Source organism: Petaurus breviceps, unplaced genomic scaffold (genome assembly GCF_028583685.1).
Source record: "Petaurus breviceps papuanus isolate PSGF00001 unplaced genomic scaffold, PetGlider_PUasm1.0 188, whole genome shotgun sequence".
Classification (NCBI taxonomy): Eukaryota; Metazoa; Chordata; class Mammalia; order Diprotodontia; family Petauridae; genus Petaurus; species Petaurus breviceps.
Window position 1 is genome coordinate 38996601 of NW_027185804.1, and position 72089 is coordinate 39068689.

General features: G+C 36.8%; 1 protein-coding gene and 2 pseudogenes across 1 annotated transcript; all 3 read left to right on the forward strand.

Annotated features, from left to right (window-relative positions):
• Window positions 1-24001: 24001 nt before the first annotated feature.
• LOC138163305 (vomeronasal type-1 receptor 4-like) lies at window positions 24002-24952 on the forward strand. Its single transcript, XM_069090846.1, has one exon. The coding sequence runs from the start codon at window positions 24002-24004 to the stop codon at window positions 24950-24952; it is 951 nt and encodes a 316-aa protein (XP_068946947.1).
• Window positions 24953-44726: 19774 nt separating this feature from the next.
• Window positions 44727-45553, forward strand: LOC138163306 (vomeronasal type-1 receptor 1-like; annotated as a pseudogene).
• Window positions 45554-53409: 7856 nt separating this feature from the next.
• LOC138163307 (vomeronasal type-1 receptor 1-like) lies at window positions 53410-54341 on the forward strand (annotated as a pseudogene).
• Window positions 54342-72089: the final 17748 nt, after the last annotated feature.

Sequence of the window (72089 nt, forward strand, 5' to 3'; positions counted from 1 at the left end):
CTCACCTTGATTATTGGAGTGGCAGGAGTTAGGTTCATGGAAAAGAGTAGAGAAAAAAGGCAGTGGAAAGGACTTCGGAGACAGGAAGGAAGCATCAACGACTGTATTGAGGGCACCTTTCCATTTGCCAATCAAAGCTACATCAAATCTAACAGGCATTGGATGCCATCTGGGAAGCAGAAGAGGGTAGTAGACAGGGGCTGCCTAGCAGTCAGAAGCGCATTCTTTCACACTCAGTCCTCATCAGTTATGACTTTGTATCACTTTGAAAGAGTCACTGACTCTTTGGGCCTCAGTTCCCTCACCTGTAAAATGTGGGCTTTAGATCAATTGCTCTGATTTCTCTCCTCTGAGTTTATATGAGAAGCATAGGAAAAGATTAAACTGGAGCATTGCTTTAGCAATCCTCACAGGAACTCTCAGCCTGTCACCCACATTCTTTCAAAGTCCTGCAGCCTGAGTTGGGGAGGAGGGGACAGGCTGGAGCTGCAGGGAGATCAGAAGCTGGGCTCTAAGCCCTTAGTGCTCTATCAATGCCACAGGTCAGGCAGGACTCTGAGTTTGCACAGTGAGGTTGTTGGACAGCTCACAGTGACTTTTCTAACACCTTGAACCTGAATCAAAGATCAAAACTTCTGCTGCTCCTTGGGTTGATCTCAGACGCAAAAGTTAAATAACTCCCTTTCCTGATCTAATGAGAAAGGGAATAATTAAGAGCCAGTTTTCTCCCAGGATTGTTACAGAGCAGTATCTCCCAGCATCTATGTCATAGCCTGCTGAGTACTGCAGCTACACACACTCCCCTTAGCCTGGTTGGGGATCACAGTGGGAGGGCACAAAAATAGAGAACAGAAAAGTACCCAGGAAAGGAGAATGTGTCTTTGCTGTAATTTAAAGATGAGTAATACCTGCTGAGGCTTCATCTACAAGGTCTCCTCTTGTATCCCAAACACATAGTGAAGTAATTCCTTTCTCCTAGAAGAGAATTCTGGTAATCTCTATCTCTGTGGCAGAACTGAATTGTTGCACTGCAGCATGATATGTGCTGCCAAAGCAGAGGCTAGAAGTGTGTATGGGTGTGAGGCCATCTGTGCATATGTGTGCATGCATGGGTCTATATATGTTTCATAGGGAAGGGCAGGGCTGGAGTTATAAGCACAGCTTTTACTGAGCTCATCTCCCCCAAGAACTGTTATTACCCTGTCACCTCAAAAACAAAAATCAGTAGAAGGAATTTGCCCTGTGTCTAAAGAAGAAACAACCTTCTCTGGTAAAAATATTCATCAGCAATTAAAAGTGATTAATTAGAATCCCTAAAGGGGCAACTGTTTACATTTGTGAGAGAACTTTTCCCCCTCTGGCTGATAATATTATTGGAGGTAATAAAGGCTTTTTGAGGACACAGGAACAAAGAACAATCCTAAAAGAATCACAAGGAAAATGCTGTTCACATCCAGAGAAAGAACTATAGATTCTGAATAGAGACAAACATATTTTCTTTTTTTTCATTCTCCTGTTTTTTTTTCCATTTTGTTCTGATTCTTCTTTTAAGACATAAGTATATGGAAATTGTTTAGTATGATCTTACATGCATAGCCTGTATCAGATCTGATGCACTCTTGGGTAGGGGGGAGAGAGTGAAAAAAATCTAGAAAGTAAAAACTTATCAAAGCAAATGTTGAAAATTATCTCGGCATGTGATAGTAAAAAAATAAAATGCTAATGAGTGGGAGAAAATAAAAATAAATAAATAATGAAATAACATAAAATTGACCAAATGTAAAAGAAGGTCAAAAAGCTCGAAAAAGAAAATAATTCTTTAAAAATTACTATGGGGCAAGTGAAAGCTATTTTCTAGATAATTCTAGAAATTCTTCAAGAAATAATAATCAAAATTAAAAGAATAAAAAACAGAAAATGTGAGATTGTTCAATATTACTTTTAAACAAGTAAAATTCCTTGTCATAATTTTCTTACGTTATTCTCATGCCTTATCTCAATGTTTCCTTCCCTTATTTTATTTCATTTCTGAAATGATGTTTTTTTTCTCTCTTTTTAAAATTTGTCTTTTGGTCTTCTAGAAATTCTTGATGGTTTGTTTGAAATTTGCATTTTTCTTTGAGGTTATACTTGTAAATATGCTCAAATTAATGTCTTCTCCTGAGTGTGTGTTTTGGACTTCCTTTTCACCACAATATCTTTTTTTTTTAATGATAAGATTCATTTTCTTGCCTTTGTCTCAACTTTGCACTTTATATTAGAGTTGGAATCTGCTCACATCTAGGAAGGGAGAATAGAGGGGTATCACTTTTTAAAGTTCAAGGTTTTGCCATGCTATTTTCACAACTAGTTTTGGAAATCTGTAAGTTTTAGTGCCCCCATGATTGTGTGATATACAGAAAGGTGTGGTCACAGTTCTACTGGTCTGAGTTCTGATCTTTACTCAGGAAAGAAATCTGCTCAGTAATAATTGCAAACAGTAGGGATCCTCTCTTTGCACTGGAATTACTACCAGGAATTAGGACCCTTTCTCTACTTCTGCCCTGAAATTGCAATTCATATGCCTTCTCATCTGTGACTACCAGCTCTGTTCCCTCTAGAACTGCAACCCTGAGCTGTTTAATGGGAAGTAGATTCACCAAGGATATTACCTGAAGCTGCTCTGTGCACCCCTATCAGGGTACCTTTTAATCTCTGACAAACTGACCAGCCCCTTTACCGTTTCTGTTTTTTGAGAGCTCCTTAAACGGCTGCTACTGCTACTTATTAATACTATACTGCTACTGCTGCTGCCTCTAAGGTCAACACTTGGTGTTGCCAAGGGTCCTGCACAGCTCAGATCCAACCCCAATGCCAAAATGTTTCTTTTCCCAGTTATGCTGGACTAGAGAAGTGTCTCATGCCTAATGTGGTTGGTTATGCTGCTCCAGTATATGATTTGATGAATGTTAAACTTGTTTGTAAAGTAATGAATGGGAAAATTCAGCTTAAATGTGCCTTATACTCAATCATCTTTTCTCTGCCTTTTTATATATGTTTTTTTTTAATTTCTTAAGCCTAAACTTTTTCTGTTTCTGTTTAATGAGTTATACATTTTTTTTCATACAGGGCAGCTAATTGACACAGAGGAAAGAGTGCTGGGTCTGCATTCAGGATGACATCTTCCTGAGTTCAACTCTTGCCTCACCCACTTCCTAGCTATGTGACCCTGAACAAGTCATTTAACCCTGTTTGCCTCAGTTTCCTCTTTAAAAATGACCTAGGGAAGGCAGTGACAAATCACTCAAGTTTATTTGCCAAGAAAACTCAACATAGGGTCATGAATAATCAGACAGCACTGAAAAATCACCAAACAGAAAGAAATACATAAAAAAATTCATTCTATTTATCTGAGCTTTTAATCCTTTGGAGGAATTCATCATGTTCACATATTCATGATCCCCTACCACTCTACCATGTTAACAGCCTCAGTTATTACTGCTTTGAAAACTCATTTCTGAATTAATTCTCCTCCTTTCTTTTAGACGTTGGGTTTCTCATATGAACTATGTGAGTTTGGAGCTATTTTTTTTTTTATCATTGCCATGGAATATCAAATTTACTCTTTTTGTCATGATTTCTTGACCCACATTTTCCAAATTTTAATGTGCTTTCTGGGTATTTAATTCATTTTTATACATTTCTCTTCTGTTTTCATGAATGTTGCGGACTTAAGGCACTCAGTTTCATGGTTTTCTTCTGTTTTAGCATTATATACACAATTTTTCAAGGTGAATGATTACTGTTATCAATATTTATTTACTTTGCTTTAGGGGATCTTTGGTGCTAAGATTTTATTTTCTCTACAGCATCTGGAAAATACTTCTAACTGATACTGTGTGTGATTCATTGTTACTTGCAATATTTTTTTTCCTGAATAAAAATGTTTTTTTTTTTTTTGGTTTTTGTTTTGTTTTGTTTTTTAGTGTCCTTGACTCTGGATTTTATCTAGGACATCCCAGGATATTTTTTATTTCATTTTATTGTTATGAGTTTGGCTTGTTTTTAAAAGGTCATTGGGAATTTTGTTCCTTTTATTTTACCTTTCCTCCTTATGTTTCAAGATAGTCTAATTCATGATTTCTTAAAATTTGATCTCCACTTAAAATATTATTATTGCTTTCTTTTTACATTTACTCATGTTTTAAAATATAGACAAGTTTTTTATGAATATTTCTCTCTTTTTCTTGCTTTATTGACATCACTTGCTTTTTAAAAAATATGTCCCAAAGAATATAAAAAGGATTCCCTCTACTTTTCTGCTCATTAGAAAATTACTTAATTTTATTCATTTCAATATATGTTAGCTTTTCATTATAAACATATATTTTTAATCATATTAATGTGATGCTTAATATCCTTTGTAGTGTGTTTAATATTAATAATTGATGTATTTAATTTTGTTTCTTTCCAAGAGCCACTGAAAATATATCTTGGCGATTCATTTATTTTTTACATAATAGCAGCAGGATATATATATATATATATATATATATATATATGTATATGTATATATTTTTTCTGAAGTCTTTGGAGCTTAGAAACACTGAATTCAAGGATCTCCTATAAAAACACTTGTTATGTATTTCTAAACAAGTGTACAAAAATGATATTTATGCACATATACATATTCCTGATGGAATCCTAAAAAAGCTGGCCCCAGCCCCAATATTCAAACTTCAATATAGGCCTGGCCCTAGTGAACAGCAGGCCATCTGCACCTATTTAGCGCCCCCCCCCCCTCAATATATTAACTTCTTTCTATATGCTTCACTGCTTACTGGAACAAAAGGTGTTTCCCTGAACTCTAAGTTCACCCAGAAACAGAAGGTGTGTCCATGTTATGGGAATCTAGGTTGTGTCTCTACCTGGTCACTGCCCCCAAATCCATTCCCACAGAAACAGGTGTGTCCTTGTATTCAATCACAATCACATCATCCGTCTAGCCCAAGACAAGATCATAATACCTAACTATCTGTCTTAACCAGACAGGACCACAATAGCAAGCCAGTTGGAGGGCAGAATGACTAGAATGTTTAACTACCAAACCATAGAAGAGTCCCTTCCTCCATTACCTAATCCCTCAACAAACCCTTCCTGCCTTTTTAATATTAATGATATTCCTCTATTCTATGGATGCAATTTCATCTTTGCCCTATAAAAATCCATATTTCTCTCATTTCTCTTGGAACTTAATCCACTTCATGAGAGGTGTCAATCTCAATAAATGCCTATACTTGGAATGGAGGTGGTCTGACTTAATTCTTTGAGATGGTTCCATCACAACACATCATGAAATATCAACAGTTTTTGGGTGGGCAAAGCCCCCACCTCAACAGTTTTTGGCATCCCTGGGTTTAAACCACAGCATGCCTATATCTTACATGTATACCTGTATACGTATATGTATATGGGAAAGGGAAGTTTGTAGAGAACAAGCATTTATATCGTACCTACTATGTATAATAATTAAGTAGTCTTTGCAAATATTATTACATTTAATTTCACAACAACCTGAAAGATATTGTTAATATTGCCATGTTACAGGCAAAGAAATTAAAGCAAATAGAACAAATAGAAGCTAAAAGACATGAGAAAGGCTCATGCACATACTAAGTACCTGAGGTCAGATTCTGGTCTTTCCAAGGTTTCCTAAGTCCTAAGTGATTTTTTTTTCTCACCCACATACATAGACACAGATAAATGTACATATAATTTTGGGTGTATATATGTATGTATGTATATACACACACACACATATTTATGTGTATATACACACACATATATATTTCTGTATATATATGCAAAATATACAAATACTGATTTTACCATCATTTCATCTAGAAAATCAATTCATATTCAATAGTACAGTAGATATGAGAAAAATTATTTTTCCTCTCTCATATTAATAACAAATTATCAAAATTGGGGGACCCAAGCTTCCCCCCCTCCTATTTCCTTGTCCAATGTCTTATAGATGGGGTTGATGGAAGAGAGGATTAACAGTCTCTTCATTCTGGCTACTCTAGTCAACTAGATCAGACTTCTTACTGAAGTAGAAAGACCCTTCAGCTGAGGCTGTTGTGCTTGTGATATAGATATTATTTGAGGCAGTTGGTTGAATGAAGTGAGAGATTGAAATTGATTGTTCTGTGCCAACATTTTATTTTTTTTTTGTTGTTTCTTTTACTTTGACTTAAGGTTACATTCATATAAGGAGGGCAGAGGGGGAAACAAAACTTCCTCTATAATTTATGATGCCCTAATCTGGAAGACCAAATATTTCACCAATTGTCAATATATGATTGTGATGGATTGTTTTCACAGGACCCACAATTATATGAGGGCGTCATTTGTAAATAGGCAAATTGCTTAGCCTTTCCACAACTTAATAAGGTCCAATTTTCCATCTGTTTGAGGTTTTGTATATCTCATATGCACTAAGATTACATAATAGGATTCTTTCATCTTGTTGAAGGTCCTGACAATGAAAACAAATATTCTAGGAACACATCTTTGAATATCCCATTTGGCTGAGGATATAGCTTGTTGGTAAGTTTTCTTTCAATTTCTTAGAGCTAAGACTCTATCTATAGTATCTACTTCCTCAGATGTCTAAAATACAGGTCAAAATAACATTTTGAATTTAACTCAACCATCAGGAGGTAGGGTATAAAACAATTGACATCCTTCTCATCAGAATGGCATCTATCAGTAACCATCAGCAATTTTGAATAGTTCATATGTGGAATATACTTTATTTTTTCCTATGTTGTCCTTAAAGTCAGAAAAAGGACATTATCTGAAACAAGAAAGACATGTTTAAGCTTGATGAATTGATAAAAATGTCTAACAGTTTTCAAACAATGGACTAATTTGTCCTGAGAGGTGGTGAGTGTTCCATTAATATTAGTCATTTTATTAATAATGCTAGAATTTTAATAAAAGAAGTCAGTGGCAGTCTCAAATGTCAAACATCCCCTTGGAGGCAGATTCACAGCTTATATGCCCTTGTAAAAATGGGTATCCAGAGGGTGAAAAACTCTGATTGATTAGCAATTTGAGGTGGACTTTACGAAGAAAACTGAACTCCCTTCAATGAAAGTCTGAGAGTCACATCCTGTCACCCTTGGACAAAGAACCTACTTCTACTCTGAGAACACCCCTGTATTGGATAATTTAGGCAAAGGATCCACCTCCACCCCAACTTGTTCAAGTAGAAGCAATGGGCAGGAAGTCATCTAAAGTTACAGATTCCTTATAAGGTTGGGTGAGGTCTAACAAAGATTGAGGAGAAAGTTAGCTCTATCTCCAAAGACAAAGTTTTTGAAATGGGTACTTTAGAAAAAGGGGGAACTCTGGATCTCCCCAAATCACTGATTATTAATAACCATTTCACTCAGTTCTATGTCCTTTTCCTTTTCTAGTTATTTTATTGTTGTTATTCAATCTCTCAGTAGGGTCTACTTTTAAATGTCTGATTTCAGGTTTTCTTGGCAAGCATACTAGAGTGATTTAGTGTTTCCTTCCCCAGAAGAGATTTACCAGTTACATGGGATGTGCATTTACACATACACATATATGCATTAACATATGTGTTTATGTATGTATATATGTATGTATAAATGTTTGCATATATATGAATATATAAAACTTCATATAGTTGAATGTCTAGATACAAAGACAGATGTTAGTAGAAAACTGTGTAGATAAAAAAAATCTCTGTATATATGTAGATATAAATAGATCTCCAATATCAGATTAATTAAAAACTTCTTATTTGCTTCTATCATACATTGAGAAGCAAAGAAAACTTGCTCTTATGTTTCACAGAGTTATTGCAAGAAAAGCATTTCTGTAAAATTTAAAGCTCTGTGAAAAAAAATACACCATTATTATTCCTGAATTTAACTATATTTCATTAGGGACCTTACATGACATGGAGTTTCTTACCCTCCTCAGCACTGTACCTGCAATATTGGACATTTTATTAATTAAGTGATTTTTCCTTCATTTCTTTTAGTTTTATCCCTATGAGGAGGTTTTTTGCTTTCATTTTTTTGTTTTTGTTTTTTTTGTCATTTTCTTTTTTATTACCTTTTTTTTCTGTACAGGTTTTACCTATCCTAGTGCCTTTGCACATAATGAGATCTTTTTTTGTAATTTTTTTTTTTGCTTTTTGGAGGGCAATTGGGGTTAAGTGACTTGCCCAAGGTCACACAGGTAGTTTTTGTGTTAAGTGATTGAGGCTGGATTTGAACTCAGGTCCTCCTGAGACCAGGGCCAGTGCTCTATTCACTGCACCACCTAACTGTCCCCCATAATGAGATCTTTTTTAAAAAAAGAGTCATAAATAGCACCAAGGCAAGGACACCATAAACATGAACTAGAAAGACAAGAATATCAGAAAGATAATTTAAAGCAAAAGCAGAAGGAGAGGGCCATAGAGAGATAGACAAAGAAAAGGCACAAAGACATAGAGACAGAGAAAGGCAGAGAATGAATCATAATTCTGAAACCTACTTACTGAATGATTCTGAGTAAACCATTTAACAGTTGAACACCCCAACCAGTTACCTACCAGAAAATTGCAGAATTAATGCATTATTGTAATAGAAGAAGGTATTCTCTACTCTAATGACATCACAGGTTTGGAACAAAAATGAGAAAACAAAGAAGCTTTGCTAGATACCATATAAAGCTCAAGCTCTTTTTATTTGCTTACTAAAAAGTTATGAGTTCTCCTGCCACACTCTAAATCTTAGCATCATGACAAAAGCCTCAACTTTACTATCCTTGCTAGTAAAGTTAGTCAAATGAAGTTATTGCTTTCAAGGAATGATCAGATGATTTATTTAAGAGGAACTTCTCAAAAAATTGCAGAATTGTGTCCTGATATAAAATATTAAAATTAAATTTATATCAATTGTCATACAAATTAAATTTTAAAAATCAAACAAAAGAAACCAAAAAGAATGTCAATTTTAAGGTTCAATGCAATGGAGAAGTCACTTTGAATATATGCGTTTATGACAGTGGTTCCTAACTTTCAGGTATGGAAAATGGGGTGAGTAGAGAGAATTATTTAGTCTTGGTTGTAACCTTGGATTTGGATCAGTCCTACTCTGCATTTTGTTTCCAGATTAAAGTCAAAAATCAACAGAATGTGCAGGACTTGCCAGTGGCTAAACAAAAGGTATGCAGGACAACAAAGAGTTGGACCCTGAATTGCTGACTCAGAATTAATACTCTTATTTCCATGGCACATGAACAGCCACGCTATGTATATTGTCAATTCTTTTCAAAATATTGGTGAATTTGGCTGAATTGACTGTCTCTGCCTGTGTCTGTTGGCTGTCTGTCTGTGTCTCTTCTCTCATTTTCTTTCTCCCTTCTCTCATCATTTCTCTTAACAAATATCTGCAGAATTTGGATGTATTTCATGAGTAAGGAAACACTGTTTTTTTTTTTAAATCTCATTATTTTAAGAGAAAAATCTAAGAAAAATGCATAGTTATTATTTAAATCTAGAGAATAGGTCAGAGTAAGACATAATGGGTAAGTCTCCTAGTCTATAAGTCTTCTAGTAAGGAAAAAAAAAACAATCAAAATTTCGGTCAGATACTATTTGTTTAGATCTGTGCAAATCATCAATCTCTCCAGCCATTGTGCCTTAAAAATAAGTGTATTGAAGATGACAGAGTAAAAACAGGAATTTTTCTGAGCTCCTGCTCCAATTGCATCCAACACTTGTAAAATATGACACTAAATAAATTTTGGAGCTAGAACATCCACAAAGTGGGAGAGAGAAACAAATCTCCTGCTGAAGGTAGCCTGGAAGGCTAGCAGGAAGGGTTTGTTGCACTGAACTGGGAGCTGAGTGCAGCCCCATGTGAGCCAATGTGGGCCCAGATTAAGAAAGGCCCTGAGTAGCAGCACAGACAGGCCAGAGCAGACTTCAGGAGAGTGAATCACCAGCAGCTGTGGTGGTGTCCAGACTTCTCAATCCATAAACACCCAAGAGAAAGTAAAAGGTCAGTAGGGAACTCTGTTTGAACCCAGTGATGGAAGAGGACAGTCCAGTCCCTGTCCCTGGGTTGAGAAGTGGCAGAAGCATGGAAGCTGCAGCTGATGTCACATGGCTGCCCCAGAGCTCCAGGCATGCAGATTGTAGGCAGACCTAGTGACCATTCAGAGGGCAATTGCTCTTGCTTTGACCTGCTTGGATCTGGGTCGCAGTCTTGGGGTAGATGGTCCTGGGATGTGTGGCCAGTATCCCAGAGCTTGTGGAAGCTGTAAAAAAGGCAACCTCCTCATAGCTCTGACAACTGTGAAAACTGAAAGAATTCACCAATTGCCTCTTGAAAAAGATCCCTAAAAGGAAATTCCTAGTAATTTCTTAACCAAATTCCAGAGTTCCCAAGTCAAAGAGAAAATATTACAAGTAGTCAGGAAGAAAAAATTTGAGTATTTTGGAAATACAATCAAGATAACCCAAGATCTAGCAACTACTATGTTAAGGGACTGACAGGCTTGGAATATGATATTCTGGAGCTCAAAGGAGCTAGGAGATATACATATATATATATATATATATACATATATATATATGTATATACATACATACACACACTCACACACACACACACACACATATATATATATATATATAAAAATTTTTTTTTGTTGGAATTAAGTAACTTGTCCAAGGTCACACAGCTAGTTTTTTGTGTTAAGCGGTTGAGTCCAGATTTGAATTCATGTCCTCCTGACTCCAGGGCCAGTGCTCTATTTACTGTGCCACCTAGCCACCCCCCAAGAGCTAGGATTAAAGCCAAGAATAACCTACCCAGCAAAACTTAGTATAATGCTTCAGGGGAAGATATGGTCATTCAATGAAAGAGAGGACTCTCAAGCATTCTTGATGAAAAATCCAGAGTTGAACAGAAATTTTGATTTTCAATTACAAGAAGCAAGAGAAGCCAAACAGGAAAAAGAAATAATAATGAGTTTATTAAATTTGAAATATTTACATTCCTACATGCAAAAATGATAATTGTAACTCACAAGATTTTTCTCAGTATGATGATAGTTGAAGGGAATATGTGTATGTGTGTGTATAATATATATGTATACACACATACATATATATGTATAGGAGGGTGTATGTGTATATAAATATATATGTGAGTGTGTGTATATCTGTGTATGTGTGTACATAAACAAAGGGCTCAGAATCAGTTGAATAGGAAGGGATGATATCTAAAAAATGAAATTAAGAGGTGAGAGAAGAATATATTGGGAGAAGGAGAAAAGGAGAGATACAATAGGGTAAATTATCTCATATAAAAGAGGCAAGAGAAAACTACTACAATAGAGGGGAAGAGCAGGAAGGTGAAAGAGAATGGGTGAACCTTAATTTCATTGAATTTGGTTTAAGGAGGGAATAACATGCACACTTATTTGGGGATCTTACCCTACAGGAAAGTAGGTGGGAAGGGGATAAGAGGAGAAATGATGGAAGGGAGGGCAGATTGGGGGAGAGAGTAGTTAGAATCAAACATTTTTGGAAAGGAGAGGGTCAAAGGAGAAAATAGAATGAGTAGAGGGTGGGATAGCTTGGAGGGAAATATAATTAGTCCTTCATAATATAACTACTATGGAAATGCTCTGTGTAACTACACATGTACAACCTATATTGAATTGCTTGTCTTCCCAGATGGGGTGAATGAGGAGGGAAGAATGGGATGAATTTGGAAATCAAAGTTTTAAAAACAAATGTTAAAAAAAATTCGGGGAGAGGCTAGGTGGCACAGTGAGCAACCCGGTGTCAGGAGGACACGAGTTCAGTTCCGGCCTTAGACACTTAACACCCACCCACACACAAAAAACTAGCCATGTAACCTTGGGCAAGTTACTTAACCCCAATTGCCCTCCAAAAAAAACAAAAAAAATATTTTTTACATGCAATGTGGAAATAATATATACAGGCACTGGGGTATAGAAATCCACTTTGCCCTACTAGAAAGTTGGGGATGGATGTGGGAGAATGCAAGAGAGAACAGATTGGGGGAAGGGTTATTCAGTAGACTTGTTACATTTGGGGTTATATATATGGGGTTATATATATATGGGGTGGGGGTAGGGGAAAGATGGGGAGGAAATTTGTAACTCAAAATCTTTTATAAATAAATGTTGAAAACTAAAATTAAATAAATAATATATAATTTTTAATGAAGTTACACAGTAGCTAAAAAATAGATTTAATCAAAAGTGAAAAGAAGAGAAACTATAATAAGTGCCAGCAATAGCATTCCACATTGTTTTAGAACTTTTAAAATTTTTAACCAGCATAAAATACCTCAGTGTATGCTTGCTAAAACAGACACAGGAACTATATAGACATAAACATAAAACACTTTATACAAATATACTCAGATCAAAATAATTAAAGTTATATATATATTGTTCCTGAGTAGGTAAAACCAATACAATTTTTATAAATTATAATTTTACTTTATTTATTCAATGTCTTCCCAATTAAATTACCAAAAATTTTCTTTACTAAGTTAGAAATAATAACCAAAATGTTCATTTGTAAGAGTAAAAAGAAAACGAGAGTCAAAAGAAATGAGAAAAAAAGATATAAAGGAAGTAGATTCAGCAGTATCAGACATTTAACAATATTATAAGAGACAGCATTGTCAAAGTATAAAAAAAGAAATTTAATTGTTTGAGGTTAAAATTTGCTCATATAAGTAAAATCTATGTAGATCTATGTAGCCAAGAATAGAAGGAATGCAGAAAATTGAGGAGAAAATTTTTCATAGACAATCTCTCAGATTGGATATGATTGGGTTGGAATATAGTTTTATAGGAAATGAGGAGTTGGTTGATATAGAGAAGAAAAGAAAAAACATGGAAAGACTTGGACCTATACTATGAAGGAAGATTCAGTACACCTACAGAGAAACAGATGATGTGAAAATAAGCAAAGTACACTCTTAAATATATGTGTGTGAGTTAATATATTTATATCTGTGCATGTATGTATGCATGTATATCTGTATGTGCGGGTATATATATGTATGTAGATATCCTTCTTTAGGGTGGGAGGAGAGGGGAGGGATGGGCAAAATAAAGTTAAAAGTACACAGCACAGAAAGGAGAAAATAAATAAGGAAACAAAGAAAAGTTGGAAGCTTTGAAACCACAATGTGTACTGTTTATTTTCTTGAAATGGAAATATATTGCTTTATGTTGAATCCACTCTTCTGGTCTGCTGTGTACATGGAAAAGTGTTTCCTTTCCTTTTTCCTTTTGTATTTAAAAACTTATAAACAAAAATAAAAGAAAAACAAAACAAAAATGAATGCTTCCCAGATGAGGGAGAGGAGAAATATATTAGAATAAGTTATATTATCAGTAGTTCATCCTGCACCATCTGAAGTTGGGAGAATTATTTGCTTGTAGAGGGTATTCATGGAAACTTTACTTATTTCATCTATCCAGGTGTGAATTTTAATAAATTTTCTTTTACTGTCTTTTTTTTAAAAAGCAATTGTGGTTAAGTAACTTGTTCAAGGTTACAGGGCCAGTGCTAAGTATCTGAGCCTGGATTTGGTCCCCAGGTCATCCTGACACTGGGGCCGGTGTTCTTACTGGCTCAGCCACCTGACCGCCCCAAGCTTACTGTCTTTTTTTTAAAAAAAGTTTTGGTTACATTAGTACCAGTATGAATGTTGCTTCATACTCACATTTTGACCTTACTTCTGAATTTAAAATATCAAATTTTATTTCATATATAGACAAAGAAAATAATTTCACATATTAATCTTGTGTACATATGTGTGGTTTATTCTGCAAAGAGAGTAGATGACCTTATTGGCAAGAGGTTAGCCACTTCATCATCAGTATTCTAGAGTCATGTTTGGCTGTAGAATTCATTGAACCTACTTCTTAAGTCTTCAAAGTATTTTTCTTTATTGTCATCATTCATTCTCATCATTGTAATGTGAATTCTTTTCATCCCCCCCCTTTTCTCTCCTTTAGTATCCCCATCTGCCATTATTTCTTTCAACAAATATGGGTAAAATTGGTTATATTTGATGATGTGGGTAACACATTTAATGTATTTTAAGAGAGAAAAAATATAAGGAAAATTAATGAATTTAATCAGATCTAGAGAAGAGATGATAGTAAATCTTAGTGGATAGTTGTATGGTCTTTCTCATAAGGAAAACCAATATTTAAAACTTCTGTCAGATACTCACTGTGTAACTCGTTGCTACTTTCAATTACAATATAAGTGTTCTGACTTTGATGACCATCAGTGTGTCTTCCTGCTGTGAAAGATAGGACCACACCTTGTAATTGTCAACAAACTTCAACTGACCATTCCCCTCTTTTCTCCTCTGTCTCCCATACTGATTATTGTTCTAGACAGAATGGCCCATATATAAAGGAGATTTTATTTGAGAAAGTGGAGAAATATATATATATATATATATATATGTATATATATATATATTTATAATGTGAAGGAACTTGTCAAACACTCCTACTTTCAGAATAAAAATTTTGGAAAAATTGAGATTTAAGAGGTTGTTTTTTTTTCTTAATAATTCCATGGCTCCCCAGTTTTACATGTTTGATCTGAAATTTTAGTTGATGAGAAAAAATGTTTTCATCCCTTTGAGAGCATTACAACAATTCAGTATCTGGGAGTTATCACTGAATAAAACAAAAGGACTGAGAGTTGGGTAACACAAGATCAACAAACCAGACATGTATATCACCCACTGGTTGTTTTTTTAAATTATCCCTTACAATAATAAAGATGGAACCGAGTGAAGAAAAGAATACAATGATGCTGGTAAGAAACAGAGTGATTTTGGTGACTCTTATCTCTGGAGAGACAGTAGGGGTAAGGTTGCTGTTATGAAGGTGTTGGACTTGCCATTGGTGTCTTTTCAAAACAAACACCATGTAGCCACTGGTAATGATCATAAATACCACAAACACTTCATTATAAAGTGATTATCAAATCACAAATTTTAAGGTATTCATGGTATACCTGTTTATAGAGCAGTAGCCCAAGTTCCTGCTCAGAGTATCATCAGTGATGTTCCTGGGACTAGCCATATGCAGGGGCACAACTACATCAACCAACATATTTAGTAACCATACGAAGATGCAGAATGGAACAATATAATGTGAAGTTCTGGTTTTGAACTCTGCCCATTTGGAGCTGCAGGAAGTGATAGTTATGGCTTGAAAGAAACTCATGAGGCAGGTAGTTCAAAGGGAAAGGCCCTGGAAAACTCTTTGTACATACACTATGATTTTAAAACCAGTGTCACTCAGGAAAAATTTCTTGTTACCAGCCTGGATTGTGAATGGAAGTTCCCTGAAGAGAATCATCAAAATGTGGGAGGCCAGATTAAAGAAAAACAAGTCAATGAATCTGGTCTTTTGACTAGCAATTGAATTAGAGCCATACAAGTGAAAGAGTCAACCATTCCCCAAAACTCCAATTGTAGTTTGAAGAACGTAGATAAAGCAGAGAATATCATCATGAGAATGAATTCTTTATTTTCTTTGAGATAAAAAAATGCTAGCCAAATCCAATGTGACCTGGTAGGGAAGAGAAAGGTTTTTGTGACTGATACAGGTGTTCTGAATGGGATTTCACAGACTCCTCACCAATAAGAGGAGTTTCAGTAAACATTTTTTTTCCTTTTTTTGGAGATAGTTTTAAAAATATTTTCTTCATTCCATCTTTTTTTGAGATTAATGGTGTCAATATTCTCATCCTTGTGTATTGTAAAGTGACTACATCTTTAAGGACCATTATTATATTATATATTATTTTCTGCCCAGTCTATGTTTTTGTTTATTCAAATCACTCTATATGCCACGATTTAAGGGGTCATTACATTTTAGAGAGTATCTCAAGACTGGAGACTGAGATGATGAAGGGTTTGAGAAAAAAAATGTGGTAAGATGTATATTTCAAATGAATTGGAATGTTTAGTCTTAGGAAGAGATGGATTCAGGGAAGCCAGATAGGAAATATGGGGAAAAAATCTCTGCCCTTTGGGAATTCTGCATTTCATTTTAGAAGTCAACATTTCAATGAGGAAATCAAATTTTAAAAATTCAATTTGAAATCAGGTGATAGATGAGCAACTATTGTAAAGAATTTCAAAAAAGAGTCAAATATGAGAGCCTCAGAGGTTTCTTTTTTCTCTTTTGTCACCAAAGTCAGAACTGCAACATTATTTGAAAGTGAAGAGAAACATATTTGAACTTGATGAATTGATAAAACTCCTAAGAATGTTCAAAGAATGAACTAGGCTATCCTGGGAGCTGGTGTCTTTTCTTTGGTCAGAGACATGCATTAAAAGGTTGAATGACTACTTATAGGGAAGATGGGGCCAATAATGTTTCCAATTATAGATGGGACTAGAATTCCCTCATATTTTTGCAAAACTTAATAACTCTTGGATTTCCTTGCAATTTCTTACAAAATTTCCTCTTTAAAATTATTATTAGATCAATTAATTAATCAAGCACTTTTTATATCTTAAAGACCATCTGAAAGTAGTTTAAGGCTACTGGTTCCCGCTTATTCTATACTTGTTTATTGATGTAGCTTGGAAGGAAGGGTCAGGAAATATCAAGACCATTGTGGCCAAAGATATTGCCTGACCTGCACTTTCTTTGGGTTAGTCATCAAAGGGGAGCAGCTACTCTTTTTACTTCCTGTAGTTGTAAATTATGTATTTATGACATTCCCTTACAAAGCTTGAGGTGTCAGGAAAAGACTACTAGTTTCAGGTATTGTTATTTGTTATTGTGAGTCTCTTTTGTCCTTTATCTTCGAGGATGGGCAGATGTATGATTATGGACAAACATATATTTTTATAGTTTTTGAGTACCAAATTACTTTTCTTTTTACTATGACTGCCACACTTCTTTAGAAGACTAGAAATGTAATACTGATTAACCATGTGAAGTTAACAAAATATTTTCATATTTGCCATGTTGCAAAAGAAAGCACAAACAGAAAAGGAAAAATAAAGAAAGTAAAAAAGCAATCTTCCATCTGTACTCAGTGTTTATTGGTTCTCTCCCTAGGTATAGATCGCAATTTTCATCAAGAATTTAGATGAATTTTGGAATTGTCTTGTATCCTTGTCTTGATCAGAGTTGCTAAGTCTTTCACAGTTGATCATCACTATAGCATAGCTATTTCTGTGTAAAATATTTTCTCAGCTTTTTTTTTACTTTAATTTGTATCAGTTCATATGTTTTTCCAGGTGTTTCTGAAACTTTATTGCTTACAATTTCATATAGTCAAATAGTATTCCATCCCAATTTTATATCACACCTTGCCCTCCCATCCCCAGTTGACAGCTATTCCCGCAATTTCCAATTCTTTGTCACCACAAAAATAGCTGCCATAAATAAGTTTTTGTACAAACTGGTTATTCTTCTTTGATCTCTTTTGGATATAGAATTAGTAGTAGTATTGCTAGATAGGAGGTTTTGTACTTTTATAACCCTTTGGACATAGTTTCAAATTGTTCTCCAGAATGTTCAGACAAGTGTGCTGTACAAATCTATCAACAATGTATTAGTGTACTAATTTTTCTATATCCTCACCAGTATTTGCCATTATCCTTTTCTGTCACATTAGCTAATCTATTAGGGGCTAGGTGGTATTTTAGAGCTGTTGCTAGTTGCATTTCTCTAATTGGACAAATATTCTGTTTTTAAATAAAATTTTCTTAGCTCCCCCTATATTAAAAAAATGATACTTTTATCAGATCAACTACCTTTAGAATCATTTTTTCCAATTTTCTAATTTCCTCCTAATATTGACTTCACAAAATCTTTAAGTTTCATATAAAAATCTTTCAGATTTAAATATTTCCAACAACTCTTTATTCCAGTCCTTTCCCCTTTAAAATCATTTTCCCTTTTTCCTGTTTACAGCTCAATTCCAAAATATTTGTTTCCACATTGTCCCTTTAACCCCATTAAATTCTAAGTTTCTTGAGTGCAAGAAATTTCTTCCCTCTTTTTGTACTGCAGATACAAAAAAAAGAGAGGGAGAGGGGAAATGAATGATAAGAGGCAGGAAGAGAAATGGGAGAGGGGAAAGTACTTTCGCCATATCAATTTTCACAAATAAATCAGTTTTTTACATCATTTTTACATAATTAAAAAAATTTACTAATACTTAATTAGTTTGTTGAGACTCACAACCTCATACTTTTTATCAAAAAGTGTCTAAAAGTCATGAATAGTATCCCCTAAAACTTGATTGATGCAGTTTTATCTTCGCACTAATCTACCTATGATTAATAAAAGCACTATTTTCATATGAGCACATTGCAAAAAACTATATAAATTTCACTAGAAAGAACAGGTTTTTTTTGTTTATGTTTTGTAGAAAAAGTCACCAGAAGCTCTGCATTACAGGAACTGAGGTCATCATATATCAGTGGTCAAAATTATGATCTCCTTTGTCCCTAAGGCTAGGAAAGGCATCTTTTCCTCCTTTTCAATTACCAAGCATAGGGGAAAATTTTTCTCTACTAATGATCCAGTTACTCTTATAGACATTCTAATTAATCATTTTTTAATTACTGATGGCTTTTTTTGACCTTTGACAAAGAATTGTTTTCTTAACAGAAATCCCAGATTCCTTCTACTGACTTTATTTTCTGTTTGATAGGGTAATTACAGCTCTTGTGGGAGATGAGCTCAGTGAAAGCTGTCCTTATAACTCCAGCCTGGATCATCATCACAACATATATGCATATGGCCATGCATGCACACATACACACCTACTCACATACTCACACACCACTCTAGCCACCGCTCTGGCATCACAGATCGGACAGGTGAGTGACTTTATGCCTTGGCCACAGAGTTATGATTCCTAGCAACTTCTTCTAGGATGATGGAATTCCTTTTGTCAGTGCTTGGGGTACAGAAGGGACTGTGTAGAAGAAGCCTTAGTAGATATTATTTAGTCCTAAAAATGAAACAATTTTTTAGGTCCAGGTGCTTGAACAGTGTCTCTGCCTAGAAGGGATATTCTGCAATGTAACAGTGCTAGGAGAAAAGTGGGTCCTGATTATTCCCTTTCTGACTAGATCAGGGGAAGAAGCTATAACTTTGAGTCTTAGCTAAATCCAAGTTAGAGCAGAAAGCTCTGATCTCTGCTTCAGGTTCAATGACTTAGAAAAGTCAGTGTGAGCTGTCCAGCAACATCACTGTATAAGGTAAAAGTCCTGCCTCACTTGTTGCATTGGCAGAGTACAATGAGCTTTAGAACCCTGGCTGCTGCTCTCACCGGCTTCAGCCCTGCAGCTTCCACCTGTTCCCTGCTCTCCCACTTAGACTGCAGCAATTTGAAAGAATGGAGATGACAATCTGAGAGTTCCTGTGGGGATTGTTAAAGCAAATGCTCCACAGACTAATCTGTCCCACCAAATCTGAGTTTATGGGCTCAGAGATTGAGAGCAGAAAAGAAGTCAGATCAGGTGATAAAAATCCCTCATTTTATAGGTGTAGCAACTGAGGACCAGAGAGAGGCAGTGACTTTTTCATTGTCACAGAAATTCCTGGCTGATGAGGACTGTATTTGAATCTAGGTACTTCCATCAGAGCCCTAGATCTGCTTCCTTATTCTGCTCCTGGGGCTGCCTTCATTCCAGTTTGACTTCAGGGTATCTTTGAATTACAAAATTGAAGTTGCTCTGAATGCAAAGACTTTGCTCTTTCTTTCCTATCTCCTACATCGTTTCCTCTACCTTTTTCTTTGCTCTTTCCATGATCTATACTTCTGCTTCACTTACAATCATGTTCCCCAAAAGATTTAATGACTTTCTGTATTTTCAGAATTACCTCCTTATAAATGTAGAAAAGTCAGCCCTCTGACTTTCCTTTTCTGTCTCAGATGCCATGGATGCTCCTGAATCATGGTGAAAGGGGAAAGACACAAAAACTAGAGGCTTATGTCAAGGGTTCAGATTCTGACTTTACTACTCACTGCTTGTGCTACCATGGAGAGATCATTTCAATTTTGTAGGCCTTTTCTTCTGAATTTTAACAGTGATAATATTAACAACCTCAGGAATAAAAAGATCATCAAAAAAGTTAAAAACCTAGGAAAATTTCTAGCAATATTTTCAGTATTGATTTGTGTCCTTGGAAAAAATGAGATTCTGGCCCCATCCTCTCCCCACCTTCTTCATAGAATAGCCTGATACTAAACAATTTATGTCACTCAAGAATTTTCTTGGGCTAAGCAGTGCAAGGGGGAATACAAAAGGGAAGATGGCATGACAATATGCATGTAAAGCTTGTAAGTGTTTTCTCATTCTTTTTTAAACATTGATTACAAGACTTATGAGAAGCTGCATGTAATAGGACTGCCTGGGTCAGGAAAGGAAAAACGGAAAGAGGTCTGGTGTGAGAGCACCTGTGCCTAATTTAGAATATTGGCATGGAGTCCTTCCACTATATTTTCAAGTAAAATTGCAACAGATCTTGGAACTTTCCAATGCTATCTCTTCAAAGCCCCAAGAAGAGGAAATTGTGTCACAAAAAATAGAGGTCAGGGCAGCTAGGGGGCACAGTGAATAGAGCACCGGCCCTGGAGTCAGGAGGACCTGAGTTCAAATCTGGCATCAGATACTGTACACACTTACTAGCTGTGTGACTTTGGGCAAGTCACTTAACCCCAATTGCCCTCAGAAAAGTAAAAAAAAATAGAGGTCAAGCATGCTTCCTTAATTAGCTTTACTAGATAACTATTCTATGTGTTTTATAAGAGGCAAACATCAGTGTTTAAAAGGCTGTAGGAAAGAATGAGATAATCAGCTAGATGCGTTTTAGGGAAAAAGGGGCACTCAGGGATAAATCTAACAGAAATAGGACACATATCCTTCATGACTAAGTCAAAATAATAATATACAGTATAAGAATAATAGTAATAAATATCAAAATAATTATAAGAATAATATTTTGAATAAAACTAAGTACAAGGCACCAAGTTAAGTGCTTTTCAGGTATTGTATCATTTGATCTTAAGAAAAACTTGAGAGTTAGTGACATTATTATTACCTTTTTACAAATGTAACAACTGTGGGAAACAGTCATTATGGGCCTTGCCCAGGGTCACACAGCCATTAAATGTCTGAGGCTCTTTGTCACATCAGGCATGTCACTCTTTCGACTATGTCACATATCTGCCTATTTTAGGTCAAAATTACAAATAGAAATAGCAAAATATTTTGAGAATATATTTTCAGAAAAGATACATAAAAATAAAACATATAAATACATATAAAATATTATATCAATATTATTAATACCAATAAAAATATTTAACAGTAAGAATACTGAAGGAAAGTGAAACTGATGGCTTGTGAGTGTTTAACGCAATAGACAGAGCTCTCGGTCTGAAGTTCAAAGGATGTAAATTTAAATGTGGCCTAAACACTTATATTGTATGACCATGGTGCAATCACTTACTATATGTCTGCCTTACTTTTCCCATATATCAAATATGGATAGTAATAGCATCCACTAACTGGGGTTTTTATACTTAAAATGATTTAGTATTTGTAATCGAATACTCATATTGCATGACATAAAATAAATGCGTAAAAATTCATGTTCCTTGGCTTTTTCAATAAAGATTTCTTATCCCAAATCCATCTTAAACATTGGTGATTTTTTAAGACCTATAAAAACACAAATCCCTGATGATTATTTCTTTTAAATATCTTTGAGTGTCTGCTCAAAACCATAAAATTAAGTGACTTGTCCATAATTAGAGAAATAGTAATATTTTATTTAAAAAATAATTCTTGGGATTTTCTGGGAGTAATTACTATAATACTCTTTAACATTTATTCATTTCTAGTTTCTTTTCTTCTCTTCCCAATGTCTGGAGTAAAGAGACTGATGAGTGTGTAGGACAGTCATAATTTCTACTTCAAAAGGGAGACATGAATACCTTGACATTATCTAAACAGGTTCTAAACTTGGTTCCTCTATAAAATTATTTGAATCTCTTATTTGTGACTCAGAGATAAGTTCCATCTTTGGCATGAGTTGTACGACCATTTCAACAAACCCTTGTCTTTAGTTTCTTGGGTGAAGAAAGTGGTTCTCTAGGAAGTCCTAAAGTTTCCTACCTCCGTGGTCATACTGATGTGCTTTGACTGAGTCAAAGTATTTTTGAAGCTTCTGCAATTCCTATATTTCAGTGATTAAGAATGCCTAGAATGTCAATTAGTTTTCCTCAGTCATGATATAAATCTTTTGTTCTGCATGAATTTTATTTCCTAGTTTAGTCAAGTTATTCCTGTTTAAATTTTATGGCTGGGGAGTGGGGATGGGTGAAACAGATATTCTTAAACCATTTTGCTAAGGTTGTGTCCAGACCAAATATAAGCTTTGGCAATGCACCTAAAGGGTGGGAAGCATTATGCTTAGGAGTCCTTTGTATCTGGGCAAAAGCAGTTAAAGGTGAGTCACAAATTCTTTATTTATTCAAATTTCATTACATTCTCACAGCAAAATCCCAATTACATCTTTGAGAAAAACCTTTGTGTTTTAGGCTAGTTTTTTTTTTTAAAAAACAGTTAGTTTCTGAGATGAACAAAAGTTTAGGAATTTATGAAATTATTATGTTACAATCTCTTTTACCATTATGCTGCCTTGTGTTAAATATTTCGCTTTCAGGAATTCATTGCCCCAAAAGAACATTTGTTATCAAGCTCATAGTATGCACATTGAATGACTGAGAATAGGACCTTAAAATAATATCAAACCTTTCCACTTTTGGCAAGGTAACAGGGTATGTCAGAAGATGTCATATGCACTTATGTAATTATTAATGTGGATGAACCAAATACTAAAGCACTGGATAGGAAAAGAACAAAGGGCAATGTTTTGGTTAAAATGACTGGTCCATGGGAGTCATGGACCAAGCCACAGAAGCCTAACGGCCATCTGAGAAATCTCTTCCAGTTCAGAAGGACAACCATGAGTAACCAGGTACTCTTGTCAAGAGGCAATGGTCAAAGGCCAAGTACTTGGTGAGATTCAGGAGTAGCCTTTGAATAAACTATCAATGATAACTGAAAAGAGATTTGTGATCGCTGATTGCAAAGGAATTGAAGATTGTTTATTCACCAACATTCATTATTTCACATGTGTCTCAACAGAAAAGAATGAAGTTTGGGAAATACCAGAATTATACTCTGTTCATTATACCCCAAGGCTTCTCCTGCAATGTTTCTGAGTGACAGCTCAGTGTCAGAAACAGCTGCATTTGTAACAATAATTTCCCCACTCAGTGTTTGTCCATGATCATATATGTGCCCCTCCTTGAACAGAAAGGGCAGAAGAGACTCACAATAACAGGAAACTATACCTGAAACGAGTATTTTTCTGTCACCTCAAGCAATCCACCTCTTCCTAAGGCTAAACATTCCAATTCATTTGAAACATGCATTCTACCACATTTTTTCTCTCAACTCTTTATCATCTCAGTTTTCAGTCTTGAGATAATCTCTAAAATGTCAATGACTTCTTAAATAGTGGCATATAGAGAGATTTGAATAAACAAAAAGATACACAGAGAAAAAAAAATTACATATAATTAAATCATGGTCCTTAGAGGTGTAGCCATTTTATAATTCACAAGAATAAGAATACTGACACCATTAATCTCAAAAAAAAGATGGAATGAAGGAAATATTTTTAAAAAATATCTCCATAAAAAAAACTGTTTACTGAAGCTCCTCTTATTGGTGAGGAGTCTGTGGAATCCCAATCAGAACACATGTATCAGTGACAAAAACCTTTCTCTTCCCTACCAGGGCACATTAGATCTGACTACATTTTTTTTCTAAGAGGATAAAGAATGCATTCTTCTGATGATGTTCTCTGCATTATCTACATTCTTCAAACTACAATTGGAGTTTTGGGGAATGCTTTAGTCCTTTACTTGTATGGCTCTAATTTGATTACTAGTCAAAAGACAAGACCCATTGACTTGATTTTCATTAATCTGTCCTCCCACATTTTGATGCTTCTCTTCAGGGGAGTTCCATTCTCAATCCAGGGTTGCAACCAGAAAGTTTTCCTGGGTGACACTGGTTGTAAAATGGTAATATATCTACAAAGAGTTTCTCGGGGTCTTTCCCTTTGTAGTACCTGCCTCATGAGTTTCTTCCAAGCCATCACTATCACTTCTTGCAGCTCCAAATGGGCAGAGCTCAAGACAAGAGATCCACAATGTATTGGTGCATGCTGTGTCTTCATATGGATACTCAATCTCCTGGGAGATGTGCTTGTCCCCCTGTATGTGACTGGTCCCAGGAACATCACTGATAGTACTCTGAACAGGAACCTGGGCTATTGCTCTATAAACAGGCATGACATGACTACCTTGAAACTTGCAATTTGGAAATCACTTTATGATGCAGTGTTTGTGGTATTTATGGCCATTAGTGGTGGCTACACAGTGCTTGTTTTGTACAGACACCACTGGCAAGTCCAACACCTTCATGACATCAGCCTCACCCCTAGGGTCTCCCCAGAGACCAGAGCCACCAAAGTCATCCTGTTTCTTCTCAGCATCTTTGTATGTTTTTATTCCCTCAGTTCTATCTTTATTATTATAATGGATAATTCGAAAGAAACAAGCCAGTGGATAATAACCTTCTCTGGTTTTTTGAGCTTGTGTTACCCAACTCTCAGTCCTTTTGTTTTATTCAGTAGTGATTCCCAGATTCTCAGTTATTTCATTGCTCTCAAAAGAAAGAAATGGGTTTCTTTTTTTTTACGTCCAGCAGGTTTTCAGAGCAAATAGGTAAAAACAAAAGAGTCATGTAAGTATCAAGAAAAAAACAAAAATAGTAACAAACAACCTCTTAAATCTCACTTTGTCCAAAATTCTCATTCTGAAATTGGGAATGTTTGAGAAAAGAAATCAAGTTCCTACATATTAAAAAATATTTCTTTGTTTTCTCAAAGATAAGTGCCTTCATTTATGGGCTTTTCTAGCTAGAGTAACAACTATGAGAGATAGTAGAAAATGAGCGAATGTTCATTGAAGTTTGGTGACAGTTACAAGGTGTGATTCTACCTTTCATAGAATGAAGACACAATAATGGTCACCAAATTCATAACACTTATTGTTGAAAGGACCAATTATTTACATAGAGTATATCTAAGTGAAATTTTAAATGTTGATTTTCCTTATGAGAAAAACCATGGAAGTATCTACTATGACTTGCTACAATCTCTCCTCTAGATCTGATTCATAATCATGAATTTTCATTGTATTTTTATCTCTTAAAATATTTTTAAATGTGTTACCTATATCTTCTAATATAACAAAATTATACTCATAGTTGTTAAAAGAAATAATGGGAGATTGGAAATGTTAAAAGAGTGTGTGTAAGAGGGAGAGAGAAAGAGAGGCAGAGAGACATAGAGAGAGATAGAGACAGGGAGAGAGAGGGAGAGAGAGAGAGAGAGAAAAAGAGAGAGAGAAGCAGAAAGAATGAAGAGAATAAACAGTACCACTTTGAAGTAGGTTCAATGAATTCTACAGTCAATTATGACTCTAGAATATTGATGATGAAATTGGTGTCCGCTTGACAATAAAGTAATCTATCATTACGTAAGAAACCACACATATGTGCACAAGATTAATATGTGAATTTATTTTCTTTGCCTGTATATGAATTAAAAGATGAGATATTGGGGCGGCCAGGTAGCACAGCGAGTAAGAGCACCGGCTCCAGTGTTGAGAAGACCTGGAGATCGACTCCCGGGCTCAGACACTTAGCACCCACCCAGAAACACCTGGCCGTGTAACCTTGAGCAAGTTACTTAACCCCAATTGTTTAGGGGGGGCCAGGTGGCTCAGTGAGTAAGAGCACTGGCTCCAGAGTAAGAGCACTGGCTCCAGTGTCGGGATGACCTGGATCAAATCCGGGCTCAGATACTCAGCACCACACCCAGAAATAACTGGCCGTGTAACCTTGAGCAAGTTACTTAACCCCGATTGCTTTAAAAAAAAAAAAGATGAGATATTTTAAGCTCAGAAGTAGGGTTAAGATGTCAGTGTGAAAAACATACATAGTGGTACTAATGTAACCAAAAATGAAAAAAAAATAGTAAATGAAAATTTATTAAAATTCACAACTGTATATTTGAAATAAGCAAAAGTTTCCATGAATACCGCCTACAAGCAAATAATTCTTCCACCTTCACATGGTAGGGAAAGCACAAGAAGATTTCCAGGTTCGATTTCCTTGTGATACTATAATTTTTTCTGCTTCTTTTTCCCCTCCTCCATCTTGGAAGTGTATATTTTTTTTGCTCTTTGTTTTTTACTTTGGTTTATAATTTTTAAAAACAAAATGAAAAAAAAAGAATTGCCATGTACACAGGGCATCATAAGATAATGTTCTTTATAAAACAATAAATTTCCATTTCAAAAAAAAATAAATGCAACAAACAGAAAACACTGTTTTAAAATGCCCCAGGTTTTCTTTGCTTCCTTGTTGATTTTCTTTTTCTCTGCTGTGCAATTTTTACTTTATGTTTCCCATCCCTCTCCTTTCTTCCCACCCAAAAGAAGGATGTCTCCATACACACATACACACACAGACACATACATACAATTATACATACATACACATACACATATATGTATATAATGTTTACCTTAGGATGTTCTCAGGTCAGGAGGACTTCCCAAGCTACTGAAAAAACAACCCTTAATATTAACCCTTAGGGAACCTTTGCATTGACATCATTTCCTCACTCAACCAGTAAGCAGTAGAATTCTTTCAGGGGTTAAAGCATTGAAGGTCATAGTCTTCAGTGGTTACTTCCTGCTGTGCAGTGGCAAAGAGTCCTTTTCAGGGGACCAGAATAGGTTGAGGAGAGTTAGTCAGTTTGGGTTGCACAATGTGGCACCAGCTGAGGCCAGGGTGGAAAGAGGCAAACCCCTCAGGGATGCCAAGGATGGGGCTGGGTATCCTTAATGCATGGACAGATTATCTGTAAGTGGACAGCCAACAGTCTAAAAGACACAAAGCTGGTTAGCATGTTAAGTAGGCAGGGCCCAAAAATCAAGAGGAGAACAATAACTATAAAAGGCATAAAGATGGGCCAAAGAAATGGTAGAAGCTATGAATGCCAGGAACTGTCCTCTGACCCAGAGGAAAGAGGTTGACTATGTGCTTCCTTCATGCATCCGGCCTTATCAAGTATGTTTGTAACTCGGGTCTCCACCTGCTGTGAATTATTAATGTAAGCGCAGCATGATATATTAAAAGGACACAGACTCCTCCAGAGTCAAGGAGGTAGTCAAGAGTCATCTGATTGCCCAGTACAACATTAGCCAAAGAGTTTAAGGACCCTTGTAGATCCAAAAGAGAGTAGGTCATGTTATTAGCTAATTTCCTGGATAGCAACAGTTAAATTAGTAAAGATCACCTCATGTTCCATGTAGCAAACAGACAGGATAAGAACCCCTGAGGTTTTCCTGAGCCATAAGACTGCATGGTCCCAGAGACCCAGTGTATGTCTAGAATGGACAGAAAAGCTTTCAATAGGGGGCCCAAGCATTCCCAGGGAGCACCTCCCACATCCAGTGTAGGGATTAAGGCCCTGGGAGGTCAGGACAACTGAACTCTGAAGCAGGTCACCTGGATATGAAGTGAGGTGGATATGAGAATGCTTATCTGCTAGACAAATTGGAGCAGCATCAAACAGAGAGACAAAGGTGTACCCCTGGGGTGTGTAGAGGGGATCCTGGAGCTATGCAAGAGGTTGTGAATTTTCAGGGACCAGGGGTCTAGGCTTTTAGATGAAGGAAGGAATCCTGGTTGAGGTGGGGCCCCAGTGACAGGTGATTTATTATCCCAGGTATAGAAGGGATTCCCTGGGATTTAGTAGCAAAATCCAGAGTAGCATAGAGGGTACAAGTAAGGCCCTCCCCCATGGTGATGGGGTCAAAGTCAGCACAGGAGAAACACCTTGTAAGGAATCATTTAGTGGTTCCCCCCAGGACATACCAAGTGCTGAAATATGGGGAAAACTTCCCAGAGTAGGGACTAGATGTATCCCTGATGTCAAAGCCTGGCCTCTGTGCAGCATCAAAACAGTTGGTCTTATTGGTGAAAGTGTCCCAAAGAAGAGGACCTAAAGTGAAAGGAAGTGGCCTACTGGAAAAGTGGGCAGTGGCATTGGGGAAGGGAGAAGGGAGAAATCAGACCTCTGGTCAAATGTTAGGGGTGAGGATGACATACCCAGCAATCCCAGTGACCTGAGTTAGCCACAGCCTCACCCAGGTGGATTAGGAAGTTCTCATTCCATGGGGATATTGGGCCTTTAATCACTGGGAAGACACTGAGTAGAAGAAAAGAGGGTATCAAGGACAACATATTGAAAGGACAAAAATTATTGGAAGGATCACAAGGGCAAGAGTGTCAGTTAAGGAATATCTGCTTGCTCCCTCCAAGGTCTCTCAGGGATTTCCTTTGGTTCTCTGGAAAAGCAACTTCAGATCCTCCAATGGCTCACAAGTATACTATGAAGAACCTGGAATGGAATCAGAAGTGGGACATAGCTTAATCATAGATACATGGATCCAACTGGGGAGACCTTTGGCCTTACAGCAGTAGGAGTAGTTAGGATGTCTTTATCTGGCCCCTTCCACTTTTTCATCCAAGGGGTCAGTGCCTTGTGATTTCCAGGATTTAAGATAGACCATGTCTCCTGGGGTAACTGTTAGGGAGGAACTAGGGACTGACTTGTCAGGGGTGGGGAAGTGTGAATCAGCATAGACAGATAAACCTTTTGGTCCTTGCCCTAGAGTCAGGGTGTTCTTTGTCAGGAGGTGGCGCTCTGTATGTAAGAGTAGTTCAAAGGGGCTGAGTTTATTGGCTCTAGGGGCCATGCTGACTAGCAGCAGGGCCAGTGGGAGGAGTTGTACCCAATCCTGGAGAACCTCCAGAGTCAATTTAGTCAAGGTTCTTTTCAGGGCCTTGTGTGGGGTACAGAGACCCTACCTACCCCAAATTGACTATTCGGAGATGTCTCGAGGTGAAAGCAGGAAGTTTTATGGAATCTTGCATGAAGCAGGAGGTCCCGTCACTGGGAAGTCCAGAGAGAGGAGGCCAACATACAGAAGCCAAAGTGGGGTTAAATAGCTGGAAACCGGGCAAAAACCATGCCCCTTCCCTTCCTTATGTAATCTTTTAAATTGATCGACTGTTTTGTTAACATTCCCTTATTTGGTAGGTGGGGTGACAGAGGGATTTCTGGAGTTTCCTTTTTCCCTCCCAGGTCACCAGGTGATTTTTCTTAAGATCAGGAAAAGAAGGGAAAATAATCTAATATCTATGATGTTTAAAAAGTTTAAGAAAGGGGGTGGCCAGGTGGGTAAGAGTGCCTTCCCCAGAGTCGGGAGACCCGGGATTGGTTCCAGCCTCAGATACTTAACACCCACACAAAATAACTGGCTGTGGAACCTTGAGCAAGTTACTTAACCCCAATTGCTTAAAAAAATGTTAAAGAAAGTTTCTGGGTAATTAGCCTTATTATTAATAATGTCAACATTTTTAATAAAAACTCAGTGAAATTCTTAAATGCCAAAGGCCATCATGGTGGCAAGTTTGTGGCTTATATGCCCTTGGAAGTGGGGTATTCCTGAATGTGGCAATCAATTCTGATTAGTTAACAAGTAATGAGAAAATTAATATTACAATATGAAACTGAACTTATTCTAATGAAATCTGATTGTGTGATTTACTTATAAGTTACCACTAGCCTTGTGACATCTATTCAAATAATTTATCCCCCACTTAAGTCTGAGCTGAAGGGGTTTTTTATTTAAGTTAGAAGTCTGATCTATTTGGATAGAGTAGCAATATCCATAAGGAGGAGACTGTTAATCCTTTCTTCCATCAGTCCTATACTTGAGAGATTCCCTGAGGAAATAGGAGAGGGGGAATAAAAGATTGGTCCCCCAATTTTAACAATTTGTTTTATATATATATAAGAAATAATCATGAATACCATTTTATTGTTTAAATGAAATAGTGGTATAAGCAGTTCCATGATAGAAACAGAGCAAGGCTTCCTAATTCCTGGTAGTAATTCCAATGCAGAAAAGGAAATACTACTGTTTATAATTATTAATGAGCAGATTTCTTTCCTGAGTAAGGATCAGAACTCAGACCAGGAGAACTGTGACCATATCTTTCCCTGTATCACACCCTTGGAAGCACTAAAACTCATAGATTTCCAGAACTAGCTGTGAAAAATAAAGATGGCAAAAAACTTGAATTGGAATAGTGATGCCCCTCTATCACTCTTCCCAGAGCTCAAGTTCTACTATAAAGTTCAAAGTGGAGACATAGGCAAGGAAATGAAGAAACAACAAAATGAACCTTATCACTAAACAAAAAAAAATATTTTGGTGAAAAGGACATCCAAAATACACTCAGAAGAAGACAATAATTTGAATATATCTACAAGTGTAGCCTCAAAGGAAAATTCAGATTTCAAACAATTGCAACAAGAATTCCTAGAAGTGGGGCATCCAGGTAGCACAGCGAGTAAGAGCACTGGCTCCAGTGTCAGGACGACCTGGGTATCGAATCCGGGCTCCGACACTTAGCACCCACCCAGAAACACCTGGCCGTGTAACCTTGAGCAAGTTACTTAACCCCGATTGCTTTAAAAAAAAAGAATTCCTAGAAGACCTAAAGTTAAAAAAAAGAGAAAAATATCATTTCAGAAGTGAAATAAAATAAGTAGAGGAAAAAATGAGATAAAGAATGAGAACAATGAAAGAAAATTTGAAAAAGAAATTAACTCTATTTAAAAAATAACATTGAACAATATTGAAGAAAGCAATTTAAAAATAAGTGACAAAAAAGTAAGAACCCTCATTAAATAAAATAAGTTCTTTAAAAATTGTAATGGGTCAACCTAATCATTCCATGAGACACAAGATAAAGAAAACAATAATACAAAGTAAAAGGACAGAGGAAATAGAAGAAAGTATGATATATCTCACAGGGGACAAAATCTGTCTTGGAAAAAAAGGTTAAGAACAGATAATTTTAAAAAATGAACTACTTGAAAACAATGAACCAAAAATGTGACTAGACATATTTCAAAAGTGAATATTCAATGGCTAAGGCATTGGGGAGAAAGGCAAAGGAAAAATCATCAAAATCATTTGACAAGAGCTCAAACTAGATTATTAGACAATAATTATCAAAACAATCTGGTGCTGTCTGTGAAATAGAGTAGTAAATCAGTGGAATATATTAGGTACATATGGATTAGTAAATGACCATAGTAGCTTTGTATTTAGTAAGCAAAAACAGGGGGAAAATTGACAAAAGCTGCTTGGAAAACTGGAAAACTGTATGTCAAAAGCTAGGTATAGATCCACATCTTGTACCGTGTATCAAGATAAGGTCAAAATGAGTACATGATTTAGACATAAAGGGAAGAATTTGTGGCCAAACAAGAGATAGAGAACATTACGAGATATAAAATCAATAATTCATCTTCTTAACTTCTTTCTTTTTTTTGTTACATTTATCTACTTTTAGAAGGGGAAAGTTGAGGTCCTCCAATAATACAGTTTTATCATCTATTTTTTTCCCATTACTCATTTAACTTTTCCTTTAAAAATTTACATGCTATCTTGTTTTGTGTATATGCAGTTAGTATTCATATCAATTCATTTTCTATAATACCTTTAGCAATATTTAGTTTCCTTCCTCTTCAGTTTTAATTTGTTGAATTTTTGCTTTGCTTTTTGCTTTGTTATGCAAATTCAGATATGCAGAAATATATTCAATTTAATTGATCTTAATATTTCCTCAATATTACATCAAATTCTTTTCCTTTAAACAATCTCCTAAAAATGACCATCTTTTTCTCTCTTCAGATAAAAAAGTTCTATTTTCATATGGTTATTGTGATTATCAGTGCAGTGCAAAATTAATTATAATTATTTTTAGTAAGAACAGAGTCAATTAAGATTTTTGTAGAAAAAAATCACAAAGATCTCTAGATTTAAAGAACTGGGCCACTCACATATCAATATTGAAAGATAACTATTTCCCTTCTTTCTGTGACCTTGCAAGGCCTTTTCCCCCTCCTTTCATATTATCAGACAGAAGAAAAAAAATTCTCTCACAAATATAATGAGTTATCCCTTGTGAGATTTTAATTCATTACTTTTAATTGCTGATGAATATTTTTACCAGACTGAGGATTGTTTCATCTTCAGAGACATGGTAGATTCTTCCTGATGACTTTTGTTTTTGTGGTGACATGGTAATTATAGCTCTTGGGGAGATGAGCTCAGTAAAGACTGTCCTTATAACTGCAGTCCTGGTCATCCTCATAAAACACATACAGACACATATGCAACACACACACATATTCATACAGCCACAACCAATTCTAGCCATTGCTTTGGCAGCACAGATCACATTGGTGAGTAATTTTCCACTTCTGTCATAGAGATAGACATTCATAGAAATCCAGTCTAGGAGAAAGATGTTACTTCTCTCTGTGTTTGGGATACAGAAGACACCTTGTAGATGAAGCCTAAAAAAGTATTATTCATCTTTAAATTACAGCAAGGACATATTATCCTTCCCTGGGTACTTTTCTGGTATCTATGATTTTGTCCCCTCCCTACTGTGGTCCTCAATCAGGTTAAGGGTAGTGTGTGTAGGTGCAGTACTCAGCAGGTTATGGTTTAAGATGTTAGGAGTCAATGCACGGTAGCAATCCTGGGAGAAAACTAGGTCTTAATTATGCCCTTTCTGATTAGACCAAGAAAACGAGTTCATCCCAACTAGGAGCTGACTGCTCTGATCTCTGATCTGGGCACAATGTCTTTGAAAAGCCACTGTGAGCTGTCCAACAACCTCCCTCTGCAAGCTCAGAGAACTGATTTACTTTACTTGACTGACTTTACCAACCTTAGAGCCCTCTGACTGCCGCTCTAAATGGCTTCAGGCTCTGCAGCTTGATCCTGTTCCCTGCTCTCCCACTCAGACTGCAGGTCTTTGAAAGAATGTGGATGAGAGTTCCTGTGGGGATTGTTAAAGCAAATGCTCTACAGCCTAATTTCTCTTCCTGTGCCCATATAGACTCAGAGGTTCAGAGCAGTCAGAGAAGTGTATCTAAAAGCCCACATTTTACAGATGAGGGAATTGAGACCAAGAGAGAGTCAGTGACTGTTTCAAAGTGACACAGAGTCATGGCTGATGAGAGTGTATTTGGACGAGTGTGCTTTTGTCTGCTATGTAGCCCTCTTTTACTGTCCTATTCTGTTTCCTAGATAGCATTCAATGCCAGTTAGGGTGAATGTAGTTTTGATTTGCAAACTGGAAGGTGCTCTCAACACAGTCTTTGACCCTTCGTTCCTATCTCCTGCATCATTTCCTCTGTCTTTTCCTTTACTCTTTTCTATGAATCTACTTCTGCCACTCCAGTATTCATGGTTAATTAAAGATTTAGTGACTTTCTACATTGTAAAATTTACTTTTCACAAATTGGGAAAAACCAGCTCTCTGCCTTTATGCCTTTAGATACCCTGGATGCCCATGAATCATGGTGAAATTCATGGACACTCAATTTAAAGGCATAGGACTTGGGTTCAGATTCTGACTGTTGATTACTACCTGTGTCATCTTAGGGAAATCATTTCATTTTGTTTCCAGATTTTAACAATAGTAATACTAATAATAAGGATGAACAGGCCATTGAACCAACTATAGCCTAAGGATGCTTCCAGCAGTAGCTTCAATATTGGAGTGTCTCTTTGGCAGAGAAGTGACTCTGTCCCCATTCAATCCCCAGGTTTGGTTCGTTTGTTTGTTTTTTCCAGAATATACAGGCTGATACTAAGCAATCAAATCTGCCAAGGATTCTATCAGGCAAAATAATGTAGGCATGAGTACAGAGGGAAGAGGCTGGCATAAAATTATGCATATGAAATATTAATTAAATGTTGATAGGAAAACCTTTGGGAGGCTGCATTCTAGTAGACTTGGTTGTAAAAGGGGAGGGCAGAGAGCTCCTGGGAGTCTGCATGGTGCCCTATTAAATATCCTGCCATGGTCTCTTCCACTGGATTTTAAATACAAGTTGCAACAGAGCTTGGAACTTTTTCCTGACATCCTGTCAATGTCTGCAGCACAGGGAATTGTGTTACATAAATACATATTACCTAAATAAATAACCAAATAAACGAATGAATGAATTTTTAGATTTATTTATTCTTTTGAATAAATAAAAGAGGCTAGTGATTCATTCTTATTTCTATTAGTTAGATGATTGTTCCATGTATTTCATATGGAATATACCTCAATGTTTATGGGATGTAGGAAAAAGTGAGATAACTGGCCAGATGTGTTTATGAGATTAAAGGGGGTGCAGAAATTTATATTAGAAGTAGGGAACATATCCTACATGACAAAGAAGTCCTATATAATTTGATATTTTCTTATTCTTTTTGCAATTATAACATCTTTCTAATTAATTGGCCATGAGCACATATTAAATATCATTAAGTTTACATAAAAGATTACTAATTTCTTAAGGAATTACTATTTATTATTCGAAATAATTTTTAAATAATGCTAATATTTATTTTAAAATGACAATAGCAACATTATAATTAACAAAATGTATAAAACTCTCTTCCCAAAAATTTTTTTTTCATCTCTTTCCACCTTCTTCTCTACTCCCTTTCCCTTCCTCTCCCAATGCATTATGTGAATCTATGGAGAGAGGACTGGCTCTGAACTCAGGAAACTAGAATTCTAATCCAATTTTAAACACTGCATGGCCCTGAACTACTCTCTGAACCTCATCTCCCTCAGTTTCCCCAATTCTCTAATAGGAATAACAATGTATTTATTCAGAGTTTTGCTTACTTAGCTAATTGCCCGCACATGCTGTAGATACTTTCTAAATGCTTCTTTCCTTTCTCATTCCCTTGTTTTCTTCATTTTGACTGTCCTTCCTTTTTCTTTCTAACTTTCTTTCTCTCTGATATACCTGGGTGTACATTATATATAAATATACATGTAAATACCTGCATATATGCTCCACATATATGCATGGATGTATATATATATATGCATATATTGCTTATATATGAGATGCCAATCAATGTCTCTAAAGATTACAGTTTTTCTTTTTGCTGTTGAAGACTCTACAACTTACATTGCGGGCAGCAATGATACTGCCCCATGTGATCGATCCTCTTCTGTCTGAAACAAAGTCACTGTATTCCTATTTACATTGTCTACTATTCTCAAAGAAATTCCTTTTTATCAGGTCTCTGCTCTGACTGGGAAGCAATATGGGCTTCAAGATTGTTAAACTGCTGTTTTAAAGAAATACTTTCTCTTGAACTTGCAAAAAAAAATCCTTTATAGGTAACCAAGGGCAAGTTTCAGGGTCTTTCTTTCATCCATAATATTAATATATTTCTAAATGCATGTGATTATTGTATTACACTTTATAATTGCTTCAATTGAGAGACCTCAAGGTTAATCACTTGTACCTACTTATCACTTCTCCCACCTCTGTCTTCTTCTTTAAATACACTATAATAAATTCATTGAGCGTAGCAATGATAATTTCTCCATATCTATTCCTTGAATCTAAGATTTCTTTGAAACAAAAACTAATTCTCCTGTCAAATGTACTTGATGATATATCATCATTTTTTTTGTTCCTTTTTTGGAGGGCAGTTGGGGTTAAGTGATTTGCCCAGGTCACATGGCTAGTTATTGTGTTAAGTGTCTAAGGCCGGATTTGAACTCAGGTCCTCCTGACTCCAGGGCTAGTGCTCTATTCACTGTGCCACCTAGTCGCCCCAGAGATCTTCATTTAGTGCTAGTTTGCAACAAATAAAAAACATCTTTTTTCACAATTGTAGTGGCAAGCACCCCAGCATTCCCAGGGTGGCTGCTAGCACAGGTTCTTGGATCTGCTTTGTTAAAGGAAAGCAACTCAAAATGGGTTAACAAGCTTACTTTAATCAGTCAGATATATCGTTTACCTTGTTCAGGGGAAAAGGTCAGCACCCTGAACTTCAAAATGTACAGGCAGAATTATCAAGACAGAAACAGATCAAGTAGACAGATTTCCAAACTGTCCAACCATTACATCCATACCCAATCAACATCTGGGTTTCCACATCTGGGTTCTTCAAAGCCGAGGGGGCCCTGGACAATGGCTTCCCAGAATACAGATGAAATCACAGAACACTTCTCAAAGTGAGCCCCCAAAACAAAGCTACACATCAGGGCTTATATAGCCTTCTCCTGGCTCAGAGAATGTAACAATCTTATTGACTCACTGGCCAATCAAGAAGTATCTACTGAAAAACAAGCCTCCCACCCCAGGCTTCAGGTGCACTTTAGCCTAGGGGCAGGGAAGATCTTTAAAATTTACATTCTCATTACAACAATCTACCTTGCTGTTGAAATAATTGACTTTTATTGACTCCGAATGTTAATAAAGAAGAGGTCATTCTTATTACTTTCAGGAATTCAAGATTTATTATCAAGTGTGTTACAGTCTAAATTAATATGCTTTTATTTTTTCCTTTTTTGGGGAGGGCAATTGGGGTTAAGTGACTTGTCCAAGGTCACATGGCTAGAAAGTGTAAAGTTTCTGAGGCCAAATTTGAACTCAAGTCCTCCTGACAACAGGGCCTGTGCGCTATTCATTGTGCCACCTAGCTACCCCAATATGCTTCTTTTGACAATCTTCACTCCCTTGGTATTAGTTATATCTTTTGACAAATGTTTTCACAAAACACAAAGTCAGTAGTGTCTTCCTCTTTGTATACAACTATAGTCTTATAAAGGATTCATGCACTTGTAAAATAATCCTCCTGACAGTAATTCCCTTCAAAAGTTATCCTATGTAGGTCTGTGACTGATGCTCTCATTACATGTGCCCATGTAATAAAAACTTATACAATGAGGAATTTCACTAAATATCTCATCTTTCCTTATCCATACACATGTGAATGTAATTTGTAAGAAATACAGTTATTGAGGGGTAAAGTCAAGATGGCAGAGTAGAAGCAGGACCTCCTCCCGGCTCTGGCTTCCATCTTCCACAATCCATGTAAAAAGGGGACAATAAATAAACTTTGGAGGTACAGAACCCACAAAATGACACAGAGAAGCTAACCTCCTGCTGAGGACAGCCCAGCAGGCTGGCAGGAATAGGCCAGCACAGTTCTCTGGGAGCTGAACACAGCTCCACACCAAGGTTTTAGCCCCAGTGAAGGACTGACCAGCTGCAGGCTGGAGGGACTCCAGATCACCAGCAGCTGTGGTTGATTCCAGATTTATTAACAAATAGATGCAAAAAACAAAGTGAGAGGTCAGAGAAGTTTGGACTTTGGGAGCCAGTAAGTGGTAGTACCTGGCTTTTCCCCCCTGGGTGAGGCAGATTCAGCTCCTGGCCTGCAGAGTGTAGGGGGACCAAGCACCAGTCTGAGGGGTAATCACTCTTGCTTTAACCTTCTTGGATCTGGATTGCTGTCTAGGGTGGAGGCCCTGGGGTATTTGTCCAGCTTGCCAGAGTGTGTGGAAACCTCAGAGAGGTCACCCATCTAATATCTCTGGCAGCTGAGAAAACCCCAGTGTTTGGGACAAAATCTCCCCTGGCTGGTGGCAGAGTCCTACTGCGGCAAAAAGCCCAGGGGTGAAGTGACCGAGGGGCGACATGACCAGGCAAAGGAAACAAAGCAGACAGGAGATTTCAACATTAGACTCCTATTTTGGGGACAAAAAGGAGCAAAGCATGGAGCAGCAAGAAGACAGTGAAGTCAGAACTCCTGCACCAAAAGCTTCAAAGAAAAATATGAGCTGGTTACAGGCCATAGAGGACCTTAAGAAGCACATAAGAGCAGTGGAGGAAAAATTGGGAAGAGAAATGAGAACAATGCAAGAAAATTAAGAAATGAGAGTCAACAGCCTGCCTGAGGAAACTACTACCTTAAAAAACAGACTAACTCAAATGGCAAAAGAAGCTCAAAAAGGCAATGAGGAGAAGAATGCCTTAAAAAGCCGAATTTGCCAGATGGAAAAAGAACCTCAAAAGTTCAATGAGGAGAATCATTGCTTCAGAATTAGATTGGAGCAAATGGAAGCTAATGACTTTATGAAAAATCAAGATGCTGTTAAACAGATCCAAACAAATGAAAGAAAAGGAGGCAATGTGAAATGTCTCATGGAAAAAACCACTGACCTGGAAAACAGATCCAGGAGAGCTAATTTAAAAATTATTGGACTACCTGAAAGCCATGATCAAAGTAAGAACCTAGAAATCATCCTCCAGGAAGTTCTCAAAGAAAACTGCCCTGATTTTTTAGAACCAGAGGGCAAAATACAGGTTGAAAGAATTCACCAATAACCTCCTGAAAAAGATCCCAAAAAGAAAACTCTTAGGAATATTATAGCCAGGTTCCAGGATTCCTGGATTAAGGAGAGAATATTACAAGCAGCCAGGAAGAAACAATATGAATATTGTGGAAACACAATCAGGATAACACAGTATCTGGCAGCTTCTACAATGAGGGATTGAAGGGCTTGGAATATGATATCCCGGATGTCAAAGGAGCTGGGATTAAAACCAAGAGTCACCTACCCAGCAAAACTGAGTATCATGTTTCAGTGGAAATATGGTCATTCAGTGGGATAGAGTACTTTCAAGCATTCTTGCTGAAAAAAACCAGTTGAACAGAAAATTTGACATTCAGATACAAGAAGCAAAAGAAGCATGAGAAGGTAAACAGGGAAAAGAAATCATAAGGAACTTATCAAAGTTGAACTATTAACATTCCTACATGGAAAAACAGTAATTGTAACTTATTAAACTTTTCTCAGTAGTTGAAGGTATTAGAAATATATACATATGTCTATATATGAGGGTATATGAAAACATATATGTGAATGTGTGTATATATGTTTACAATTATACATAGATAGAGGGCACAGGACCAATTTAACAGGAAGGGATGATACTTAAAAGGTGAAATTAAGAGGTGAGAGAGGAATATAATGAGAGGGAATGGGGAGAGACAGAATGGGGTAAACTATCTCATACAGAAGAGGCAAGGGAAGATTGTTACAATAGAGGGGAAGAATAGGAAGGCAAAAGGGAATGCGTCAACCTTATTCCCACTGAATTTGGCTTGGGGAGGGAATGAAATACACACTAAATAGGGTATCTCACCCTCCAGGAGAGTAGGGGGGAGGGGATGAGAGGGGGGATGATGGAAGGGAGGGCAGGCTGGGGGGGAGGGAAGTTGGAAGCACCCACTTTTGAAAATGGACGGGATCAAAGTAGAGAATAGAACAAGAGGTAGGTGGGATAGGAGGGAGGGAAATATAGTAGTCTTTTACAATATATCTACTATGTTATTGTTTTGCATTAGCTACACATGTACATCTTATACTGAACTGCTTATCTTCCCAGTAAGGGCGGGAGACAAGGGAGGAAGGGAATGAATCTGGAATTCAAAGTTTTAAAATCAAATACATATATATATATATATATATATAAAACACATACATATTTATATTTATACTATTATTAATACTACTTTACATGTAATTGGGAAATAAGATATACAGGCACTGGGGCATAGAGATCCACTGGAAAAGTCAAAAGGGGTATGAGAGAAAATATGGGAGAGAGCAGATTGGAGGAGGGGATATCCTGTGGGACTGCTCTTTTGTGATGGTTGGTAAGGGAAAATTGCGGAGAAAATTTGTAACTCAAAATCTGGTGGAAATGAATGATGTATATCAGAAGTAAAAGCATTTGAAAAAAAAGCAAAATGAAATAAAACAAAAAGAAAGAAAGAAAGAAAAAGAAATACAGTTATTGTTTCACTTTGTTGACACAACCTGCCTGCCATTTTTAGCTATATACACATATATATGCATATACATATATATGTGTGTGTGTGTATATATATACATCAGAAATGTGTATAAGATTTCAGTTCAAATTATATATTTTCAGCTTCCATTTTTACATTAATACAGACATATTAATAATGTCTATAATGCTAAACAAATGATTAAGCTCACAGCATATTGAGCAATTATGAATAGATATTGTTTATATATATTTAATTGTAAAATTAGCATTTCAATGAGAGAGAACATATTTAACTAAATAAGAATACTTGAAAAAATTAATGAGAATTTTACCATTTTTAGTAGTTAGGTAATGTCATGGATAGAGTTTTGTCTCTGGAGTTAGAAAGGCATGATTTCAAACCTGGTTGCAGACATTTATCATCTGCATAACCATGGGCCAGACACTTAATTTCTCTCTGCTTCAGTGTCCTCGGCTGTCAAATGAACATAATAATGCCACTCATTTCCTAGGGTTTTTTATAGTATAATAATTGTTATATATTTGTGAAGTGATTGTCACATTTTTGACATACACAAGGGTCGTTAAAAAATACTTAATACCTTGCATTGCTCAGTAAAGATTTCTCATGCAAAATAAATCCAAAACATTTGCAATTTTGTTCATGTCCCATAAAGATGCTTATATTTAATGATCAATAATAGAAAAATCTTATATTATTCTAAGGACCACTCATAGTTAAGTGACTTTTTCATGATCAGACAGATAGTAATATTTCCTTGGGAGAAAAATAAAGAGCCAGCTCTTATGCTTTACTGCCAGTGACCACTATGACTTTCTTAGCAAAACATTCTGTAATCATTTCTTTTCTTCTCTTCCCAATGAATTGGGTGATTAGTTTAATAAGTGTGTAAGATAGACAAAGTGTCTAGTCTAAAATGAACATATGGACACCACAGTAATATTTATCAGAATTCTCAGTTTCTCTTTAAAATTAATTCTCTTTTTATATTCTACAGCTCTGGCATGAATTGCATGTCCATTTTCATAAAGACTTGTTCTTAATTTCTTAGGTGAGAAAGTTGGGTCCTGGTAAACACTGAAGTTTCCTACCTTGGATAGCATAATCATATACATTAATTCCTTTTTGGGGATGACTAAGAACCCCTAGGAAATCAGTTACACACTCCTGAGTCATTTTATGAACTTTTAGATTTCCTTGAATTGTTACTTCAATTATGGAGTTACTTCAATTGTTACTTCAATTATGTGGAGTTACTTCAATTATGTTCAATTCTTTGTGATTACATTTGGGGTTTTCTTGGCAAAGATGGAATTGTCATTTCCTTCTGCAGCTCATTTTACAGAGGAGGAACTGAGGTAAACAGGGTTAAGTGACTGCTCAGGGACACATAGCAAGTGTCTGAGGCTCAATTTGAACTCAGGTCCTCCTGACTCCAGAGCTGGTGTTTTCTGCACAGCACCACCTAGCTACCTCAATCCTTGAGCTGTTTCTTGGTTTATAGTCCAATATATATCATTTTTTTGACCAGGGGTGGGAATACAGAGATTCTTCAATCATATTGCTAAGGATGTATGAAGACATGCTTAATTTTTAGCCATGTGGCCTAAATACAAGCAGTGTTTTACCTGGGAGCCATGAGCATCAGTGCAAATGCTTCTAAACATAAGTCACAGATGATGTCTCCATAAGTTGAATTGCATTCTCACAGCAAAATTCCTATTGTGTGTTTGAGGAAAAGTGTTGCTTTTAGCTTATTTTAAGACAAAATGACTCATATATTCAAAGACAAATAAATAATTAAGAATGTTTGAAATTACTATGCTATGATTTTATTAATCATGATGCTGCATTTTGTTTAAAGTTTTCAGAAATTCAGTGCAGCAATATGAACATATTTTGAGCAAGTCCTTGATATATCCATTTAAGGACAGAGGCCTTTAAAATAATACCATTTTGGGTATTGTTTTTCAAGGCAACGAGGTATGCCAGGAACTGTCTTATGCTTTGGTCTAATTATCAATGTGGATGAAGCAGATACTGAAATAATAAAAGAACTCAGGAAAATTTATTAGTTAAAATGATGAGACTATGAGAGACATAGACAAAACCACAGAATTCTACTGTGTCATCTTAGAAATCTATAAAAGACAAAAAGAGAATAACTGTGAGTTACAAGGGAATATTGTCAGCAAGCAATAGTAAAAAGACTAAGTATATATTGGAAAGTCAGAAAAAAACAATGAATTAACAATGGATGACATCTGAATATGAAATCGTGATGTTGACCTCAAAAAATTATTGTTTTGGGGAGGCTAGTGGCACAGTGAACAGAGCACCGGCCCTGTAGTCAGGAGGAGCTGAGTTCAAATTCAGCCTCAGACACTTAACACGTACTAGCTGTGTGACCTTGGGCAAGTCACTTAATCCCAATTGCCCTCTCTTCCCCCATTCAAAAAGAAAAAAAGGTTTTTTTTCATAATTCTGCATGTATCCCTAGGGAACTAAATTAAAAATGGTCAGTATAAAATATATATAAAAATTATATATAAAAATGGTCAGTATTTTGCAGTTTTTTCATGTATAATATAATTTGATCCTTTTAAAAAACTTATATGCTAACTATCCACATTTTATTTATATAAATGTGAGACATATAGAAATTAAACAATATGTTAGTGGTCATGCCATTAGTGAGCAGTGAAGAGTGCTTCAACCCATTTACCTGCTGCAAGCCAATCCAAAGTTTTCTGAACCATAACTTGCTGGCATATAATTTTTGCTGCATGCTTCAGAGAAACCAACATCATTTGTGAAAAGATATAGGTTAAAATATTTCAATAGGTATATCTACATACAAATAAATGTGTATATACATACATATATGTATGTATATATCTTACCCAAAGCCTAATGTAATTCCTTCATTCTACTACCATCAGAAATTTTAAAAAGGGATTTACTTTCTATAATACTAAGTGATATATCCCTGCATGAATTTCCCATCATCATCAGGAAGGCAGGCAATTGATTTACTGTCTAGTATGTAATCTAAAGGACCCTAGAATGGAAGAAGTACCAGTATCTCTTGCCTTTTGAACCTACTTTCTATTATACTATAAAACAATTGTTGCCTGAACTTCCTTTTTTTTTATTTTGCTTTTTTGGAAGGGCAATTGGGATTAAGTGACTTGCCCAGGGTCACACAACTAACGTTAAGTGTCTGAGGCCAGATTTGAACTCAGGTCCTCCTGACTCCAGGGCCAGTGCTCTATTCACTGTGCCACGTAGCCACCCCACCTAAACTTACTTTTTGCATAGACCTAAAACTGCTTGTGTTGTCAATCTGGAGAACAAGAGAGAAATCTAGAATTTGGACAATAGCAGCCTTAAGAAAGTTGTTTTTCTAGCATCTCCTTGTGGGTCAGTGTTTATATTTCTCTGATTTGGAAGACTCTTCAAGTCTTAGAGCATATTCTCAGAATTATAAATCTTTTGATATACCCAAAATATGTACTTGGAAGATTCTTAATGACAGCTGCATTTGTAGTAATAATTTTGAATTGAATGTTTCTCTATGGTCATGGATGTGCCTATATTAGAGCGACCATTATCCTTGACGTGAGAGAATATGAGAGCATTGTGATAGCAATAGCTTACTTCTAAAACCAGTTTTCTTTTCCCTGCCATCACAAGTGGCCTGAGGAAGGTCATAAAAATTTAGTTCATCAACTACAGAAACTCCAAAAACAGGATTTTTAATCAGTTATATATAACCAAAGACAGTACAGGTGTATCAGCATCTTGACCCAAATGGCCTTGATGTTGCCTGATAAATCCAGCATAGCTTCTTAAAAAATGAAGGGTGGCATGACAGGGAACTTGATGTAAGAAACTGCTTTCAAATGGTCTTTATGTTTGACTTACTTTTAAAAGAATCTTGCCTACTCTATTCTCTATATGAAGTCATTCAAACTTTAAATGCTAGTATTTGGTAAAGGATAATTCATTACCTTTCAGGACAGCCTAGTTGACTGTTTAAAAACTCTGAAAACTTTTCTTTTTAATTTACCAAACTTAAATATGAGTCTCTGCTGTTCCCCAAAATTCTTCATTTCTCAACTTGGAGACAAAAGAGAAAAAAAAATTCCGCATATGAGCCACTCACAAATGATTCTTTTCTAAGATTTTATTAATGGACCACCAAATTTCACCTTAATTTATGCAATTTCATAGCCTCATCCAAATTTTTGTCTCTCATATGAAATGTAGAATGCCTTTAGAATAAGGCCTTTTCTCATATTTGCCATGTAGCTTATCTGAAGCCTTATTTTGCCAAGGCTAAACATCTCAATTTTCTTGAAACGTGTCCTACTATATATTTTTTGTAAGATCATCATATCAGTCTTAAGTCTCTAAATAATCTATACATTATCAATAATCTTCTTTAAATGAGGCATGCACACAGAGAAAATTGAATATATAAACATAAGATTAAAATAGAATAAGAATAATTCCTATTTCATGGGTGGAATCTCACTTTGAATTTGCAGCTCTATAAAAATCTTCTCTCTTCCCTTCCAGATTATTCTGCATCTGAATATCATTTTTCTTTCTAAGAGAACAAGGAATGCAATCTTATGATGATATCCTGTGCATTTTCTACATGCTTCACATTATGATTGGAGTCTTCAGGAATGTTTTACTCCTTTACCTGTATAGTTTTAGCTTAATCACTAGCCAAAGGATAAGACCCATTGATGGGATTTTTATTAATTTGGCCCTTTCCCACATTGTGATGATTCTCTTCAGGGGAATTCCATTGGCAATCCGAGTTTACATCCAGAAAATTTTCCTGAGTGATGTTGAATGTAAAATCATAATTTATATACAAAGATTGTCCCGAGATGTTTCCCTTTGCACTACTTACTTCCTAAGTATTTTTCAAGCCATTGCCATAAGTTTCAGCAGCCCTAAATGGATAGACCTCAAAGCTAGAGCTTCCAAGGGCATTGTTCCATCCTGCGTCCTCATATGGGGACTCAATCTGTTGACAGATGTGGTTGTGGCTCTGTATGTGAGTGGCCCTAAGAACTACAAAGTCAGTAACATTAATAGGAACTTAGGGTTTTGTTCTGTAGATTGGCATACTATTTCTGCCTCAATGCTTGTTATTTGGAAGACATTTTATGATTCAGAGTCTTTAGGGCTCATGGTTATTGCCAGTGGCTACACGGTGCTGGTTTTGTTCAACACCTTCATAACAGTATTGCCTCCCCAGAGACCAGAGCCACCAAAGTCATCCTGTTACTCATGATTGTGTTTATATGCTTTTATTCAGTTGCTTCCAACTTTGTAATTATAATGGAAAATTCTAATGAGAGAAATAGTGATATACATCTCTGTCTTTTTGACCTCTTCTTACTCTTCAATGAATCACTTTATTTTAATCAGTAGCGACTCACAGATCATCAAGTGTGATAATGTTTTCAAAAGGATGAACAATTCTTATCCCTGCTATTAAGATCTCAGAACAAGTAGATCTAACCTAGCATCATGGAACAACGACAACAACAACAAAAACCAACTAAAATCTCAGTCCTAAAAGAGGACACTGGCTCAAAGGTGGAGTTTTTCTCAATCGGAAAAGGATGATTTTGCTTTCTTGAAGTTTTTGCTCTTTTCTATATGCATCATTCTGTCCACAATAATAAGAAATTTGGGGTCCAAATGAGAACAGGGGAATGTTCACTGAAGGTTGGTAAAATTTTGAAATTGTGGTCTCTAAGAGTGAGCAAGGTGGGATTTATTTATTTTTTTTTCTTGGAGTTCAATTTCCTAGGCTCATGAAAAATTGTAAACATGTGAAGGATCAATCTCCTTTGAATCCTAATAATTCACAGCTCTGCTGAATTATGTAGGTTGCATGCCTTCTGGCTCTGAGCCTATTAGTCGAAAGTGAATATATATTCTGAGGTGAGATATTGCCTTAGTACTTGCTTATGCAAGGATGGTTAGCCATTATCAAAAGGCCCTGGCTAATCCATATGTTAGTGCTCTCTTGGTCTGGTGATGTAGGGAGAGGAGACCTCCTATAGAGAGAGGAGGACTCTGATACCAATATTTGAGAGAACATGTAAAGCAATGTAAACCAATCTTTTGAGAGAACATGTAAAGACAAATGTGAGCAGCTTTCCAGAGGACTGCTGCTGTGAATAGCTTTAAGGTTCTGTTCACATAGTATATTGAAACCTCTATTTATTCAGCAGTAAACTAAAGAAAAATATTCACAGAAAACAAAGTACAATACTCACAATGTTATAACATAAACAACTTATCACTGAAGTGGTCACATAGTTTTCACCAAAGTGGCCCCATGATATCAAACAAAAAATATCATTCAGTATGTCCTTGACTCAATCATACTTAAGGAGCAAGCTTCTTTAAGGACACAAAGTACAATCATTCAGTAAGTCCGTCATCCTTAAGGAGCAAGGCTCCTTAAAGGGACACAAAGTATGAAGGTCAAAGTTCTACATCCCTAGGTCATAGTAAATTATGATCTTCTCAGTCAGCATTGAGTATCCCAAAAGAGGTTTTTTCATCTTGACTCAAGGCTGGCACAAAAATTCCATGGTTCCTCTTCTATGGTCCCAGCTTTTGCCTGAATTTACTCACCTGTCACCTAGATTCAAAGGTAGGCAACTCTTAACTCCTTGTCCAGCTCCTTGTCCAGTTCCTTGTCTAGTTCCCATTCCATATTGAAGCTCACAGTGTCCAGTCCACTTCAAGTCCTTCACAGTTTCAATTCTGGGAAGACAAAGCTTAACAGAGCCACAATAACATTCGTATTCATTGCTGGCACCATCATCAATTCACTATCTATCTGTGAAATCAACACAGACCCACCAAAAAGGTCTGAGAATTCAACACAAATCATCAGTGTGGTCCCAGGGCCTCTGAAACACTCTTCCAGGACTTCTGGTTCATCTATGATCAGGGATCAGGTAATTTTTTGTTGTTTGTTGTTGCTACTTTTTCCAGCCTATGTTTTTTTTTAAGCAGTTGGGATTAAATAACTTGCTCAAGGTTACACAGCCAGGTGTTTCTGGGGGGGTGCTAAGTGTTTGAGCCCAGATTCAATCCCCAGGACATCCCAACACTGGGGCCAATGCTCTTACTAGCTGTGCTACCTGGCTGCCCCGAGCCCGTGTTTTTTTTTTTTACTTTAAACTTTTATGTTAATGTTGGACCCTGCTCCTTGGGGTGATGGAACGATGTCTTAAGCTTCAGAATTCTTATGTACCTATTTCCTCTCTCTCTCATCTCTCTCTCTCTTTCTTTTTGAGGGGGGAAGGCAAGGCAATTGGGATTAAGTGACTTGCCCAAGGTCACACAGCTACTAAGTGTCAAGCGTCTGAGGTCGAATTTGAACTCAGTTCCTCCTGAATCCAGGGCTGGTGGTCTACTCACTCTACCATCTGGCTGTCCCTCCCTCTTCAACCCATTCCACATAAAAGAAGGTAACCAGAACTATCAGGTTTCCTCCTCATCTAATGTGTTTTTAACTTGTTACCCAATGGTCAGTCCTTTTGTTTTAATCAGGAGTGATTCATAGATTGCAAATCGTTGTAATATTTTCAAAAAAGAGTCATTTCCCCATTTACCAAGATCTCAGAATAAACCTCTGTTACACCATAGAGACATATAATATTAATATTTAAAAAGTAAAATCTCTTAGATTTCACAGTCCAAATTTTTTTATTCTGAAAAAGAAGACACCGGAACAGATTGTCATGAAAAATCAGAAAATTATTTACTTTCTCAAAACTCAACTTCTTTATATATTGCCCTTTCTGGCCACAGCAACACACATTTGAAGACGGATAAGAGTGTGATATTTCCTGAAAGTTATTAACAACTTCTGTCTTTTAATATTCACCTATTGGGCAATGACTTTTTCTTCTCATGTCTTCATTTAATTCTTTTTTTTTTTAAGCAATTGGGGTTAAGTAACTTGCTCAAGGTTACACGGCCAGTTATTTCTGGGTGTGTTGCTAAGCATCAGAGCCCGGATTCGATCCCAGGTCATCCCAACTCTGGGGCCGGTGCTCTTACTCACTGAGCCACCTGGCCGCCCCCTTTTTTTTAATCATTTTATTCTTAGATATATGTTTTTTATCAGTGATATTTAACAGATTAATTTTCCTAATTAATCATTATGGATTCCATTATGTTGTGAAATATTTGTCTAATCAAAATTTCTACATGACTGCTTCCTGGTTAGAAAAAAAATGTCATCTTTCTAATTTTGAATTGGTAATTAGTTCTGCCAGTATTAAATACCATTAATTTGATGTTAACTATAAATCATTTTTAAGTGATTCTATTTATTTCCCATCATCTAATGATAATGCTCATAACAATAACAACAGTAACAGCAAAAGTAATTTATAAACCTCTCTTCACATAAGCTTTTGCTCAGTTTGTCTCCTTCATCTTGACACTTTTCAATTTCCCTTTACCACACAGTAGAATGTGAAGCAGCAAGAAGAGTCTCAGGTTTAAAGCCAGGAAACTTGTATTCTAATACAGTGTCAGACCCTAAAGAGTTGTGTGACCCTGGATAAGTCAGTGAACCTCCTTTCCTTCAGTTTCCCCAACAGTAAAATGGGAATAACTAGACATTTTTTTCAGAGTTGTATACTTAGAAAATTGCCTGTCACTTACTAGGTACATAATAAATGCTTCTTTCTTTTTTTTCAATTTATTTATTTTTAGTTTTTAAAATTCATTTCGACAAGATTTTGAATTACACATTTTTTTCTCCATCTCTCCCCTACACCCCCCCCAAAATAGAAAGCCTACTGAATACCCCTTTCCCCAATCTGTTCTCTATTATATTCTCCCCCTTCCCCCCAAAAAAAAACTGTCTAGTATGGCAAGATGGATTTCTATACCCCAGTGTCTGTATATCTTTTTTCCCAGTAGCATGTAACATGCATTAACATTTGCTTTTTGAAACATTTAGATCCAGAGTCTTTCCCTTCTTCCCTCCTCAGCCATCCCTACTGGGAAGACAAGCAATTCAACATAAGTTGTACATTCATAGATACACAAAATATTGCCATAGTAGTTATATTGTGAATGACTAACTATATTTCCCTCCATCCTATCCCTCCCCCCACTTGTTCTATTTCCTACTTTGACCCGTCCCTTTTCAAAAGGGTTTGCTTTTAACTACTTTCTCCCTCAATCTGCCATCCCTTCTATCACCCTCCCTCTTATCCCCTTCAACCCTGATTTCCTGTTGGGTAAGGTGTTCAATTGAATGTGTATGTTATTTCCTCCTTAATACAAATTCAATGAGAGTAACTTTGACCCATTCCATTTTACCTTCCTGCTCTTCCCCTTCACTGTAATGTGTTCTCTTCTCTTTTATATGAGATAATTTACTCTAATCTATCTCTCCCTTTATCCTTCTCCCAATATATTCCTCTCTCATCTCTTAAATTCATTTTTAAGATATCATGCCTTCATATTCAACCCATTCTGGGCTCTCTATGTATTCATGTACACATATATGCACACACTCACATGTATATTTTTACATACCCTACTATACATTCATATATGTGTGTGTATGTATATATGTGTGTGTGTGTGTATACCCTTTTGCTATCCTTATATTGAGAAATGTAAATAGTCCAACTTTAATAAGTTCCTTATGATTTCTTTTTCACATTACCTTCTCATGTTTCTCTTGTTTTTGTATTTGAAAGTCACATTTTCTGTTCAGCTCTGTTTTTTTCATCAAGAATACCTGGAAGTCCTTTATTTTGTTGAATAATCATATTTACTCCCTGAATCATTATATTCAGTTTTGCTGGGTAGCTGATTCTTCATTTTAATCCTTGCTCCTTTGACCTCTGGAATATGATATTCCAAGCCTTCAATCCATTTATGTAGAAGCTGCTAGATCTTGTGTTATCTTAACTGCGTTTCCACAATAGTAAAATTGTTCCTCCCTGACTCCTTGTAATATTTTTTCCTTGACCTGGGAACTCTGGGTGTTGGCTATGAAAATCCTAGAACTTTTTTCGGGGGGATCTTTTTCAAGAGGTGAATTCTTTCAATTTCTATTTGGCCCTCTGGTTCTAGAATATCAGGGCAATTATGCTTGAGAATTTCTTGAAGGATGATTTCTAGGTTCTTTTTTTGATCAAGGTTTTCAAGTAGTCCAATAATTTTTAAATTATCTCTCCTGTATCTATTTTCCAGGTCAGTGGTTTTTCCAGTGAGATATTTCACATTACCTTCTATTTTTTCATTTGTTTGGATCTGTTTTATACTATCTTGATTTCTCATAAAGTTAATAGATTCCAATTGCTCCAATCCAATTTTGGAGGAATTGTTCCCTTCAGTGAGTTTTTGAAATTCCTTTCCCATCTGGCACATTTGGTTTTTTAAGTTATTCTTCTCCTCATTGGCTTTTTGGGCCTCTTTTGTCCTTTGAGTTAGTCTACTTTTTAAGGTGCTATTTTCTTCATATTTTTTTGGGTCTCCTTTAGCAGGCTGTTGACTTGCTTTTCATGATTTTCTTGCATCTTTCTCATATCTCTTCCCAGTTTTTCCTCCACTTCTCTAACTTGATTTTTCAAAAGCCTTCTTGAGCTCCTCCATGGCCAACATATTTTTCTTGGAAGCTTTTGCAGCAGTTCTGACTTCTTTTTCCTCCTCCAGTTCCATGTTTTGATCCTTTTTGTCCCCCAAAAAGGAAAGTATGGTCTGATTGTGCTTCCTCATCTTGCCAGTTACTTGAATTTTGAGTTATTTGCAGTGGTAGAATTCTACTTATAGAATGGAGAGTTTTGTCCCAAATTGCTTGTTTTTTTGCAGCTTCTGGAGCTATTGGTTGGGTGCCCTCTCTACAGCCCCCACAAGTTCTGGCTCATTGTCCACACACCACAGGACCACCACCCAAGACTATGACCCAGATCCATGCAGGTCAAAGCAAGAGCAATTACCCTCTGAATGGTTTCTCAGTCCCCCTACAATCTTCAGGCCAGGAGCTGTGGAGGCAGCCACGTGGCAGCACCAGGCCTCCATTTAACTCTTGTCTTTTAATTAGGAATCCTTTAAAGAACAGAGGTTATTTCACCCTTTCAACAGAGTTCCCACCTGACCTTTTATTTCCTCTTTGGAGTTTATGGGTTGAGGAGTCTGGAAACCACCACAGCTGCTGGTGATTCACTTTTTTGAAATCTGTTCTGGCTGGCCTGGGCACTGGAGAGGGCCACACTGGGGCAAGAACTTTGGCTCACTGGGAACTGCACTCAGCTCCCAGTATGCTGCAATTGACCTTTCCTGTAAGACAGCCAGGCAGCCATCAACAGGAGATTTGTTTCTCTATTTCTGTTGGTTCTGTAGCTTTAAAATTTGTTTAGAGTCATTTTTTTAGAGGTGTTGGAGATAGTTGAAGCCAGAGACCATGCCAAATTTGTGCTTTTACTCGGCCATTTTGGCTCTGCCTCCCTAGATGCTTCTATCTTTATTTTCTCCCTTTCAACTTTTAAAAAATTCTATACCTAGGTATATTTTATATGTAAATATATGTGACTTGGGTTTGCAGTCATTTCAGTTTTTTTCTGACTCATAATTACTGAATTAAAGGTTTTCTTGGTGAAGATCCTAGACTTGTTGGACATTTCCTTCATTTTTACAGATGTGGAACTGTGAAAAATAATTTTTTTCTTTAATATATCATTCCATTACAGTAATCTCTTGCCTTCACCACCCATCTGTGTATTTAGTCCTTTTAATTGCACTTATAGTGATAAAGTTCTTGAGAGTTACACATGGAATCTTGCCATATAAGAATATAAACAGTTTAACCTTCTTGAACCTCTTCTGTTTTTTTTTCTTTCTTCTTTATTTCTTCCCTTTTAATATTTCACTTGAATGCTGAATTTGAGGTCAAAGTTTTTATTTAACTCTTGTTTTTTAATTAGGAATCCTTTAAAGAATTTTAAAATTAATTTTATTAAATGAATATTTTCCCCCTGAAGAATTTTATTCCATTTTCCTGGGCATGTGATTCTTAGTTATAATTCTAGGACTGTTGTTTTCCAAAATATCATATTCCATCTCTTCAGTTTATTTAATGTAGACATTTTCAAATCCTGTATAATCCTGACCATGACTGCACAATATTTTAATTATTTATTTTTGCCTTCTTGCATTATTTTGTCCTTGATCTAAGAGATTTGGAATTTTGATTTAATATCCCTGGGAGTTTGGGTTTTGGGATCTTTTTCAAGTGATGTTTGGTTGATTCTTTCAATTTCTATTATGCCTTCTGGTTCTAGGATATTACGGCAATCTCCTGTGATAATTTCTAGAAAAATGCTAGCCAGCTTTGATCATTGCTGTCAGTTATTACAGTATGTCTTAAATTATCTCTCCTGTATCTAATTTGTAGGTCAGTTGTCTTTGCATTGAGAAACTTTACATTTTCATTTTTTGTTATTTTGCTTTTTTTTATTGTTTGCTTAATTTTTGATGTCTAATGGAATCATTAGTTTCCATTTGCCAGATTCTGATTTTTAGGAATTATTTTCTTCAATGAGCTTTTGTACCTCCTTTTTCATTTGGTCAATTCTATTTTCTAAGTAGTTACTTTCTTCTGTGATTTTTGTATATTTTTTGTGCATTTCTTTTGCCATGTTGTTGATTTCTTTTTGATGATTCTCTTTCATTGCTCTTATTTCCCAGCAATTTTTTTCTACTTTTATATTTGTTTTCTTAAATAATTTTTTTCACCTGCTCAAAGAGTTCTTTTTGGGCCTGAGATAAATTTACATTTCTATTTGAGACTGTATATGCAGCCATTTTGAAACTGTTGTCTTTTCCTAAGTTTGTGCCTTGATCCTCCTTGTCATGATAGTAACAAGTTAATCTTTAAAATATCAATGTCCTTCTTAAAATGAGGTATATTTACATAGAGTTGATGATATAAATACATAGACACAGAAGATAAAAATATAATAAAAGTAATAGTTCCTTCTTAAACGTGCAACCAGTTTACAACGTTGATGGATAAGAATAATTTCACCATCAAGTAAAGAAAAAAAGTTGGTATGAGGAAGCATTTTCTGCAATTGTATTTTTAATAAATAAGATTTACCAAACATCATCTGATTGGGGAGAAGTGTGGGGAATCTTATTTTGAAGGCTGGATGTTATAACGGAATTTTCTCTCTTCCTTCCCAGGTTACTTTAGATCATATTTTTTCTGTCCAAAATAATAAGGAATGCAAGCTTATGATGATATCCTGTGCATTTTCTACATACTTCAGATTATAATTGGACTCTTTGGAAATAGTTTAGTTCTTTACCTATATGGCTTTAATATAATTACTAGTCAAAATATAAGACCCATTGAAGTGATTTTCTTTAATTTGGCCTTTTCCCACATCATAATAATTCTGTTCAGGGAAATACCAGGGGCAATCCAGGTTAGCAACCAGACAATTTTTCTGAGTGACACTGCATGTAAAATACTGTGTTATCTGCAAAGAGTGTCTCGGGGGCTTTCTCTTTGCACCACCTCCCTCCTGAGTGTCTTCCAGGCCATCACCATCAATTCTGGCAACCCCAAATGGGCAGCATTCAAAGCAAGATCCCCACAATATATTGCTCTGTTGTGTTTCATTATATGGGTACTCAATCTGATGATGGATGTGGTTGTACCTCTTCATGTGAGTGGCCCTAAGAACAACACAAGCAGTAACCTAGATAGGAAGCTAGGGTATTGTTTTATAGACATGCATACTTTAAGTACTTCAAAAATTCTTATCTGGAAATCATGTTATGATATTGTGTTTGTGGGGATCATGGCTGTTAGTAGTGTTTACATGGTGCTTGTTTTGTACAAACACCACTGGAAGTCCAACACATACATAACATTAACCTCAACCTCAGTGCCTCCCCTGAGATAAGAGCCACGAAAGCCATCTTGTTGTTCATGAACATTTTTGTATGCTTTTATTCATTCAGTTCTATCCTTAGTATTATAATGAACAATTCTAAAGACACAAACCATTGGATGGTACATGTCTCTGTTTTCTTTAACTTGTTTTACCCAATAGTCAGTCCCTTTGTTTTATTCAGAAGTGACTCCCAGATCCCCAGTTGTTGTACTTCTTTCAAGAAGATTAAAAAGTCTCTTTTAAATCTCTTTTAATTCAAATGTTTTATTCTGAAAAAAAAGGACATGGAGCAAAGCATTAAATTTAATATATCAGAAAACTATCACTATACTTTCTCCAAAGTAAGCTCCTTTATATATTGATCATTCTGCCTAGAAGAAAAACAACATTTTATAACCAATAGAAAAGAGAGGAATGTTCACTGAAGTTTGATATCAATTCCAAGCTGTGGTGCCATCCTTCCTAGAAAGTAGACAGCCTAATGATCATCAAGTACAATACACTAATATTGTAACAGAACCAAGGACCTGAAATATTAATGATTTGCCCAGACCTACAAAGATAGAAAGTAGTTGGCAGAAATTTTAAATTTATTTCCCTTTCTTAGAAAGTTTACATATTCTCTGTGTCTAGCTTCCACTTCTTATGCAGATTTAGCTAATAACCATTCATCTAACCTGTACTGTTTATATCTTAAAAATAAGATTAAAAAAATGGGTTTACTTCATCTTCAAATACATCCCAAATTGACTGACCTTTGTTAATAAAATAATGAGAGGTTGCTGTTGGGATGTGGAGAGAGACAGAGAGAAAGAGGGACCCAGAGACAGAGAGAGAGAGAGAGAGAGAGAGAAGAGAGAGAGAGAGAGAGAGAGAGAGAGAGAGAGATAGAGACAGACAGACAGACAGACAGAGACAGAGAGAGACAGACAGAGACAGAGAGAGAGACAGAGACAGAGACATAGAGAGAGAGACAGAGAAAGACAGAGATAGAGACAGATAGAGAGAGACAAAGAGAGAGACAGAGACAGAGAGACAGAGACAGAGAGAGAAAGAGAGAGAGAGACAGAGACAGAGAGAGAGACAGAGAGAGGGAGAGAGACAGAGACAGAGAGAGAGAGAGAAACAGAGAGAGAGATGGAGAGAGACAGAAAGAGACAGAGACAAAGAGATAGAGACAGAGAGAGACAGAGTGACAGAGAAAGAGACAGATACTGAGATAAGAGTCAATTTGCAAATATTATCAACATTTCAGGGGATATTGATAGTATATGTAGTGTGGATGTCCATGTCCCATATTAAAATGAGAAGAATGCATAATTTTGCATTAGAGATTCATGGTCCATATTTTGGTAGTGCTATTTACTTTTCGGGTGTCCACTGGAAAGTCTTTTACACTTTGGTCATTTCAGATTTCAATATAAAAATAAAAAGTAGTATTGAACAAAATCTAAAGTTCCAGCCAATATAAATAACACATTTACATGTAAAGTAATTCAAAACAATTCTTTCCTCTTACCCAATTTTCCATACCTTGAAGTTAGTAACACTGTCATTCACAAAGTTTATTCTTCATTACATTGAATCTTAAAATTAAATGAAATTGTTATTGATTTAGCTTTATTAAAAATATTGTCTTATGAAATTTAAACCATGTTATTAAAAACAGAAATTTAAAGTTTGATATCAGGATCCCATTCTGCAAAATTTTTAATACTTCCTAAGGCACAAATGATGCTTGTATATTTCCTCAAAGCAATAACTAGGTTTTGCTAACTGTACTATCAAAGACAAAAAAAAATCAAGATTTTGCTTCATGATTCTGAAATTATGAGGGGTAAACACACCTTATGATTGTTTGCTAGGCAAAAAAGCTGAACTGTATATAACAATATGGGTGGAGTTGTGAACTGATCCAACCATTCTGGAGAGGAATTTAGAAATATATCAAAAGGGCTATCTATACCTTTGACCCAGCAATACCCCTACTAGATCTGTATCCCAAAGAGATGATAAAAAGCGGGAGGGGGGAGGATCCACATGAACAAAAATATAGCAGCTCTTTTGTGATAGCAAAGAATTGGAAATTAAGGCGATGCCCATCAATTGGGCAATGGCTGAACAGTTGTAGTATATAAATGTAATGGAATACTATTGTTCTACAAGAAATCATAAGTAGGCAGATTTCAGAAAAAAAACCTGGGAAGATTGCATGAACTGATGCTATGTGAAGTAAGCAGAACCAAGAGAACACTGCACAAGGTAACAGCAATATTGTGTGATGACTAACTTTGATAGAGTTAGTTCTTCTCAGCAATACAATGGTCTAAGGTACTTCCAAAGATTTATGACAGAAAATGCTATCCACATCCAGAGAAAGAACTATGGATTCTGAATGCAGATTTAAGCATGCTATTTTCTCTTTTTGTTTTCTTTTTCTTTCTTGTGGTTTTTCTTGTTTGCTTTGATTTTTCTTTCACAACATGAGTAATGTGGGAATATTTTTAATATGATTGAACATGTATAACCTATATCAAATTGCATGCTGTCATGGGGATAGGTGAACGGTGGGAGGGGCGCAATTTGGAACTCAGTGTCTTATAATAATGAATGTTGAAAACTATGAATAAAAACATATGTAAATGAATGAATGAATGCTAAAAAACAATTTTTTTAAAAGTCCACGATAAGTAAGAGCCATGTATGAAACATAGTTGAATTACTGAATAATAAAGGCTGTATTTTCTAAGTAGTATAAGTTTTACAAGGAAATGCTTTTTTTCCCAATAACTGTATTGGGCAGGAATAGAAGGTTGAATCTTTTTGTTCAATGATTATTTTATCATAGAGAACATAATAAGAAATTGGCATTAATATGATATCTCTAAGAGCTTTGTTCTTTTTTAAATTTTTTGAATTTTAGAATCAAAAGTCAGAACAAAAATACATAGTAGAGAAATGAAACAAAAACATTTCATAAATTTAAATACAAAGTAAGAAAGAAAAAAGCATGTCATGTGCAAAGAAGAATATAAGTGAGGGTTTCAAATATGTAAGAACAAATTTTCATTTCAAGAAAGCCTATATGATAAATAATACACATTTTGTTGAGAATTGTCCATCTTTTCTTTGCTTCCATATAAGTTTTCTTTTGTTCTCTGTTATGTACTTTTTTTCTTTTTTCTCCTGTCCCCTCCCCCAGAAAGCTAAAATTAAGTTTGGATATGTTTCTCTATAGCTATAGATATATACATATACATACACATATATGTATATAAATACATATATAGACATACTTTCCTAAACAGTTTCTACTCCTGGTTTTTGTTTTTATGTTTGTGGATATGACATGTTTCTTTTCCCTGCTGCCTCTACTTTGCTTCTATATGATACCTTGCCTTCCTATTACTTGCTTACCCCTCTCCAATGATCTCTCTCTATCATCTCATTACCATAAATCTAAAGACCCTTCTATATGCCCCTTTTACATATTCAGTCACGCTCACCTCTAATGATCCCTCCACTGACCTCCTCTCTTCCTACACACCTACCATTTCTTCTGAATTTAGAAGACTTTTATACTCTTCGAAATATGTATGGCTTCTTCCCTCTTAAACCCATTCCCTATGAAAGTAGGTTACCAGAAATTCCAGCCTCCTCCTCCATCTAATTCCTCTGTATCAATTCTACCTCTTGCACATCATTTGTATAAAATAATTACTCTTTTTAGTGGTTCCTAAGTGATTTTACTTCTTAGATTAATATCATATTTGGTATACCCCAATCTTTCTTATGAGAGGTTGAATTATTAATAAGAATCTTGGACATCCATTTTGCGTTTTACATGTATAAAAAGTAAATGATCTGTCATTATGAATCGCTTGTAATCAGTCTTTTGTATGTACCTTATGTTTCTATTGCCTCTTGTATGTCAAATCTTATATAAAATTCAATTTGTTAAGTCTTAAAAGTCTGAGAGTTGATCAAATGTCCATTTTTTTTTCTCTTCAGGATAATGCATAACTTTACAGGGCATCATATTTTTGGGTAGACACCCAGTTCTTTTGCTCTTTGATATATCATGTTCCAAGACCTATGTCTTGAAACAAGATGTCAAATCTTTTATTAAATTCAGATTTTTTTAAGTCTGAAAAGACTGAGAGTTGATCAAAAGTCATTTTTTTCTTTTCAGGATAATGCATAACTTTTTCATGCTTTGATATGTCATGTTCCAAGACCTATGGTCTTTAATGTTTTAACTTCTAGGTCTTGGGTACCATCATATTTAAATTGTTAATCTTGATGGTTTTAAAATTTTATTCTTGATCTGGGGATTTTGGAATTTGACTAGGATATTCCTACATGTATTTCTCATAGGATCTCTTTTAAGGGGTGATCAACGGACTTTTTTTAAATTTCTGTTTTCCCTCCTTGTTCTAATGCTTCAGGGCATTTTTCTTTAATTATTTCTTGTATCACTGTATCAAGATTCTGGTTTTGATCATAATTTTCAGTTAGTCTGATTATTTTTACATTTTCTCTTCTTGATTTATTCTCTAAATTTATTGTTTTTCTTATAATATGTTTCACTTTCTTTTCTCTTTTTTCATTATTTATATTTAGTTAAATAATTTTTTGATCTATTATAATTTTACTGACTGCACTTCTCCTAATTCTAATTTTCAAGGTATCAATTTCTTCCTTAGGATTCTGGACCTCCTTTTCAAATTGGTTGCCTTTCGTTTTAAAATCTGTATCTCTTCAAATTTCATGCTATTATGACAGCGAAATCCTAATTATGTCTTTGAGAAGAAATTTTCCCTTTCATTCTACTTTCAGGCAAAAAGCCTGTTACTTTCTGAGACCAAAATGTATATGAATTTCTGAAATTATTACATTACAATCACATGTACCATTATGCATTGTGTTAAATATTTTGTTTCTAGGAATTCATTGTACCAATATAAATATTTGTTAGCAAGCTCACAGTATGTACATTCACAATTATCTTTTTTTCCATGTAGGAGTATAAATAGCTAAACTTCGATAAGTTCCTTATCATTTCTTTTTCCTGTTTACCTTCTGATGTTTCTTTTTCTTCTTGTATCTGAATGTCAAATTTTCTATTCGATTCTGTTTTTTTTCATCACGAAAGCTTGAAAGTCCTCTATTTCATTGAATGACCATATTTTCCCCTGAAACATTATACTTAGTTTTGCTGGGTAGATGATTCTTGGTTTTAATCCCAGCTCCTTTGACCTCTGGAATATCATATTCCAAGTCCTTTGATCCCTCAATGTAGACACTGCCAGATCCTGTATTATCCCAATTGTTTTTCCACAATATTCAATTTGTTTCTTCATGGATGCTTGTAATATTTTCTCCTTTACCTGGGAAATCTGTAAACTGGCTATAAGATTTCTAGGAGTTTTTTTTTTGGGGGGGGGAATCTTTTTCAAGAGGTGATTGGTGAATGCTTTCAATTTCTATTTTGCCCTCTGGTTCTAAGACATCAGGGCAATTTTCCTTCAGAATTTCTTGAAGAATGATTGGTAGGTTTTTTTGATCATGGCTTTCAGGTAGTCTAATAATTTTTAAATTATCTCTTTGACCTATTTTCCAGGTCAGTGGTTTTTCCAATAATATTTCACATTGGCTTCTCTTTTTTCATTTGTTTTGATCTGTTTAATAGCGTCTTGATTTCTCATAAAGTCATTAGCTTCTATTTGCTCCAATCTAATTCTAAAGGAATGATTCTCTTCAGTGAGCTTTTGAGATTCTTTTTCCATCTCACAAATGCATCTTTTTAAGGCCTTCTTCTCCTAATTGTCTTTTTGAACCTCTTTTGCCATTTGAGTTAGTCTATTTTAAAGGTGTTATTTTCTTCAGTCAGGTTGTTGACCCCTTTTCCATGATATCCTTGCATCATTCTAATTTCTCTTCCCATTTTTTCCTCCACTTCTCATATTTGGTTTTCAAAATCCTTCTTAAGCTCCTTTATGGCCTGTAACCAGTTTATATTTTTTCTTGGAAGCTTTTGGTGAAGGAGATCTGATTTCGTTTTCTTCCTGCTGTTCCATGCTTTGATCCTTTTTGGTCTCCAAAAAAAAGAATCCAAAGTTGGATTGCTGTGCTTGCTTTGCTTCCTTTGCTTGCTCATATTGCCACTCAATTATTTGACTTTTGAGCTTTTTGCCACAATAGAACTCTGCTTCCAGAGAGGAGTGCTTTGTCCCAAAATGCTGGGGTTTTCACAGGTGGCATTTCTATTAGTGGTTGCCCTCTCTGAAGCCCCCACAGGCTCTCTGGCACCTGGTCACGCACCTCAGTACCTCCATCCAAGACAGCAATCTATATCTAAGCAGGTTAAAGCAAGTGTGATTACCCCTAAGAATAGTTGCTTGGTCCCCCTACAATCTGCAGGCCAGGAACATTGAAGCAGCCACATGGCAGCAGCTGCACAGCTACAGGGCCTCAGCTGCTTCTCCCTTTGGGGACAGAGGCTAGACTGCACTCTCAGTCCCCTTTTTCCCAAATTGCACACTGACCTTAATTTGCCTTTGGCATTTATAGGTTGATAATTCTGTAAACTGCCTCAGCTGCTGGTGATCCACTCTGTATAACTGGTTGCAGCCACCCTGAGGCTAAAACCACTGACTCACCTGGGGCTGGGCTCTGCTCCCGGTGCACTGTGATGGACCTTTCCTGCCAGCCTCTCAGGCTACCTTCAATGGGAGATTTGTTTCTCTCTGTCACTTTGTTGGTTCTGTAGCTCTAAAGTTTGTTTAGAGTTATATTTTATAGGTATTTGAGGTGGTTATGGGGGGAGCTCAGGGTGTTTTCCTGCTTCTACATCACCATCTTGACTCTGCCGCCCTCCCATCATTAGATTTTGCAAGTCTTTTCAAATATCTTCTATGAATTCTTTTTGGGCAAGTGACCATTTGATATTATTCTTTGCAGATTTATTTGCTTCAAAATCTTCCTCTGAAGATGAGCCCCTATCATCTCTTTTCCCATAATACCTTTCTATTGTTGGATTCCTCCTTTTTTGTCTGTGCCTTTTTGTGGTGATAGATAGATTTTTGTAATCACCTCTAACTCTGGTGTATGGGAAATGCTATTTTTTGCCCCATATCTTCAGTTCTTCCCCCTGGCCTGGAACCAAAGTCAAATTTCCAGCCTCCTGTAAGTGCCCCACCCAGGGTTTTCTGTCCCACTCCTGCACTTACTAGGTGTGTGCCGGTTCTTTCTTGACCTCATAGTTTTTTGCAGCTTCCTTGTCAGGAAAGTTTCCTTAGATCTTCCCAGGCTTAGACACTTAACTTCCCTCACTATCCCAGGGGCAAAAGTTCCTGTGGGTTGGACCAATACAGCCTCTCAAGTCAACTAAACCCAGGGCTTGCCACTTACTGTTTAAGCGGCTTGTTAAAACAAATGGAGCCTATCTTGGAGGTGTTTAGTCTTCACAGGAACCAAACCTAGTCCTGGGATTTTTCTTCTGATCTCATCAAATTATCCCAGAAATACCCTGGGTTATTGACCTTACTCTTATTTATTTTTATCCACACTCTCTTCAGCCTAAAGTGCTATTTTAACTCTTTTGTGGGAGAAAATATTGACTGTTTGGAATTTTTTGACCTATACTGCCATCTTCCCAGAATCTTTTTTAAAATTTTTTGCCTTTGGGGGGGGGGAGGTAGGGAAATTGGGGTTAAGTGACTTGCCCAAGGTCACACGGTTAATTTTTGTGTTGTGTCTGAGGCCAGATTTGAGTTCAGGTCCTCCTGACTCCAGGGTTGGTGCTCTAGTCACTGTGCCACCTAGCTTCCCATCTTTCTAGAATCTTTCCAAGCTGGGTTGTAGGTAAAACCCAGCTAATATCTAAAAATAAGTGAGGTGATGAGTATAAAGCACTCATGCTATTCTTCCAAAATCCTTTCCTATTGAGACAATGACAGATGTTGAAACTGTGCAATGGAGCACTGTACCAACCATCAGTCATCCTATAATTGATAGCAACAAGTACTAGGTGCAAACCAGGACATGTCACTCTTTCAGTGTGGAAATGCTCTGTAGTAGTGCTGGACACATGGATCAAGAAAGCACTCTAAAATTCGTAAGAAAAATATTTACTGCCAAAGAGGACCATGGATATCACCAAAGAAGTAAAAGTTTGTACCTCTTCTATGCAAAGAAAAGTACTACTGACACTTGCTGATTACTTAGAGAATTTATGTTTTAGCACAATTTTTAAACTTGCTGCCTGTGTTATCCTATTTCTGGAAGGAGACAGAAGAAACAAGAGTCATATATTAAGGGTGAAGAATCTCATTATTCGGTATGGTCATGTATGAAAGGAGACTAAAGGAATCCACATTTGCCAAATTATTGTGGGAAAATTATGTCTTAGTGTCTGAACTTCATTTCAAGATCAACTCCAAACAAGGTAGAGATTTTGAAAGTACAATGTTTAAAGAGATATTAACTCTGTCTGGCATTCAAATTTTCACCCCAAGACTACTTGAAAGGTTGGCAGGAAAGGTCTTTTGTACCATGGTGAGTGAGGAGCTCAGTCCTGCACTGGCTAGGAGAATGCAGACCAGGCCTCAGTAAACTAGGAGCAGTCCTTAGGGCAACTAAATCACTGGCAGCAGTGGCAGTTTCCAGACCTTTCATTCCACAGATGCCAAAGAAATCATAGAATGTTTGCAAGAAAATTCTGTCACACCTGGGTGAGAGTGGAATCAGGAAAACATTGAATGCAAAAATAGAAATATTGTATGATGATAAACTGTGAATAACTTTTCTATTCTGTGTAACCTGCTGATCCAAAACAATTCTGAAGGACTTATGATGGAAAAGATAACCACTTCAAGAAAAAGAACTGTTGCATTCTGAATGCTAACTGAAGATTGAAGCACACTTTTCATTTTTTGTTCATTATTTTCTTTTACAACATAGTTAATATGGAAAAGTTTTGCATCACGTCACATGTATAATCTATATCAAATTTCTTGGTTTCTCAAGGAGGGGGAAGCAGAGTGAGATAATTTGGAATTCAATTTTCTAAAAGAAGGTTACTTTTGTTTACATGTAATTATAAAAATAAAAATTAAATGAAAAACATTTTTTAATTGTGTTAGTGGTAGAAAGGGAGAGCCACCCAGCTGAACTCTCCCAATATTTAAGTCCAAACAACTTTAAATTAATGCCTTGAAATAAAATTTTTGAGTGGCAATGCCAGCAAAAATTTGGGGTTGGAAATTGTTCTGGCCTAAGAAAACTTAAGAGTTTGGCAAGAGAAATCTGTGACACCTGGATGGAGGCCTACCTGGAGCTGACACATGTCATATTGGAAACAGTGACCACAACAATGGTGGCAGCTTCTCTAGTTCTCACCCCAGAGGCAGCAAGGAGTTTGGACAATTGGTCAGAAAGAGATTAGAAGGTACCATTTGTTGACACTGGGCGCCATTAGTAATAATTGACAACTCTATTGCCTATACACATTCCTGGGTTACTCTTTCAAAGTGGAGAGTAGTGCTGGCATTCAGTAAAAAGTGGCTGGGGCCCTGTTCATATCTTCAAAGGAAAGAACATGCTCTTATATCGCTCAGTTCCAACCGAGTTCTCCACTGAACTTTTACTTTCTCTATGTTGTTCATGAGCTAAGAAGTCTGGAAACCACCACAGCTGCTGGTGATTCACTCTCTGTCTACTCTGGGTGTTCTGTGCTGCTGGTGATGGCCTCCCTTTGTCTGGGCTTGTGCTGCTCACACAAGATTGTGGATGGCTCCCAGCCCTGTGCAACAGACCCTTCCTGTCAGCCTGCCAGGCTGCCTTCAGTGGGAGATTTATTTATCTCCGTCACTTTGTGGGCTCTGTAGCTCTAAAATTTGTTTAGAGTAATTTTTTAAACATGTATTAAAGGTGGTTGGAGTAGAGCTCAAGCAAATTCCTGACTTTATTCTGCTATCTTGGCTCTGCCTCCAACTAAATCTATTTTAACTTGGTCTGAGATCCTGATTTCTATGCCTGAGTTTTAATTTTTTTTATATAATATATTCTACTCCTGCCTTTTATTTTATTTTTTTATATATCTCATTTTTATAGTGTTTCCCGAAACATATTGTTGAATTAAATTCAACATATTGTTGAATTAAAAATTTTAATCTACTATATATTTCTGTTTTATGGATAAATGTGACCTATTCACATTCTCTGCTACACTTACCTATTTATTTTTCTCTTTCCTTTTTCTCCTCACTACCCTTTTCACCCTATCTATCCTCACTCTTCCACTTTACTTCAACCCACTGCCTTATGCTCCTGTTCCTTAACCTACCAACCCCTCTAAAAGCCTTCTCTTATCCTTTCCCTGCACCCTTTCTTCTTGCCCTGTTATTTCCTCTGAATTTAGAAGACATATGTATATATGCACATATGCATGTGTATATACATAAATATATAGACATACACACCCGTATGTGTGTGTGTGTGTGTGTATTTTTACTGCTCTCCAACCCATTCCTGGTGAGAGTAAGCTTCCAGCACTATCTACTTTCCCTCCTTCTAGCTTCTTTTGTATCAATTTTTGCTTTTATGACACATTAGCATGAGATTTTTCCTTTTGTTCCCCTCTCCCTACATTATTTTTAATTACCCCTTTCATAATCAGCTTAGCCCAAACTTTTCTTTCAAACTACCTAATTAATAAAGACAACCATAAGAGTACTCCTAATATTTTCACTTATGCAAAAAAAAAAAAATTTGTCATTATTGAGTGCCTTTAATGTTTACTCTATTTTTCTCTTGGATATTATATGTTGAATTTTTCCCTGAATTCTGCTGTTTTGTTAAAAATACCTGAAAATCTTTCAGTTCATCAAACATTCATTTTTCTTTTTAATTTAAGATTATACTTAACTTTGATGGGCAAGTTACCTTTGGTTATAACCCCAACTCTTTTGCTGTACAAAACACAGTATTCTAAGACTTACAGTCCTTCAACAGAGTATTTATTAGTTACTATATAATTTTAATTGCAGCTGCATGACATTTAAATTATTTTTTTCTTGTTGTTTCTAATATTTTCTCCTTATCCTGGGAACTCAAAAATGTAGCTATGACATTTTTATAAGTTCTCTTCCTGAAATCTATTTCAGGTGTTGTTCAGCAATTTTCTTTTTCTAGTCCTGCTTTGTCTTCTTTTTCTTGAACTTCAGGGCAATTTTCTTTGGCAATTTCCTGTAATATTGTATCAAGATTCTTTTTTTTTAATTTTCAATTTCAGGTATTTTAAATATTCTTACTTATTTCTCTTTGATTTGTTCTTCAGATCAATTGTGTTTCTGATGAGTTGTTTCTCTTCTGGTTTTTTTTTTTCATTATTTTGATTGTGTTTTATGATTTCTTGGTGTCTTACAATGTTATTAGGTTCCCCTTGCCCGATTCTAATTATAAAGGAATTAATTTCTCCCTTAAATTTTTTATTCTTTATCTCAAGTTGGTAGACCTTTATTTCATAATTTTCTTTGCTTTCTTAGATTGCTCTTATATTTTTCCTAATTTTTCCCCAATCTCTATTTGATTTTTAAAGTCTTTTAAGTTCTCCCAAGTCTCTTTTTTTTGTGCTTGGGACCATTTGAGGCTTCTGATTGAAAAAGGAGTTTGTTTTTTTAGCTCCACTCTCTTCTTCTGGTTATGAATACAGAACTTCTTTATGGTTTTGCTTACTCATTTTTTATTTATTCATCTATTTATTGGTTTATTTTGCTTCTAGTGGGTATTAATGTAATCATTGAGCTATGGGTAATGATGGCCCAAATCTTAAGTTCTTTTTTTCTCTTATTTTCTGAAGTCTGTCTCAGTGCCTAACCTTGGGCTCTCCTCTCCACTCCTAAATCATGGCTGGCACCCCTAGTCACAAAGTCCTGAAAATGATCTTGTTCTCTGTAGTACCCCAGGGGGCTGTAGTGAGGGCAAACTACAGGTGTCCTCTCTGCCCAGGAGCTGAAACCAAAGACTCTGCTCTCCTGCAAGTGCCTATAGTAGGTTAACAGGGTCTCTATCCCATACTATCACACTTATCATTTGGTAATAGCACCATCTCTGCACAGTCACAGACTGGGATGTGTCTGGTCAATACAGCTGTGCCTGGAGTCCCTTGGATGAGGTATGGGCTCTGGGAGCACCCCTTAACCTCTCCTTGTGTCCTTGAGGTACAGGTTCTGGGAACCTTCCTTGGACTCTCGATTAAATCATCCCATTTGCATTTTCATGAGGCAATAAGCCTTACATTGTGACTGGGCCTAGACCTCTAGCATAGTTGCTAACTGCTAACTACTAACTCTAGCCTACTTGCTAGCCTAGCCCTCCATCATTCCTCTACTTTCCAGCCTGAGCCTATCAAAATATCAATACACACTTGAATTGGCCTAGCCCACCATTGTCTGTAGTCTGTGGCCTCCCACCCTTTAATAACTCATTGACCTCATTAACTCCTCCTGAAGACCCTCCCCAAAACCCTCACCTAGACCAGCCCTAGATTCCTCCCACAACCTTCTGTATATAAGACCCCATCCTGTTTTCATGTTTGTAAGAGCACCATAGAATCACTTAGCACAGACTTACTCTGTGTCTAATACAAGAGAACTTTTCTTTTTTTTTTTTTAAAGCAATTGGGGTTAAGTAACTTGCCCAAGGTTACATGGCCAGTTTTTTTGTGTGAGTGTTAAGTATCTGAGCCCCAAACCCATCCTGGGTCCTCCCGATTTGGCCCCAGGTGCTCTTACTCACTTTGCCACCTAGCCACCCAGCCCCCACAAGCTAACTTTTAATAAATTTTACTTTTCTTTGACTGAGAGAAGACTTGATTGGAATTCATTTGGCAGGACCCAGTGTGTTAGTATTTTGGGGTCTCCAGAGCAAACTTAACCCTCTTAATGGGTAACCTCTTCATTTTTATGGTTCCCTGACTGGGAAACACTGCTATCTCAAATTCTTCTCTAGCTGGCACTGGAAGGTACCTTTCCCTAGTACCATGGAAGTGCAGTTTTTTTTGTTTTGCTTTGCTTTGTGGTTTTTTTATTCTGTGTTTTTTTTGTTGTTGTTGGGCCTGACCTCTCAGGTCCCATTAAGTCAGACAGCTAGAAAGCTGCTTTATGCTCAAGCTGAACTCAGGTTTTTGGTTCTATTTGGTTATTTTGTAGAACATGGATATGTGCGCAGTTTCTGAAGAATGGAAGATAGGGATAGATGCCCCATTTGGAAGTGTACGCCATATTCTTTCTTTTCTCTCGGTGCTAGGGAACTAGGTGGGAAAACTTCAGGTACTTTTTTGTGGGATTTTTTTGTTTGTTTTAGAGGCTTACTCTCAAGCCTTCCTTAATAGAGGAAGGGACTTCCAGGCCTTATTTATGCCTGTAGCTCAAAGTTTGCCTTTGTTCAAAGTTCGTCTTTTACAACATTGGAAAAAAATTTAGTTTCTCTGGAGATCTTAAAAAGGAAAAATTGGGTTGTTTTTTTTTCAACACTGTTTGGCCTAAGTATAGCCTAAAAGATGATGAATCATGACCTTTTTTGGGGACATTAAAAGATAATATTCTCTGTTACAGAGAAGAAAGATGGATAAAAATTGCCTGCTTAATGGCCTTTGTTGAACTTTCTCAGAACAGGGTTCTCAGGAAAGACTTTGAGATGCTTGAAACTAGAGCCCCTCTATAGAGGGGCAACAGGGACCAATTAAATGACCCCTTTCCTATGGCTTCGGCCCCAGACCTCCCCCCTCAGCAACTCCTACTGAGGTCACTGAAGCAGCTCCTCCAGCTCTTTCTGCTGCACTCCAACCCTTTTCCCCTTGGTTCCCCTTCCCTTTTCCTGTAGCCCAACACCCCTCATTTCCTGTCTTCTACATCATCCATATCTCCTACCCTGCATCTCCCAGCATGGTCCCTCTCCCCTCATGGACCCCTGCTCAGGTCCCAGCTACTGGTCAGGCTGAAGTGCCTCCCTCTGTAGCCTCTCCCCTGAAGCAACAACCACTTTGTCCACAGGCCCTACCCCGAGGCAGTCATTGAGGTATCTCCTCTTCTGACCCCTTCCACTGCTCAAGTGCCAGCTGACTTTCCCCCTTGCCAGCCAGACCCCCCAGTTTTACAGTCTGATCCAGTTCAGCCAGCACCCCCAGTCACTCTCTCACAGGAAGTGGGACTTCCAATCTCCCTTCCCAGCCCTCTGTCCCCACACTGCCTTCAGGGCTTTTTCCCTTAAGGGAAGCACATCTTTCATCAGGTGGGACAACTAGAGTGCATGTCCCATTCTCCATTTCAGATCTCAATCAAATTAAGGAAAAGTTGGGTAAATTCTCTGAAAACCCAACAAAGTTTACTGAAGGCTTTTGGTAAGCTGCAATTTGAGCTTTCTTGGGATAAATTGCATATCCTTTTCCCTACATGTTTTTCCACAAAGAACAAGGAGAAGAGGAGAGTCTGGGAACAAGCCCCCAAATTTGGGGATGGTTTGGCTAGCAATGACCCCAGAAAATACCCCCAGGAAAAGCTGCTGTTCCCACTAGTGACCCAGGATGGGATTATCAAATCTGGGACGAGAGGGAGAAGAGAAACCATATGGTACTTTGCCTATTAAAAGGCCTAAGAACTGCATTTCAAAAGCAAGTAAATTATCAGAAAGTCAGAGAAATTTCTCAGACAAATCAAGAAAACCCCACCCTTTTCCTAGATAGATTATAGAAGCTATTAAAAAGTATATAAATTAAGATCCTGACACTATAGAAGGGGCAGCAATCCTTAACATGTATTTTATTAGTCAATCTGCCCCAGATATTAGGAGGAAACTGCAAAAATTGGCAATAGGACCCCAAATACCTCAGGGCCAATTACTGGAGATGGCCTTTGGGGTTTTTAAATAACAGAGACCCGGTTGCAGCAGAGGAGAAAAAATGCAGTGAATGAAGCAGAGATAGAGAACATGCTCGATTCTTGGCTGTTGACATGGCCAGGAAAAGCCCTTCCAGAGGACCCCTTAAAGGAAGCCCAGTCACTTGGGCAGGGGGAAAACCTGCCATTGATGCCACAAGGAGAGTCACTGGTCTTCCTGCAATGGGAGCCCCAAGAATCAATGCCTCTAGAACTGTGCCCATCTGACCAGGAGGGACATTGGAGGAAGGATGGTCACTGCAGTAAAAGTGGTAGAGCCACCTCTCAGTACCTTGTCCTCCAGTCTTCTCAAGACTTGGAGTGAAGGGGAAGTATGGGGCTTGGCAGTGTTCCCACTTTCTCCATTGCTCTCACTGAACTCTGGGCAAGCCTTAAGGCTGAAGGTAAGGTTACCCACTTTATTATAGCTAAGTTCTCTGTTCTAAGCAATTGGTTCTACCCTCCTCTTGACCAGTCAGGTCAGGGGCATGGAAGGGAAAACTTAAGGGATGTCTCCAGACATACCCAGTCTCCTGCCTTCTTGGGGATCTGTTGTTTGAACACTCCTTCCTTATGCTCTCCTCTTATCCTGTCCCCTTGTTGGGAAGGGACCTGTTGGGGAAATTGGGAAGCCAATTTCCTCTAGTTAAGCTTCCTGGATCTCCCCATGTTCCCTCAGGAATGTGGTAGATAGTTGAGTCAATTGTTTGGGATCAGGAAATTCCTGGGTGAGCTATTTCTGCATCCCAGCATTTGTTTTTGACTCCTAGATCCTAAAGTGTTCCTCCAGAGTGGTCTATATCCAATTAAACCCAAGGCCTGGGAAGGACTGCAATAGTTAATTGCTACTCAAGGCCCAGACCACCAGGTGAAACTTTTGAGAATTTGAAAACTAAATTGACCACCACTCCAGCTTTACGCAATCTAGAAGAAAGCATTTACTCTCTACGATGATGGAAGGAAGAACAGGCTTTGGGAGTTGTTGCCTGTTTTTGAAAACTATTAGATTCTGTGTCTTCTATTGCTTTACATGTGCTAAATGTCCATGGAGCAATTTAGAAAGAAATGGGATATCTGACATCATTTTGGCCTTGCCACAGTCATCTTTAATTCCTACCAGGGAAATTGTCTTTCCTCTATTTTTTTTTTGTGCCTGTTTGGTCTTTGTTTGCTTAACCTCTTTGCCAGGTTTGTCTACTCCAGGGTTCAAGCCATCAACCTCTTGATGACCACTAAGGCTATGCAAATCTCTGACTGAATCCAAGTTCTCCAGTGCACTGGACCTGGCATCATCTACGTTCCAGAGTCTGACCCCTTGAACGTGAAGTCTGACTCCCTTGAACAGGACCCAGAGAGGCAGGGACACCTCTACTCTCCTTGCCAGCAGAAAATACTTTCAGAAGCTGAGACCTTTGCCCTTTACCCCAAAGGAATTTGGGTCCCATTTGTTTGAGGGAGAATGATGAGGTATGGAGCCCCCTTGATGTCTCCTTGAGTCCTTGAGGTACAGCCTCTGGGAACCTCCCTTGGACTCTTGTTTAAATCATCCCATTTGCATTTGCATGAGGCAATAAGCCTTACATTGTGGCTGGGCCCAGACCTCTAGCCTAGTTACTAACTGCTAACTACTAACTTTAGCCTAGTTGCTAGCCTAGCCCTCCATTGTTCCTCTACTTCCCACACTTGAGACTATCAGATTATCAATACACTCTTGAATTAGCCTAGCCCACCATTGACTATCTCCAGGTGGCCTCCCACCCTTAATCACTCATTGACCTCATTACTTCCTCCTGAAGTCCCTCCCCAAAACCCTCCTCTAGACCACCCCTAGATTCTTCCCACAACCTTCTGTATACAAGAACCCATCCTGTCTTCATGTTTGTGAGAGTGCCATAGAATACCATGTGGGTGAGAACACCATAGAATAGTGAGAGTTCCACAGAATGACCTAGCACAGACTTACTTTGTGTCTAATATAAGCGAACTTTTAATGTACTTTACTTTTCTTTGGCTGAGAGAAGACTTGAGTGGAATTTATTCAGCAGGACCCAGTGTGTTGGTATTTTGGGGTCTCCAGAGCAACCCTAACCCTCTTAGTGGGTAACTTCTTCACCTTGACTATGGAAGTGATGAGGTACAGGCTCTGGGAACTCCCTTGAACTGTCCTTGAATCTTCCCTTTTGATGAGGCATTTGCCTGAGGCCATAAGCCTTTTTTTATAGTTCAGCCCAAATCTCTTACTAGCCTAGCACTCCTTTGTCTGGCTCCTTCCCACCATTGATCCTCCCAAAATATCTATACACCCTTAAAATAGCCTAGCCCTCCACTGTCTATCATCTCCTACCGTGTTTCCCGATAATAAGACACTGTCTTATTATTTTTTTGGACAGAAAAACACCAGAGGGCTTATTTTCAGGGGAGGGCTTATTTTAATGAACATTGACAGCAATTTTAATAAACAGGTAAATGTGAACAAAAAATGTACCTTTATTCAATAATGATCATGTCATCTTCTTCAACAACATCGTCATAAGTGTCCATACCCTGAATTCCGTCCTGGATGTCTTGCGCCTCCATTTCCTTCAGAAGAAGTGGACCCAATCTGTCATGTCCAGCAATATAGCTCTCTTTAAATGAATATGTCTTGTCCAGGTAACCTTCTCATAGTGCCTTGGCGACACAGCTGTCAGTAATTTTATCCCATGACTTCTTCACCCAAGTCACGACTTCTTGCAAACAGGGCTTCACAAAGTTTCCATGCTGATTTCTTTCCATTCTATTTTCAATGTAGTCATTGACTTCCATGAGCAAATGGTCCTTGAATGGCTTGTTTATTGCAATATGAAGGGTCTGGAGATAGGCAGTCATTCCTGCAGAAATCATTATTTGATCTATTCTTCTCTCTGCAAGGAAGTTCTTCCTTTCTTTAGCTCGGTGAGTGCTGGCTGAATCCCAGACTATCAGACCTCTTTGGTTACCTCGCATAACAAGTGGCAGCATTAAATCAACCCACTTTCTTACGGTATAATGGCTTGTGTACACCAGGCTTTTTCGGTTTTAAGA

Excerpts from the sequence above, each read along its gene's own strand:
- LOC138163305 (XM_069090846.1), top strand. The coding sequence starts at position 24,002 with ATGCATTCTTCTGATGATGTTCTCTGCATTATCTACATTCTTCAAACT.